Source organism: Brachyhypopomus gauderio, chromosome 6, assembly GCF_052324685.1.
Source record: "Brachyhypopomus gauderio isolate BG-103 chromosome 6, BGAUD_0.2, whole genome shotgun sequence".
NCBI classification, from domain to species: Eukaryota; Metazoa; Chordata; class Actinopteri; order Gymnotiformes; family Hypopomidae; genus Brachyhypopomus; species Brachyhypopomus gauderio.
Window position 1 is genome coordinate 858,264 of NC_135216.1, and position 72,089 is coordinate 930,352.

Sequence of the window (72,089 nt, forward strand, 5' to 3'; positions counted from 1 at the left end):
TATTTGTCTTCAAAGAAAATGGGTGTTATATCACATTTATGACTGGTGTCATCAATTAATCCAAGCATATTAGGGTACTATTATGTAAAAGGAATGTTACCTTAGATGTGGAGTTTAAAATGCAATACTAATCAAATAATGATTTTTATCTTTTTCTATTGTAATTTTATAATATTGCAGTATATCCAGTTCTCTTGATTGATTTCATATTTGGGGAAACCTGATAACTGTCACTATTTCTACATTTGCATAGCCAAGATATTTCCTGCTTCATCGAAGATCTGAATTCAGCAAAATCCGATTATTGTAATGCCTGTGTAGTAAAACTAATAAGGAACTCCTTTCCTATTTGACTGACAGACAGACACACACATAGACTCACAATGTTTGTTCCAGAGAGCCATTCCTGTTTTATAAATAAACCCTCACAGCATTTATTATACTCTAGCACCCATCATCACCTCAGTCATGCACAGAGACGCACACACACACACTTACACGCAGCAAACTGTCTGAGCTTTAGAATGCTTTACTGTTACAAAAATATCACACTTGGAATTGCACACAACCTTTAATGTGTAACTGCCATGTTCTTATTAAACTGAAATTAGAATGACTTTCTAAGGGGCTAAATCCAAATTAAAGTTTTAAGACCACCTTGAAAGGACTCGCCTCATATATATATATATATATATATATATATATATATATATATATATATATATATATATGTGTGTGTGTGTGTGTGTGTGTGTGTGTGTGTGTGTGTGTGTGTGTGTGTGTGTGTGTGTGTGGGGATATATATATCAGTGGGGAACCTCAGGGTTATCCAGTTTTATTTTACTTACAGTTTGACAATCGACATCTAAATAATTACAAAAATATAAGCAAATAAATTATTCACCCATGTCTATTCAATCTGTGTTGGAAGGTGAGGGGTTAAGTGGAAGCCTGTGAGCCTGTGTCTCCCCCTATCAGGACTGTGATGCCCACTGTTCGTTTACACAGGGCCTGGCAGTTATAATTCAGCGCAATACCAGTTTCAAATGACAGTAAAATTGACCAATCATATCTTGCGTCTTAATGGGCGGGCTTAACTGTATGATAATTTCCGCCCGCTGTGGCGATGCTAGCTGTCGTTAGCACCACCGCTAGCTAGTTTTGATTCATTCCTTTGATGCCCTCGTGTGTGTTGTTTACATATTCGGCTCCCGAGGAACACAGAGCTGTGAACCTTATTTTGTTTGGAACCTTATTTTACTTAAGAAGTTATCTAATTATTGCGTTTTTAAAGCTGTACTGTCGTCTCAATTTAACATTTTTTTAAATTGCAGTTAATTAGGAGAGGAAACTAATTACTTTCATGATGGGGGTTGATGGGAGTTAGCCCATGTATAATGGTCACAGTTCCCTACTGATTATATATATATATATATATATATATATATATATATATATATATATATATATATATATATATATATATATATATATAATATCTCCCCATAGAGGTAGCATGATGTGGTGTCTACAACCCACAGAAGTTCCTCAGGTAGTGCAGCTCATCCAGGATGGCACATCAATGCGAGCTGTGGCAAGAAGGTTTGCTGTGTCTGTCAGCGTAGTGTCCAGAGCATGGAACAGATACCAGGACGTGGAGGAGCCTGTAGGAGGACAACAACCCAGCAGCAGGACCACTACCTCCTCATTTGTGTAAGGAAGAACAGGAGGAGCAGTGTCAGAGTCCTGCAAAATGACCTCCAGCAGGCCACTAATATCCATGTTTCTGCTTAAACTGTCAGAAACAGACACCATGAGGGTGGTATGAGGGCCCAACGTCCCCAAGTGGGGCTTGTGCTTACAGCCCAACACCGTACAGGGCGATTGGCATTCGCCACTGGCGGCCTGTTCTTCAAGGATGAGAGCAGGTTCACACTGAGCACATGACAGAGTCTGGAGATGCCGTGGAGAATGTTCTGGTGCCTGCAACATCCTTCAGCATGACCGGTTTGGCAGTGGGACAGTAATGATGTGGGGAGGCATTTCTTTGGAGGGCCACATAGACCTCCATGTGCTAGCCAGAGATTACAGAGCCATTAGGTACAGGGGTGAGACCCATTGTGACCCTATGCTGCTGCAGTAGGCCCTGGGTTTTTTCTGATGCACAACAGTGCTAGGCCTCATGTGGCAAAAGTGTGTCAGCAGTTCTTGCATGATGAAAGCTTTGATGCTATGGACTGGCCTGCCCGTTCCCCAGACCTGAATCCAATTAAGCTGGAACATCATCTGGAACATCATCCACCAACACCACATTGCACCACAGACTGATGCTATAATCCAGGTCTGGGAGGAGATTCTTCAGGAGATCATCTGCCGCCTCATCAGGAGCATGGCCAGGTGTTGTAGGGAGGTCTCATCAGGAGCATGGCCAGGTGTTGTAGGGAGGTCTCATCAGGAGCATGTCCAGGTGTTGTAGGGAGGTCTCATCAGGAGCATGTCCAGGTGTTGTAGGGAGGTCTCATCAGGAGCATGGCCAGGCGTTGTAGGGAGGTCATACAGGCACGTGAAGGCCAACTTGAGGAATTTCCACTCAAGTTGAATCAGCCTGTCATTTGATTTTCCACTTTGATTTTGAGTATGCTTCAAAATCCAGACCTCCATGGGATAATAATATTGATTTACATTGATCATTTTTATGTTATTTTGTTCTCAACACATTCCACTATGTAATAAATAAGGATTTCAAATGGAATATTTAATTTATTGAGATCTAGGATGTTGTTACAGTGACAGCTCCGGACCTTTCCCTGTGGGCGTGCCACTACGTTGTCTGCGTGTCGTTATGTCCATGTATGTAGTTCTGTGGGTGTGGGTTGTCCGTGAGCGTGTTCGTAGTCTCATCTGTGCCTTGTCTCGTCATCACGAGGGTACGTGTTGATCACCTATTTAATGTGTTCGCTCAGTGTCTTGTGCTCGTCTTTGTCTAAAGTTTTGTGCCAGTGTGAGTGTGTTTTCGTGCTCACTATCCACACGGAGCTTACACGTCATTTTGTGAAATAAACGTTCTGTGTTGCAGCGTTATCACTCATCGTGCCTCCTCCCTCGAGTGTGACAGATGTGTTATTTCAGTGCTCCCTTTATTTTTTCGGCAGTATATATATATATTCCCACTTATTCTAAATGAAGTATGTTTTTATTGTTTTATATACTGTTTGTAAATAATAATTAGATTTTAGAAAGGAAATAATAATGTATTAAAGATATAAAACAACCAAACTAATAAAGTATTGGTTGTTATACAGATTGTTATACACAGACAGTTTAACTGGTTTATTAGGTCATCTGTCAGGAACAGTGTTGGGAACGTTACTTTAAAAAAGTAATTAGTTATAGTTACTCACTACTTGTTCAAAAAAGTAACTGAGTTAGTAACTGAATTACTCTATAATAAAAGTAACTAGTTACCAGGGAAAGTAACTATTTGCGTTACAGTAAAAAAAAAAGTTATATGCCAATGAATAAGGATTTTTTTGAAAAAGCAGTTTTTACAGTCAGTTGAAATGAGTAGATCAGAAAGGTGTTTAACTTTTGATATTTATTGCACATCCATAGACCAGTGCAGGATAAAATCCTTTAAAATCCCAAATCTTTGTAAAAAATAAAAGCAAAAGTAGGTATGCTGACGAACCAACGTTCGATGCGAAAAATTCTGACTCAGTAATGTGTTCCAAACTACGTTGTACTTTTGTACATCACTCCTCACCGCCTAGCAGGTGTATGTTTTTTCCTGAATAATACTGTGAGTTCGTTAAGCACAACCCAGCCAATCATCAGGCACTATTTATAGTCAACTCTGAGTCGATTTCAGGTCGGGAGACCAGCGATAAGATACTTTGTTGTTTTCAAGCGGTCTGTTTTCTTCATCAACGCTCCGGACACCATCGAAATATATGTGGACCTAAAAATACAGCTTTTATCTCAATACTGACCAAATTTAATCGAAATCCGTGCAGGCGAAAGTATTTTACTAGACCGCGGAAAATAAGTAGTCATGATTGACATTGGTGTATCGAACCTAGCAACTTTAGGGTAAAAGCGGCGTCTCGGTTTAACTCGTTCCCACAGTGTTTTCTTGAAATCGGTACTGATACCAGTGTTGTGTCTCATTGTTTTCTGATATAACTTGTTGTTAAATGGTAAATAGGCCTATAGTTAACATCACTTCGAATTAGATTATGACTATGATTAATTATTAATTATGATTAATTAGAATTAGATCATGTGAATTTCAGTCACACGACTTCTATTGTAATTAATGTATTATATTTTAATGTGATACATGATATTATAAATATCATAACTATCAATTCTCAACCAATTTTCAAAATCCAGGTATCATTTTAAAGGTCTATTTCAGCTCAGTCTAGATATGTAATTCTTTTTAAGCTTGGGGCTGTTTGAAAATTTTGTCATCATACCTATATAAAGTGCATTTACATCTATCAAATTAAATTACATTCTCTCAACCTGAGACAACTGGTTTGTTCACAACAGAAGTAAACTTAACAATAAAACCTCTATTCTTAATTAAATTAATCAAATACCCAGTCTGGTAGACATTCAGGAACTTCAAGTATTTTCTTAAATAATGTTTATATATATTTATACCTTGAAAACGCTAATTTTTCCTCGGCTTGCTCCTGACTCGCCATTTCTGCCTTTTCTCCGTTTGTGTCGTGTCACTGGCGTGCTACGGCGCGCGTGTAAAAACACTGGCTCTGATTGGCTACCATAACGCTGCCTTAGCCAATCGCTTACTGACTTGTTAAGTTAAACAGGTGTTACACCGAGAACTGTGACCTATCGAGATCTGTTACTCCTCACTAGCCTGGGCAGCGGTCCGCTCGCATTAGTATATCAATATATAGTAACGCACCGCTTTTAATGACCAGTAACGTCAACAGCGTTGTAACGACAGGAAAAGTAATTAATTATATTATCCCCTTACTGACAAAATGACGCCGTTACCTAACGCCGTTATTTTTAACGGCGTTATTCGCAACACTGGTCAGGAATAACACCTGATAACCTGTAATTGGATTCACCTGTTGCTCCTTACCACACCCTCTTTCCCGGCTGTCCTTATACACCTCCGTTTCACTTTCTGGTTGCGAAGTATTGCCAACTCATGTTGCATACTAAGCGTTTCACTTTCCTGTTGTTTCTCCTGTGTATCGATCTCCGCTTGCTCCCTAGCCCTCGTCTCCTGCCTAGCCCTCTGGGACCTTTCGGACTCTGCTACCTTGGAACAACCCGGGACCGGATTGACTACTCCCAGTTAGCTACGCGAGCTAACCCTCGCATATCAATTGCCAACTCATCTCCTGTTATCGATCTGTCAAATAAAAAGCATTGTGCTTTTGCACTAGGATCCCTCTCCGTCTCCTCATTACACCATCATTACTCAGCTTCATATGCTATTCTAATTTCTGATGCCATGTGACCTTTAATTTGATATGACTTAGTACCAGATTCTGTTTATATAAATGTAGACTGAACATATGTAGATTGACATATACTACTGTTTTCAAGACAAAGTTAATTAGCAAATTGTTAATATGCACATGTGTGTCTGTGAGTGGGGGTGAGTGCAGAGTGCGCAAGTGCAGACTGAGAAAATAAATTTGTTTTTAAAGAATTTAAAAGAATTTTTAAAAATTTAATAACAAAACTAATTAATTTTATACAGACCACACAGAACAGACACCAAGAATAATCAAACACCACCAACCATATAACTGTGACGGGCAGGGAGTGCAAAATTAAATGGAAGCGATCACGGCAAGTCTCAGGGAAAAGGGAGGTTTTAATAAAGAAAGTGCGCAAACCAAAAACCCATGACTCGGTTTTGTTGACCTCACGTTTTTTACTTTAGTGTTCCCGGTCTTCAGAGACCGGTCTGTTTTAACACACAAAAAAAATTTTCACCACCTTGCAAACATAGGCATAACGTGTGTGTGTCTGTAGGTGTGTGTGTAGGTGTGTCTGTGTGTGTGTGTGTGTGTGTGTGTGTGTGTGTCTGTGTGTGTAGGTGTGTGTGTGTGAGTGAGTGTGTGTGTGTGTGTGCGTGTCTGTGTGTGTTTAGGTGTGTGTGTGTGTGTGTGTGTTTAGGTGCATGTGTAGGTGTGTGAGTGAGTGAGAGTGTGTGTGTGTGTGTGTGTGTGTGTGTGTGTGTGTGTGTGTTTAGGTGTGTGTGTAGGTGTGTGAGTGAGTGAGTGAGTGTGTGTGTGCGTGTGTGTGTGTGTGTGTGTGAATTCATCACACTCAGATCAGAGTGTGCCTTGCAAACATAGGCATAACGTGTGTGTGTCTGTAGGTGTGTGTATGTGTGTGTGTCTGTGTGTGTGTGTGTGTGTGTGTGTGTGTGTGTGAATTCATGCACATGAGTGGCATGTCACATTCAGATCAGAGGGGCCTTGCAAACATAGGCATAACATGTGTGTGTGTGTCTGTGTCTGTGTGTAGGTGTGTCTGTATATGTGTGTGTCTGTATGTGTGTAGGTGTGTGTGTGAGCGAGTGAGTGAGCGAGTGAGTGAGCGAGCGAGTGAGTGTCTGTGTGTGTGTGTGTGAATTCATCACACTCAGATCAGAGTGTGCCTTGCAAACATAGGCATAACATGTGTGTGTGTCTGTGTCTGTAGGTGTGTGTGTATGTGTGTCTGTGTGTGTGTCTGTGTGTGTAGGTGTGTGTGTGTGTGTGTGAATTCATGCACATGAGTGGCATGTCACACTCAGATCAGAGGGGCCTTGCAAACATAGGCATAACATGTCTGTGTGTGTCTGTGTGTGTAGGTGTGTGTGTAGGTGTGTCTGTATATGTGTGTGTCTGTATGTGTGTAGGTGTGTGTGTGAGCGAGTGAGTGAGTGAGCGAGTGAGTGAGCGAGCGAGTGAGTGTCTGTGTGTGTATAGGTGTGTGTGTGTGTGTCTGTGTGTGTTTAGGTGTGTCTGTGTGTGTTTAGGTGTGTGTGTGTGTAGGTGTGTGTGTGTGTGTGGGTGTGTGTGTGTGTGTGTGTGTGTGTGTGTGTGTGTTTAGGTGTGTGTATAGGTGTGCGTGTGTGTGAGAGAGCGAGTGTGTGTGTGTGTGTGTGTAGGTGTGTGTCTGTGGGTGTGTGTGTGTCTGTGTGTGTGTAGGTGTGTGTCTGTGTGTGTGTGTGTGTGTGTGAGTGTGTGTGTGTCTGTGTGTGTAGGTGTGTGTAGGTGTGTGTGTGTGAGTGTGTATGGGGATGTTTTCTGTCTGATAGATGAATATATTCTGAATACCCATTCATTTCCTGTGACGGTCACGCTTGACCGGCAACAACACAGATGTAAAACGTTGGTTTAAAACACTCAAAATTCAATGAAAAAGATGATCATCACTTTTATATGTTCCAGTGTATAGTGTGGAGGATGGCATAAGGCCTTGCAGCAATCAGATGTAAAACACAATATTTATGAGTGGTTTAAGTTGTAAATCGGTCAGATTTGACCCGAACACGACAGGAGGATATAATAACCAGCAGTCAACTGGTACAAAGACAAGACATTTATAGACAAACAAACAACCATCAGGTGAGGTGGATCATAGACTCCGCCCACCTGAGGAACGAACACAACACAACAAAAACAGGACAACTGCCGCTGTGGACGGGGGCGACCGGCAAGGGGCCCTCTGTACCGTGACAATAACACTAACAGAAAGAACTGGGGAAACATGGCTAAAAAGAAAGACAGACATGAACAAGCAAACAACTACAGCAAGGATACCCACACCTTTTCAGCTTGCGAGCTACTTATAAGATGACAAAGTCAAAATGATCTACCTACTATAAAAATCCAAAACAAATTTATTTCTTCTTTATCATTATCATTATTTAAGTTATTATTATTACTATATAATATTGTGTATTCTTTCTTTCCTTTTCCTTTTAGGATAAATAAAGTATTTTATTTATTCATATTTATGAAGTATTTTAAAGTATCGCTAATTGTAGCGAGAAACACTTGCAGTTTGCAAGATCCTTCCAAAGTTGCTGGGTCAAATCAATCAACATTGATTTATACGAGTATACGAGTATATGTATAAATATTTAACTTATTTAAGTTTATCGTGCTGGGAAATATTGAAATGGACCTTGAAAGTGACGCACAAGTGCTTTAATCCACCTTATAAAGGTGTATGAACCCTGCAAACACGTCTTTGTTCACTGCGCTGAGGCGCGATGCGCGGAAGTTACAAAATTCGAGAGGTGCACGACCTCGCGAATCGACAGTGCGCGAGGCCCTAGCGCACGTGCAGAACCACAGCGATTACGTCATTTTCGTAGCGCGGACCCTCGCGCCGCGTCAAGTATAAACCAGGCTTTAATTTTTCTCCGCGGGTAGACAGGGGATCAAGTCCGGCCCGCGGGCCACCAGTTGAATAGCCCTGGACTTGAGAGTTTCACCGAGCACGTTGAGACTTCCCTTCGTACAGCTTTAGACAAGGTTGCGCCATTACGATACAAGAGAGCCACTGAGAGAAGAATAGCGCCATGGTACAATGAGCACACGCATAGTCTCAAACGAGCCACGCGGATCCTGGAGTGTAAATGGCGAAATTCGAAGTTAGAAGTGTATAGACTATCATGGAAAAGCAGCCTTATTGAATATAAGCATGCCCTCCATATGGCAAAGTCCTTATACTTATCGGCCTTAATAGAAAAACATAAAAACAATTCAGGACTCCTTTTTAAAACTATTTCCAGCCTTACGAGGAGTCACGAACAGCAGTGTTCAGTAACAATTTTATGAAGTTCTTTAATGATAAAATTGATAAAATTAGGGAAAAAATTAGTAGTGCTATCTCAGAGCCTGTGAACATGCAAATGCACATTGACAGCTGTCTGGTCAGCTCTGATGCCCTGTTAGAGTCCTTCTCCCCAATTGGTCGCGAGGAGCTTATTTCACTGGTGAAATCTGCTAAAAACTCCACATGCATACTAGATGCTGTACCAACCCATCTACTTAAAGAATTACTGCATAGCAATGTAGAACCGTTGCTTACTATAATAAACTATTCTCTGAGCCTGGGCTACGTGCCCAGTTCATTTAAACTTGCAGTCATCAAGCCACTAATTTAAAAACCTGGTCTTAACCCCCAGGAACTGTCCAACCATAGGCCAATTTCTAATCTGTCATTCATATCCAAAATTCTAGAGAAAGTAGTTTACCATATTATTCTCATTATATATGCTACCACTGGGCACTATCATTCGTAGGCATGGTATTAGCTTCCATTGCTACGCAGATGATACTCAGTTGTATATATCTTCCAATCCAGATGATATCACTACAACTCTCAAGATTGAGAACTGCGTCCAAGACATTAAAAACTGGATGGCATCTAATTTTCTTCAACCACTCAGTCTGTATTTCTATCTTCTTGCATGCCTCCACCCAAGACAATGTGTGTTGTGAAAAGCGCTATATAAATAAATTTGACTTGACTTGACTTGACAAGACTTAAATACACTGACCAAACAAGGAACCCAACAAGACACACCAGAAAGTAATAACGAGGGGCAGAGAACAAGGCAGGGGAGTGAAGACAGACACAACTAGGAATTTCAAAATAAAAGACACAAACACAGAGAACAAAACAGAACACATGACTGACAGGAGGGAGGCGGGACCATGTGACATGACCCCCCTCCAAGGCACGCCGCTCCAAGGCGCACAACTGAACCCAAACAAAACCCCAACATCAAGCACAGATAGGAGGAACCAAACCAAGAGTAGGAAACGAAGGACAAGCTGGGAGCTGGGGAGAAGGAATTGAGGAGAGGTTTTGTGGACAGGGAACGAGGCAGAGACAGAGGCAAATATACTCAAAACTACAGACAACTCCCACAATCGTGCCCTTTGGATTGTGTGATTATAGGCTTGTGTCACCTCGCCACTGTGGTACATCAATTTTCCCAAAGTTGTGATAGATGTTCTGAAATTTCCTCAGACCTGGTGGGGGCGGGGGGGATTTCAGCCATGCCATCACACAGCAGTGTGCAGCACTGTCCTGTTCTGTTGGCAAAAGAGGTACAGGGTTAAGAACTGTACATCTCTTTACTTTGATATAGTCACACACAAAAACCCTGCAGCAGGAGCACATTCCTAAAATAAAATTAATTGCAATTTGGCCAAAAAAATAGATTTTAATATGCACACATTGTCATTTGGTTTGCACAACTTTTGTGCTTTTTGGCTGCTAAATGCTTTAACAGCTTAGTCATGTTGCACTGAAACTGGCATCATATGGCGAACAAATTAAACATTACTGAGCTCAGGCTCCCATTCCAATGACTGCAGGCCGCATTGCAGTACCTTGTTGTATATGGTTCTACATTAACAAGCATAAATAGGAGCACAAGGTCGACCATTGAACTTAAACATAAACCAAAACTGAGAATGTAGATGTACAGGGAAAAAAATCATTAACCACATTTACTCTCAGATTGATCAGTGATCAGGCATCTACGGTGCACTTAATACCATCACTGAGTTAACTACTTTATATTTTTAATAAATCCCCATAATTTCAGTCCACCAAGCCTCTAATTTTTCCCATTGGGCTTCAGTTGGTACTTAGGTTTACAAAGCCTGTAAACAAACTGAAAAATTTCTCACAGGTTCACATCCTTTGATAAGGCTCATCTCATATTTGCCTTTTGACCACAACACCTCTAGCACTCGCTCCAACTGCACACACACACACACACACACACACACACACACACTATTTTTGGATACTGGAACGCTGGCAGCTTGCCCACCAGGAGTTCTACCCCCTTCTCACTCTGATTACCCAGTTTAGTGTTTATGGTACATGTCCTGTGATTGGCTGTAGTCAATACCATCCCGCTCATCGACAGTCAGCATTAGTTTTAACCATGGCCCCAAACCTGTGGGTTTGGCCAACACGACATGCACAATACTGTTCACCATTTGAAACACCCTATTCTGCCATCAGCACATGTTGATTCCAAAACACACACATTAGTATTAGCACTTCGGCCTGCTCAAGTTCTCTAAACCATTTTGCTCATATGCCATATCTGGCCCTCCCTCATGTATGTGTGCTATGTGGTGTAGCATGCACGGGTCCATGAAGTCATCGGTACCCGTGGGGTTAGTAAGACATTACGCAAGAATAATCAGTTCTGCCTTAATATCTCCTGTGGGACAGGTGCTCAGCTGCCAACCATATGCATGAAAGAGCGGGTCTCATGACAGCTGCATAGCTTGTACCGAATCAGATAACCGAACTTTCAGACCATCCAGTCCAACTTTAATCTGAAGACTCGCAAACTTATCAGTCATGCATTTAATACCAGCAATATGAAAGCTTCAATTTAGTCCCCATTTCCTATAATGAACAGATGAGGGGTGTGGAGAACCGTTGTAGACTGGAGATACCTGCCACTCACATTTGGTGACTCACTACACTCAAGATACTTTAATAACAGAGTGGTCTGCACCAGAATACAAAAAAAGAAAGAAAATTCAAATTCATTTCCCTTATTATTACAGTAAGCATCAATAACAACAGCATTGGTCTGATAACCAGCATAATTGTCTTCACATTGTCAACCACATTTAACTAGTAAAATTCAGTAGCCTGCTCAATTACTTTAACATTTTTCTTCCACAGCAGTAACAGGTGTTAGTGAAAGCATTTCTTCATTGCCAAGCATAGAACATCTTTTCTGTCCTACCTGACCCCTCCAGCCCATCACCAGCCGATCCCTCCTAACATCGTAATCCTGGTCTCGCTTGCTTTGCTGTGGATTCATCACATTCATCCTTTTTCATGGACATTCTCGTGCCAAATATCTTCTCCCCTACAAATAAAACATCCGTCATTGTCATCGTCCTTTCGGCTTCCTTCCCTTGCACGACTTTTTCCTCCGTTCTTCTTTCCATGTGGTTTCCAGCCTGTGCGATTATCTCCACTCACTGCTTCATGACTTGCCATCATCTGAGCCATTGCCAGGTGCCTGACTTTTTGTGTTACCTTTTGTAACTCTGTTAAGGCCCATGTTGTGTAGACCAGTGTTGGTCTGCTTTGTCCCGCTGCCTCTGTCTCTGGACATGTCACGCGTCCAGGTGTTGTTGTTGGGTCAGTCATCCAGTCTGGGTGGCACGGCGGTGGAGGCTGCCCATGAGAGGGGAGTGTCCAGTCTTGGCTTGTAGCCTGCGCTGTAGCTTGCACAGTCTGTGCTCTGCTGTGCGCTGCTTCTGGGCTGGCCCACTGTGTCGAAGTTTCAAGAAGAAGCAGTGGTGTTGGGGTCTCCATGATGTGTGATGTCGTTAGTCTGACTTCCACTGGATGCGGTGGTGTTGAAGTCTTGAGAAGTGGTGGTGGTGGGGGTTGGAAGGAGCCTGGGTCGCTGCAGTCAGGGGGAGTTGTTGACTCCGTCGGTGCCGGTGTATCGCTGGAGAGTTTGAAGTTCTTTCTTAACTTCCCCCTCCATTTGTAACAGTGACTTGTATGCCTGGTTCCTTTCCTCTGCTTCCCAGAGTAAAATTGAACAAGTTCCAAAAAAACTAGACTATGCCTTCTAAATTTACATGCATTAGCCCACTTTCTAGCCCAGACAATATTAACATGGACCAGTACAGCTGAAATTTTATGGAGTCAAATTAGGGTCTTTAATGGTGACGAAAAAATAATAATATCGCAAATATAAGATTAGCATTTTGCATTTTACGTTCCTAATTTGTTTCTGCAATACTTTCCCTCTTTTGCGTTTCTTTCTTTTCTTTGCGTTTCACATTTTATGTTGCTGCTTTTGTTTTGCAATACTTTCTCCCTTTTGCGTTTCTTTCTTTTGTTTGCGCGTCACTGCTTTTCTTTGCGTCTCGCATTTTACGTTCATAATTTTTTTTTGCGCTTCTCTCTTTTCTTTGCTCCGGTTTTACCCTCTGTGTGGGGGCGGGGAAAGAGGCGTGGCCAAGAGCGAAAGGCGTGCTGTGAACGTTCAGCGTCAGTTCAGCTTCCTTCCACTCGCTGAACTGAACTGCTGCAGCAGGCATCTGGTGTTAAAGGAAGAGAGAGGTCGGGTGTGTGTGAGGTGGTGGCGCATATCAGGGCATTTTTTTTAATCGCTCAGGTTTTCAAAAGATCATTTCAAACCGACCTCAGTAAAATGTTAATAATAATATATATTTTAAACGAAGTTTTAAAAGGGCACTTTCGTTGATAAAGGGCAGAGTTGGTGGTGCTTTAGCACCTGATGTCTATGTCTGCACGCATATACCTGTGGTCCAGCTGGGCGACCGTCTGCCATGATACCAGTAACCAAATTTCCGTGCTGTGTGATGGTTCAACTGATGACGCTGAACGTTCACAGCACGCCTTTCGCTCTTGGCCACGCCTCTTTCCCCGCCCCCACACAGAGGGCAAAACCGGAGCAAAGAAAAGAGAGAAGCGCAAAAAAAAATTATGAACGTAAAATGCGAGACGCAAAGAAAAGCAGTGACGCGCAAACAAAAGAAAGAAACGCAAAAGGGAGAAAGTATTGCAAAAAAAAAGTAGCAACATAAAATGTGAAACGCAAAGAAAAGAAAGAAACGCAAAAGAGGGAAAGTATTGCAGAAACAAATTAGGAACGTAAAATGCAAAATGCTAATCTTATATTTGCGATATTGTTTTTTTTTCGTCACCATTAAAGACCCTAATTTGACTCCATAAAATTTCAGCAATTCTGTTTAGCAAAACAAAGACAATAAAAGACATGGCTGACGTTCCTATTTAATAGGTTGTCAGACACGTTGTTGGTCTGCTCTGCACGTTTCCGACAGTTTCTCAAACCTTAGACAATATCAAGAAAGGTTCAGAGTGTTTGACACTGAAAAGTTAACTCAGTTGTGTTAGCTCCACAACTCAAGTGCAATCTTCACCCTCATTACTCCACTGTAGTTTTCCTATCACTGTTTTCCTGTGGTCACCTGCGTTAGATTAAACCATCATGCTTGCCTACAAAGCTAAAAATGGAGCAGCCCGCTCCAACCTGAAAGCACGTGTGTCACTCTGCATTGTATCGTATCCTTTGAACTACACTGTAGGGTTGGTGAGTAAACAGGACATGAGCAAAACTATTTAGTGTTTTTATTCTGAGTGTTCCGCTTCCAGCTCCAATGACACACGCGCACACACACTCATACACACACACGCACACACACACACACACACGCACGCGCACACTTCTTCCCATTCTCTGCCTCCCAAACGTTCTCTCACAGTCCCACAGCGCCCTCTAAAGGCGAGGAGTAACGTCTGAAGGGCAAAGGGTCTACAAACACAACCACCTTTCATACACACTGGTAATTAGTGCTCATTAGTACTTGAAAACTATATTTCTAAAAAATATATATCTAAATTGAATTCTACATAGACAGATCAATGTCTCAACAAAATGAATGTGAACCTTGACAGATTAATATACAATAAAACAATCTTTATTCTAACAATTATTATAATAGCAGGATGAAATTGTAATCTAAATTGTATTACACCTGCTCTAACCTTTTAATGGGGCACATTGTATTTGTACACTGAGAACGTCAACTTAAGTCCATTTACTTAAACACGAGGCAATTTTCAAATACTTTTCATACAGTAGTATATATATTAAAGCCAAATCCTTTTGCTGGCCTGTAACTGTAATATGTAATTAAGATTAAATGTTGACAACCTGCTCTGTTATTAGATCAACAGAGATTCATGGAATATTGATATTTAGCTATTGGAAACATTGCATTAGTAATCTATAAAAACAAAATTGGAAACAATAATTTTTCAGAAGTGCCCCTGAAATTAACATAAGGTACATATAAAAACTTAATGTTATATTTTGATTTGCCTTTTGATTTTATAATAAATATACTTGCATTTAAATAATCAGAAAAAGAGATTTCAACCTTCTTGAATTAATATTTCTCAGACAGCCAAACATCTGTTTATTGTACAGGTTTCTAGACACGTGTCACTGACATGAATCTTGCATTTCACTTATTTTAGAGAGACAGATAATCGCCACATACTGGATTTTGTCATCCTAAAGCAAGCTGACTGAATACATTGCAGCTAATTAACTTTCTTAGCCATTTGATTTATCAGATTGAATCCAATCAGTGTTGCCACCTGTCCCGGTTTTCCCGGGACTGTCCCGGTTTTCCCGTCGCTGTCCCGGTTTGTCCCGGTTTTCCTTCTTTTTAATATTCGGTCCCGGCAAAAAAAAAATTATATTTAATGTCCCGGTTTTCACTAGGTTAGTTCAAACGACTATTTAGACTGCACACTTAAAATCCGTCTTTTTTTCTCGCTGTGTCCATTTTACACCCCCCGGTAACATTTTACGTTCGCCACCCCCCACGTCAACAAACAATTTTCGTTCGCCACCCCCCGTCAACAACTTACGTTCGCCACACCGCCAAACAACAAATTACGTTCGCCACCCCCCGTCAACAATTTACGTTCGCGTATGGCGTATGACAGAGTGTCCTTGTTTTTTGTCAGACCTAGGTGGCAAAATCCAATGACTTGGATAAAAAGTAATTTATTTTCCACGTCGTACCCCACATACATAAATTACAAGTCTGTTGTGCTCCGCAAACTATGAGGGGCCGGTCTAAACCAAAAATGCTAGGACTGATTTTTTGTCCCGGTCCAGCCCTGGACAGAACAGATGCATGCATGCTGTGGGAAATGAAATTAAAAGAGAAAGTGTACGTAGGCTCTATTGTTGCGTGCGAAGAGTTTGCCCATTTTCTCGGAAAGCCTCCGCATTACTTGAAGTAACGGTGAAGAGTGCTGGGTGGTTTCTACAAGAGCAGCGTGGGCTCGCTGTGTGCACCATTTAACTGTTCCTGTAGCGAATTGAGAGCAACTTCGACCTATACGGTACGTTTTTTTTTTTTTTTTTTTTTTACAATTACTTCGTTTCGCTGTCTACTGATGTAATTAGACAGGTTTTGTTGGGTCAGTATTCAATAATAATTTATATATATTATATATATATATATGCATTGATGCTTTAAAAAACAGCAGGCAGGCTGAAAGCCAATGAAAGCAAATGTTAGTACTTCCTTGCGACATTGTGGGCTAATTTGATATGCGGTTTGGGACGTAAAGTTAACGTTGTCATCTCTCGTAAACCTAATAGAAATATTACCTTGTTATACGATCACATTAAAAACTTGCTGTTGAAGTTGTATATTGACTGTAGTCTATTTAATAGAACATATCCAAAGCAACATTTCAGAGAAACACAGTTAAAAGCACGTTTCGGACGCGGTGTTTTTCATTGGAAATTGTAGTAATGTAATCAGAGTAGGCAGAGGTTTTTGTGCACCGTGTCAGACGTCACAGAAGTTGGTTACTTCGCAGCTCCTTATTCATCCATGTCAGTCCTTTTCTACCAAGTGTTCAGTCGTGTTGGGTGTGGCGCTTCCATCATATACAGGGGTGTCAAACTCATTTTCAGCGCGGGCCACATCAGCATAATCGTTGCCCACAGTGGGCCATATGTAACTTATAATGTATATAAACTGGCTTCATCAAGCCGGTCCGAGCACGCTTACGTCATCACAACGCCACTTTATTTGGAATAAAAGCACGCTCGCACAAAACTATGGAGTTCCCAATTCTCTTTTTATTGTATTTTTGGAGTCGTTTTGGGAGTGCAGAAACACGGTGCAAGCTAGGGTTGCCACCTAGGTCTGACAAAACGTAAAACGTTACCGGAGGGGTTTAAAATGGACACAGCGAGGGAAAAAAACAGATTTAAAGTGTGCAGAAACAGTCTGAATAGTGGTTTGAACTGATCTAGTTTTTTTGCCAGTACCGAATATTAAAAAGAAGAAAAACCGGGACAAACCAGGACAGCCCGGGAAAACCGGGACAGGCACGTGAAAACCGGGACAGTCCAGGGAAAACCGGGACAGGTGGCAACACTAGTGCAAGCACAGATTTATCCATCATTTGTCATTTGCCGCCATGACTTTAACTCACTGACGTCATGTTTGAGGTCCGGCAAAATGAACCAATCACACGAGGCACCAAGCGGGCCCGGGCGCTCACACTAGAAGCGAACCGTGCCCGAGTCCAAGTGAATCTTGTCCTGGCCCACCTCTTCAAGCGGGCCTGGGCACGGTTAACTGGGCCAGGCCCGGGCACGGTTCGGAGCGATCACACTAGTCAAACAAACCGTGCTTCGGCAGGGAACCGTGCCCGGGCCCGGATCACAGACCCTAGTGTGAGTACGCCCTAAGTGTACTTCTTAGTGTTAAATAACTCAGAATTTATAACTTATTCAAGTTACAAATATTACATATACAACAAATGTAATTAAAATGTTATTATAACACAAATCCTTTTCATTTGTTAGGTTATGAAACCCACATTACCACATCAATCAATGATCAAAATATCCAAGTGAATAAAGAAAAATAACATCAAAGATATCACATTTTGGGAAATGTAGTTTTTGGTCACTGCACGTATTTGGTTTTTTAAGGTCTCGCATGCCACATAAAATGACGCGTCGGGCCACATTTGGCCCACGGGCCTTGAGTTTGACACCTGTTATATACACGATAGGCCAGACTACGCCACCTCTTGGTTTAAACCTGGAGCAAAGGGGAGCTCCGTACCCAATGAGAACCCAAACACGGGTTTAGAAAAAGCTGTTTTTTTATTGAGCAATTTCAGTCGTGTACGTCACTGTCAGTTTATAAAAAACAAATCAGTTAAAACTTTACGCTTGCTTAATTATGAGTCCAAGACCCCATACAATCCAGCAAGCTCTTGCACTGGGAAAAAATACCTGAGCCTAATCTACATGATACTAAAGGAGGCTCCCGCAAGTAAGTCAGTTAAAAACAAAACAAACAAAAAAAAAAAAACCACACACACACACACACACACACACACCTACTTTGAACAAGCTTAAGTAAGGAGAAAGACAGTTGAAGATCGTCACTGCTGACTGCACGATCTGAAAGGTTTAATGATATTGCCATTACACTTTATGTTGGTATTTTGGATCTTTAGTGCCTTACTGATCTGTTAACTGGCGTTAGAAAATCAACTCATGCATTCTGATCAAATGTAAATCATTTGCTCAAACTTACTCCTCATTTCCTATATGGCCCCTTGGTCCCATGTACGTGCTTGAACCCAGAATCACTGCTTGCAGCTATATTTGTACACTGAGTTTGTGTTTTTCACCTAAGAAATTATGTAGTTCTTTGTGTTTTCTTTTGCCCTGTGTGTAACCTGTCCGTGACTGTTGTTCTGAAATAAATCAGCTTTGTTGAATTGCATTATGTTGTGTTGATCAAACCATTAGAGTCATGAAGGAGCCACTCTGTCTGATCGGCAGTGATTCTGAGGAACAACTGTGTGTTCTGAAAGAAGCTAAAGCAATTCTGGAGAAGATAACTCAGCCTGTGGTGGTGGTGTCTGTAGTGGGGCTCTACCGCACAGGAAAGTCTTACCTCATGAACCGATTGGCACGAAAGCAAACAGGTAAGAACATGCTTTCTGAAAAAAAAACATTTTACTCAGATGCACCCTATATGTTCACTATGCATGCTGTGTAGGGCCCTCAAATTGAGAAAGCCCCCTTGTCTCCAAACCCCATCATAAGAAAATTAAGCCAAATAATGAAGAAAAATGGAAAAAGAAAAAAACTTCTCTGACTAGTAAAGAACAAAAATGACCCGTGTCTTTTTAGCAGCAAAAAACTATCAACTCAGGTTTACTGTTCTCTCCCACATTCTCATTATCTCGTCTACTGGCAATTCAAACATCCCTTCAGAGTCACTTAACTAATGTTCAAGTAACTAATGTCCAACTAAATGTAACTAAATAACTAAGTTTGACCCTTTGAACACTCCAGCCCTTGAAGAGCCAATCATAACCAAATTTTCAAATTTCAAGTTTAATCATAAACTATTCATAGCCAAACCATAAAATGTTTGGAATAAATGTGATGACAGCACATTTCTCATACATCTCTACAAAATGTGATTTGATTCCAAATAATTTTCCATGTTTGTTACAGGATTTGCTCTGGGCAACACCATTGAGTCCAAAACGAAAGGCATCTGGATGTGGTGTGTACCACACCCCACTATATCAGATCACACCCTGGTGTTGCTGGACACTGAAGGACTGGGGGACGTGGACAAGGTGAGCACGGCATTTTCATAGCTGTGTCCTCTGTGGCAGCAATATCTATAAACATTGTTAGCTCTTTTTTCTAATTCATATATTTTTGGTTTGCTAGTTGTGATAGATTTGTCAGTGTGGAGTACACAAATGTAGCGGGCCATACAAGGGTTAAAGTATTGTCTGAAGACCAATAGGAGGTCCCAGTATTGCTTTGAGGGCAGGTCAAGGAAATCTAAAGTGAACACTCCGAGAGAGCAGTGAACGTGTACGCTCGCCCAGCCCTATACAGAGAAAACAAAACAGTTGTTGGGTGCTTTTGAATAAGAGAAAGTCCGTTCTTGTGAGCATCAGCTTAGAGAGTGAGACGAGCAAGTCTGAGGGCTTTTTAAACCGGGCTGTAGTGCGTATTGAGTCGGGACTTTGCTCGAGAAAACTTAGCTGTTGTGCACGGAACGTCTAGCACAAAGAGCTCGTGAGGTATTTCTGTAACGTGCATGTGACACTCAGTGTTGCAGTAGAGGAAGACTGGTTTGTTGTTTTTTTTGTACTCTTTCCTGTTTGTCCGTGTGCGCACATTTCTTGCTTCTTATTCTTTTTCCCATTTTTTGATATAAAACGCATTGTGCAGCCTACACCGTAATGCCTAGAAACACCAACCTTGGCAAAAAGGTTCATTATCTTCCAAGGACCACACTCAAGTACAGGGACCCCCATTGGCCTGATAGTGGCCCTATGGCACACTATGTTACTTTTTGGCACATATCTCCCACACCGTAAGTCATAGAAATAAAATTCCACTTTCTATGCATTCCTTTGAAGCAGTGGTGGCTGGCCAATATGGGGCGCTGGGGCGCCGCACCCTTAATATTGTTCCAATATTAAAATGAGTTCATTATAAACTGCGATAGTGAGGAAATTATTTAGTCACACTGTGTGTCTAATAGCCATGTTTGAATTTATTAAAGAGTAAACACATAATTGTATTTAATTGCTTACATTGAGCACACTTCCTGTGTGCGGGTCGTCGGTCTAATGAGAGTGCATGGAGAGGCATAAACTTTTGCCAAGCACGTGATGTGAGGTTGCAGTTTAATTGGTTGGTTTCAGATTTTCAATGGGGCGCAGCTCTCTGCGCCCCAGACTAGGGTTGCAACGGTATGAGATTTTCACGGTATGATAACCGTCTCAGAAAATACCGCGGTATCACGGTTATCACGGTATCACAGTTAGTTTGTATATTATTAAAAGATACACTGACCCTTAAAGAAATTACAACAAGTTATTTTTGTTCAATTAACTATTTATTGTAGAAACCTGGAACTATTGTATACAAAATGTGTCCTTTAAAAAAATAAGCTGTACACATGTTTATATAAATACCTAGAAACCTAAATCATGGATTTCAGTACAATTATTTAAGTTTAAATTATTTAATATCTGATAAACTCAGCCTGGGTCAGTGTCTGATCAACAACTGTTGTAAACGTCCGTTGTACTGCCAAGTTAGAATATAACCAGATACTGCAGAAAGAGAGGATTTATTTCTGACATGATCCTCACAATAGAGATTTCTATTTTAAGGCTTTCACACCGAGTCTGGTTTTACATATCAAAAACAGGCACGTTAGAATTTGAAAATGAACGCATGTAAATTAATGGCGTCTTTCACATCCAGTGAAAGCAAGGACCTTAAAAAGCTAGGTTTATACTTTCACTAGTGACCGTAGTGCGCGACTCCGCACAGTTCTTTTGTATTACGTTAACAAATACGAGCCTCTTGTAATTCCAGGACGAAACATGAGAGAACGTGAAGACGTTAAGATTGGGCGTTTTGGAAATAAACAACCATTAAATAATGTGATTAAAAAAGCGAATTATTTCGAGTATATGTATAAATATTTAACTTAATTAAGTTTAAGGTGCTGGGAAATATTGAAACGGACCTTTAAAGTTACGTACAAGTACTTTAATTCCACCTTATAAAGGTGTATGAACCCTGCAAACATGACTTTGTTCATTGCGCTGAGGCGCAGCGCGCGCAAAGTTACAAAATTCGAGAGGTGCACGACCTCGCGAATCGACAGCGCACGAGACCCTCGCGCACGGGCGGAGCCACCGTGATTGCGTCATTTTCGCCGCTGATTTTAGTTTAGCTTTTTTTTTGTTAAAAAATTTGTTAAGTCTGATGCACTTTCTGCCATTCTCACCGCTGTGTGCTGAGTAGCTGAACCGGAGCGGAGTTGCGCATGCGCGGGTCAGTTTCTCCACTGGCTTGCTTTTTACCGGTAATAAGCAAACGCACACGATATGATAACCATGCATTTTAATACCGTGGTATACCGTGAAACCGGTTACCGCTGCAACCCTACCCCAGACACACCCACTCTTGTTGGTAGTGTCAGCTGCGGTTCGATAAAGCTAGGTTTATACTTTCGCGAGTGACCATAGAACACGACTCCGCCGACCTCGCGCGAACCTCCAACGTAACTCAGTTCACGTTGAATATCAGCAGGCTGGAGCAGCAGCTCTTACAAAATGAGAGAAAATTCAGTTTTATCTTTACAAAAAAAATCCTTTCACATAGCGTTCACTTAAAGAACGCTAGGGCACAAAATTCATGTTCAAATAAATAAAGGGCAATAAGACTGCTTTATTTGTTTTTAATTAGTTTACGCCCCCCTCAATTTTTTTTGCACCAGCTGCCACTGCTTTGAAGTATTTAAATAGGATTAATAATATAGAAACATTTAGCTCCGCCCACATTTAGCTCCAGGCTCATTTGCATAATATCCAAAACCTACTTTTGCCTACTACTCCTTGGTTTTTCATGGTATCATAGTACCACAGTCTTGGTATCAAACTACTCAGAAGAATCTCATTATCAATAATTATGGACAAAATTGTGACATTTGCAGTCTGGTTGTCACACGTCAATCGATAGCTCTGAGGCGGGGCCTAATTTACCACAGCAGCTATATCTCAGCAATGCTTTGACCAATCCTCATGAAACTTGATATCACATCAAGCCAAAATGTTTTCATTCACCATCAGGGGGTCAAGTGGTATCAAGACACACAATGATGACATTGAAGTGGGTTCGGGAAACAAGGCAGAAACTGCTTAATCCAGAAAATCCCGAAGAGGGAAACTTTATTTTCCACGCAACTCAAAACACAGCACTGTTTTCTCCCCCTCCCCTGGCGCGCACAGGCGCCGCTCTCCCGGTGTCACTTAAAGGGCTAAAACTCCCTGAGTGGCCAAGTGCCTGTCTGTTAGGGAATTCGCTGCGAGGAGTAGTAGTCGCTACATCATCATCACTCAAGGAACATGAGCCAGAAAATTGGTTTTGGCCATTTGACAGACTTAACATTGGCCAATAATACCTTACCACTATGCATATCTCAGGACTCTGTCATGCTGTGCAGTATCAAAACATTTGGCCACAAGGGGGCGCTATTTGTAAAAATCATGCATAACTCATAGGAATATGCAACTTGATTATTTTGATTTCTGGCAGTACATCTGACAACTTGGCAATTAGAAGTCCTATTACAAAATAGCACGTTTTGAACTAGTCCTAGGAATTTGATCCAATTATGGAAAAATTGGTATGAGCTTAATCTGTAGATTCCGTAGGTAAATATTGATTAAAAACATGTTGAATTTTTATTTCTCAGATTGGTCCATTTTCCCATTATATCCTTCTGGCCATTCCATATATGACCTATATTTCTATAACTCATAAACCATATAAGTGATCAACTCTCAATTTGAAAGGCTTTTATAAACTGAGGTCCTTGTGAGGTTTACAAAGATTGGTTCAAATTGGCCTGTCGGGGGCGCTACAATACCCACAAACGTAAGAAATAATAAAAACTCGTGCAGAGTTATGCAGAGTACAGACAAATAAAGGGTCTTGTATGATTCAGATCAATGAGGTCAATAACTTTGAAATTACACCTCATGACAAAAAGTGCACTGCCTGACTAGAAATGAACCTTTTAATTCACTAAAATGTCTTTTTTGTCACTATAATATAATATGGTAGTACTTGGGCTCCATCTACTGGCAAAATACTGGAACTGACTGTAAAGTGTTGTTTACATGAAACGCTACACAAACACACACAAAGCTAATCTCAGCATGTGATTTAGTTTTATGATCTAAATCATTTTGCCAATACAATTTTTTGATCCTTTTAGGCCTTTAGTGCCTCAATTGAATCTTTTTTTGCACATTGATTTATTTATGCATTTTTTCCACTGAAACAGCTTCTTTTTACTTTTGGGTCTAATGGACCTTTTGGGTCCTTTTTGCCTATTCAGGCCAAAATGCCTATTCATGTGTGAACCCGCCAATCATCGCTTGCTGCTATATTTAGGGGTCCAAGCACCGAAGGTGCTGGAGACCTACTGTATTTGTTCCGATTTTTTTTATTATTTATTTTTTCTGCCTTAAAACGCGTTGTGCAGACCAAACCGTAACACCTACAAATTTCTCCTTTCACATATAGGTAGTAGTCCCTCCCACTACTCAGGCGCAAGACGCCAGCCCGATCCGCCCATAGGTGGCGCTACAGCGCACACAAAAGCATTTACTTGCTTTTCTCCTACATCGTATGTCATACACAAAATCTTCACCTACCCCCCCTGTACACAATGGGCCAAAGGCACTTAAGCTCTGCCCCTTAATTTTTCGATAATTTTCACATACATATGTAGTATCCACATTAAATGTTTTATTTTATTTAGTTTTATCTTTAATGTTTATTTCCTTTGTCTAATTTCATGATTGTCTTTTATTGTACGGTGTCCTTGGGTGCTAGAAAGGCGCCATAAAATAAAATGCATTATTATTATTTTCCAGGGACTCAGAAGAGTCTGAACTTTGTAATTGCAAGTGCCTTGCAAAAATGTACGGATTTTTGTGTATTATCAAATACGTATAATTCACACTTTTCATACTGGTCCTAGGATTTTCACTCCATCACCTCAAATCACACCTTATAATACTCAGCAGAATGAGACATGCAAAACTTATAGAACAAATTCTAAGATTTCCGCAATTTAATATTTTTTATATGCATCACAATGGTACCATCATGACACATGAATGAATGAATGAATGAATCTCTTTATTCGCCAGGTATGTTACACATACAGGAATTTTTCTTGGTGGGAGCAAACATGTATGACATGTAACGACATATAATGAGCACAGACAATGAACAGGTATTTACAGTGAGATAGGACGATAAGATACAGGACAATAAATACGAGAGATATAGGTACTGTACGTGGTGGTCGGAGGCTGGTAATGTGTGTATGGGTATACTGTACAGGTGAGTAAGAAGTAGTTTACACAATTACACATGATTTGCACATTTCAATAACTCCACAATATTATGTCTAATTGTTATGAACATTGACAGACACATTCATAAGACCATTGAAGTGATATGTGCCAAGTTTGAGCCAAATCCGTCCACAAATGGCTGTACTGTGAATATTTTCATTTTCCATGCTGAACATGCATGCTGATCAAAGGTAAATCTTTTCCTCAAAAGAACTAGAGTTGAGCCTGTAATCGGGTCATCTCCATTAGCTCAACGTGTTGAGCAAGGTGCTCCCACCTACAATGCTGAAGTCTACAATGCACGTGGACAAAGGTGGTTTGAATCCCACGTTGGGCAGTACTCCACCATAAGTTTATAATGCTGACATTTAGCTTCTGTTTTTTGAGCAGGTACTTCTTTCACGAACGTGCTTCATATACCTTCATATAGGCTACATTTCATATACCCAAATATGAAATATGATATGTGCCCAAATCTTGCCAACTTCATCTTGGACCAGTGTTAATTTTGATTTAGTTTTAGTCTTTTGACTAAAATGTAATTTAGTTTTAGTCATAATTTAGTCATTGGAGTTTTAGTCAACTAATTATCATTAGAATTTAGTTGACTAATTATTAAGAAATATTATCGTTGACTAAAATATAAATGGTGTAATAGTCATTATATACACATGCACAAAATGAAACAATTATTAACCAGTTACAGAATATTATTGTTTGTATGTGCAACAGAGGTGTCAATTCCAGGTTCAGAAAGTAAAAGTCCTCACCAGAATTTTGCTCAAGCTTGCTAGATTTTCTAATCAGTGCAATCCAGGGAAATTAGTGGAATCAACGCAATCCAGGAAGCCTGAGCAAAATCCTGGTGAGGACTTTTACTTTCTGAACCTGGAATTGACACCTGTGCAATATATACAAAAACAGATTTCCAAACAACCCGAGCTTATAGTCAGTGAGCATAACAATAATAAAACATTGAAGACCAGTAGGCCCGCTCTACCTGAAAAAACATGGAGTTTGTTATGAACAATACATCTTACATTTTATATAAAACTGGGTGCCGTGAAAACAGCAATGCCATTGCCTGCAGATGTCGTTTCATTTGTCGTATTTTTCCTCAACATCATCATTCCATCGTCTTGTTTTTCTCAAAGTCAAAGGAAAAATGTGTCCATATATTGCCTCATATCTTTCTCCATGCTGACATTGTCGAGTTAACTTCGAGTTGAATTTCATGAGTGACCACAGTCTACAGTTCACGGTCTAGTATGGTCTTCCCGGGTTCTGTGCGATGTGAAGACATTAGTACTGATTGGACGGTTACCCGGTTTGTCCCGCCTCTCCGTGTACGCTAAAGTAGTTATGGTTTGATCTCTTCTTAACTTATCCTTACCTTTCACAAAACTATATCAGGTCTGATTGGATGTCATCGCTGGCCAATATTTTCGTTTCGTTTTTATTCTTTGATAAAAATATCCATTAATTAATTTTTATTTAGTTATCGTCTCGTTTTCGTCATGAAAAAAAGGTTTGTTGATGAAAACTATGACAAAAATTATTCGTCATCGAAATTAACACTGGCTTGGACCCCATAATCGTCGCTTGTGGCTATATTTTACTGTTGTCATTGTTAGTTTATTTTTATTTTATTTCATTTCAGAGGAACACCCAGATTGATTTATGCTTTAAAAGAATAAATTGTGCTAATAATTGCTCAAATTATAGTTGTTTAAGTATAGTAACTGTTTAAGTTATATTGTGTATACACCAGGGTGTTTGTGGTGTTACTGATATACCTACCTTGGAGTGGGGGCGTTTCACCTGTCCTGTCCTGATCTAGGGAGGTGGAAAGGGTTAACAAATTTGTAGCCATTCACAGTGTGGTTAACACCAATCCTTTGGGCCGCTACCGTGTCAGGGTCTACCGAAGCCCACCTCACCATTTCAGACAGAGGCTCACTTTACGTTAATTCATTGGAGAAGTTAGGAGCCATAGCATAGAACAGGGCAGGCTACCCATACTTAAACACATAAGCACTGAGGCTAATTGTACTGGAGGGTGGGGACCCAGATTCTTCTGCTCTCCAGTCGTACAAGGTAAGATTGTTGCTACTATCCCCACAAAGCGGGGCAAGACACCCCCGTTACATCAGTACATTGATGCAAGGTATTGTAAAAAAAAAAAAGAAAAAAAAAAAAAACAAATTACAGTAACAACATTAGTAATTATGGAGCCACTTATTGCACTTATTATGGAAATCTTATTGTAGAGTTTCTGCTAAGATCACATAAATATACAGTATATTCTGACCATTAAAATGATTGTGTAGATACATAGTGCACCAAATGAATGGGAATGTGGTGTTCATTACCTTTTTAGGGCGATGAAAAGCACGACACCTGGATCTTCTGCCTGGCCGTTCTGCTCAGCAGTACTCTGGTGTACAACAGCTTAGGAGTAATCGACAACATGGCACTTGAGAAACTACAGTATCCTTCAAAAAACCTCATATACTGTACCACGATGTAAAACGGAGTAGCTGGATGAGTAGAGACAGGTATGCAAATGTGGTCATTGGGTCAAGTTAGTCTGTAACAGAAACAAAACCAGTAAAAACAGGCTAGACCAAGAACGCTCACAATTTCAAATAAGACTGAATACAAATGTACAATTACACAATGACCAACCACAAGGAAAGGAAACCACGGGCTAATGACCAGGAAACCAGGAACAGCTGAAACTAATTAGGAGAGGAGACTAGGAATAAAATACTAGGAAATACAGAAAAACAAGAACATATTGAAACAGGTAACTATAGCGACTAGACAGTGGGGAACCATGATACATGACAACACATACACACCCTCATATGTGTAATGCACACACGCACAGTTGTTCTCTTGAACAGTGTTTCCTGCAGTTATGTGTCAGAGCTGACTGAGAACATCAGGGTGAAAGCACACATGAGCAGAGATGAGGATGAATCTGCTGAGTTCATGCGTGTGTTCCCATCCTTTATCTGGACCGTGCGAGACTTCACACTGATACTGGAGAAAGACAACCAACCCATTACAGCTGACCAATACCTGGAGAGTGCATTGGTGCTCAGACATGGTAAGTAAAGACAGGTGCTACTGAGTATAACACAGGTGAGGTCTATACAAATACAGAACTGAGGGTGTACAACAAACAAAATGTTGAAAGTGGTATACAAAAAATTAAGTATGAAATGGTGTACATTACACAATACCTAGCAGATCTGTCACTGAAATATCACACGAACATATGCATTTGGATGTTTAGTCTTTACTTAACCTTACATTTTTAAAACATTGAGTTTAAATAATGATTAAAGTCCCCTCAGCCAAGATGATTTAAATCATCAGTATAAATATACAATTTGAGACTTTAGATTTTTACTAAGTAACTTAAAACATTCAGAATCAGAGTTAGCATGACTCATTCGTATCTGAAATGTAGCATAAGACGTATTGGTCAAGGAACAGTGAAGGATTTGAACTTGCTGAAAAAGGTATGAGAGGTACTATACATCAATACTCTCATGTACACACATTAATGAGAGAGAATGAGAAACAATTTAAGTCTTGTTCCTGTTTTCATTATTTCTAGGAAATTCTGATAAAATTGAGCGGTTCAACTTGCCTAGGCGCTGTCTGAGGAACTATTTTGCAGAGCGGAAGTGTTTTGTATTTCCCCGGCCAACCAGCGATGAGAACCTAAGAAAGATTGAGGATGTGAAGGAGGAGGATCTCGACCCAAGATTTCTCAAGCAGGCTCAGGAGTTCTGTAGTTATGTGTTCAGCAATGCCAAGCCTAAAACTGTCACAGGAGGACGCACTCTCACTGGCACTGGTCAGTCACAACCAATTAAAGCCTGTCACTGTCTTTAAAAATCACACCTTACTAGTTTTACATGAATGAGTGAATAAATGAATGAGTGAACAGACTGACTGAGTCATGTGCTTTTCCAGTATTGGGCAGTTTGGCAGAGGTCTACGTGGAGGCAATTCGCCGTGGTCGCGTTCCCTGTCTGGAAAACGCAGTGAAGACTCTGGCTCAGATTCAAAATGGAAAGGCAGTAGAACAGGCCGTGCAGGTCTACATCAACCAAATGTTTATTTCACTGTCTCTTCCTATGGACCCAGCTGAGCTCTCAGATCTCCACCAACAAGCGGAGAGGAAGGCTATTGAGGTCTTCATCAGTACTTCATTCAATGATGCTGAGCAAAAAGCACAAATGGACCTCATGGTACCTCACAAACACACCTCACACATTTCACGCAGATTTGAAAGAACAATATATGATATTTGAACTGTAGATTTTTTACTTTATCCATAGGTAATATTTTGTAACCGATATATCACTCTGTTTTTATACCACATACACACACTATGTCTCACTCTTTCTCTGTCTCCCTCATATCATATGTCTCACATCCACAAGGGGCAGATCCAGAGTGAATATGAGGGACTGTGTCATCAAAATCAAGAGGAGTGTATTCGTGTGTGTAAGTCAAAGCTGACAAGAGTTTTTGCTCCTTTGGAAGAGGCTCTAAGTGAGGGCTCCTTCATGCGGCCTGGCGGATATCAAGAGTACCGTAGCACAGTCAAGCGCCTTACACAGGAGTACAGATCATACACAGACGGGCAGCTCATGGTATGTCACACATACAATTTTCTTTTGTTTGCTTACAATAATGCAAAAGGGTGGTAGACGTGCCGCTCATTTTTTTCTGTCTCTGTAGTTTGAATAACTTTTTAAAAAAGTGATCATTTTAAAATAAAGCTATAATTTACTTTGAAATATCTTTTTCTTTGTGCCCCTATCTTGGCATGCCTGATTTTATTATGTTCTGAGATAATATTGGGAAGAAAAGGGCAAAATTGTCTAAATGGTGTAACCATAAAAATCAAAAATCAGATCAAACACAACAGTATATTCAAGGTAACGCAGGTAAGTAACGCAGCCACAGGTGTATGGCAGGTCCGGTGCAGAGCAGGCTGTCCCACGTAGCGAGGCGAGGAGTGCAGGCTGTATGCGCAGCACTGGACAGCGCAACCTGTGGGGATTTAAAGAGCCCGAGTCCAATTAGAGCCAGGTGCTAATACTCGCGTGATTGGGATTGAGGGAGTGTCCGGGAGTGAGAGGGCGTGCGCAGAGTCAGAGTGGGCGTGTGTGAGAGGGAAGGAGTGTGTGTGCGCGCCCTCTGGTGGCGTCTGGGATGTCCCACCATGACACCAAGTTGTTGAAAAAATGTGACATTCTAAACAGCCTCTGAAATACACTGGCATAACCTTAAACAAGTATTCTTTTAATATCAGATAATAATAGAGAAACATGGTAGTTCTGAATATTTCCATTAACAGGGGGAATCATGTCTGCCAAATCAAACATCTGGTATGTCAACTGGTGTAACCTCTGAAGACTCCAACCGCCACAAGTCAAGATTAGTAACTCTCTGTAAATACTAATATACTGTATATAAACCATCATAAAATAAGTTAATATGAAAAATAGTTTGAAATATTCAAACCAAGGTCAAGTGTTTATATAGTCGTCCACAATAATGCATGCAAAATTTGGTTTCAATTTGAAATGTCCTGTGGAGTAACTGGGTTACACCATTGCACCATTTCCTTTATGAGACAAATTTGATACATTTATGGACCATATTTCTACTTTTATAGTATAGTTCATTATTATTATTATTAGTTATTGTTATTATTAAAATTATAATATTGTCACGTTGAGGACCCTGGCCCCTCCCTTTTGGGCGTGTGTTAACGTTGTCCACGTGCATCATCTGCGTCAGTGGATCTCCGTGGTTATGGTTATGTCGTGTGATAATCTGTCTCACCTGTGAATCGTCTCGTAATCACGTGGGGCTAATGTGGTTTGTCTATTTAATGTGCGTTCGCGCAGTGTCCTGTGCTCGTCGTTGTCTAGAGTCTACACGTTACCAGTGTCTGTGTTGTGTTCTCTGTGCGAGATTGCGCAATCTTTGTTATTAAAGAGACGTCTGCTTCGCAAAGCAAGGATTCCCGTGTCTCATCCTTCGCCCTGCCCACGCGTTACAGAACGACGAGCCGTCCGAGACACAAAAAGAATGCCAGGCTACAAGCCGAAGCTGAAGAAGGGGAAGAAACCCTGCAAGCGGCATCACCGCTCTTCTTCCTCTCCTCCACGCCACAAAGCCCCGCCGACTCTGGCACAGCTGATGCAGGACCCCGAGTGTGCCTACCTGCTGTGCGCGGCTCGGGAGACCTCCATACCCGAGCTAGCAGAGGAATACCGCCAGACAGCTGCGCGGGTATGGGAGGAGCGACACCCCTCTCCTTCTCGGGAGCTATCGCCCCTGTGGGTGGGCGTCCTCGAGCTGGAGGAAGACCCCCCCGGTCGAGAGGAGGGCTCCTCCCCGCTTCAGGAGGTTACGCCCACGCAGGAACAGCTGGAGAGGGACCCTGTGTGCGCTTCCCAGCTGTCTGCGGCTCATGAGTGCACGGACCCTGAGATGGCGGAGATGTTCCACGAGGGCGCGGTGAGGATTTGGAGACATCTCCACTCGTCTCCTTCCCGCGCCCTCTCGCCGCCGAGGGTGGGCGTCTGCACGATCGGCGCTACCGCGTCAACCCCGGAGGAGGAATTCGGGGAGGAGGACTCTGAGGAGGAGGAGCAGGAGGACGAGGTAGAGGACTACCCCCCGTCTATAGGCGACGCCTCCACCATCGACTACGGTGGAGAAGGGGAGGAGGACTACCCTCCGTCGGTGATCGACGATACCACCGTCGACTACGGTGAAGAAGAGGAGGAGGAGTCGGAGGAAGAGGATTACCTCCCTCTGCCCGTAGGTCCCTCTACCACCGTAGGGAAAGGCGGGGAAGATTACCCCGATGACGACGAGGGGGAGGAGGAGTACAAGGATTACCCTCCGTCTCGTACACCGAGGAGGAAGAGGAAAGTGACGTCTGCTTCGCAAAGCAAAGATTCCCGTGTCTCGTCCTTCGCCCTGCCCGCACGTCACAAATATACCATAATGTGCAGGTTGAAATGTAATCTAAAAAAATATAAAATCTCTAAATGAAATCTGTTTTTAATTTCACATTTTTATAGGATAGTGCACATAAACAAGATGTATGTAGGTGGAAACCTTTCTAATAGATTCCTCTTACAAATAAAGAAAAAGTGTCTCGCCACAGAACGCATGTTAATGTGGATCCTGCTGCAAGGGCAAATTACCTTGTTAAAATAAGACAAATATACACCACATACACCCTCACATACACATGCTAGTGTTTCATGAGATACACTACACACACCCTCACATACACATGCTAGTGTTTCATGAGATACACTACATACACCCTCACATACACATGCTAGTGTTTCATGAGATACACTACATACACCCTCACATACACATGCTAGTGTTTCATGAGATACACTACATACACCCTCACATACACATGCTAGTGTTTCACGAGATACACTACACACACCCTCACATACACATGCTAGTGTTTCATGAGATACACTACATACACCCTCACATACACATGCTAGTGTTTCATGAGATACACTACATACACCCTCACATACACATGCTAGTGTTTCATGAGATACACTACATACACCCTCACATACACATGCTAGTGTTTTATGAGATACACTACACACACCCTCACATACACATGCTAGTGTTTCATGAGATACACTACACACACCCTCACATACACATGCTAGTGTTTCATGAGATACACTACACACACCCTCACTAATACATGCTAGTGTTTCATGAGATACACTACATACACCCTCACATACACATGATGGTGTTTCATGAGATACACTACATACACCCTCACATACACATGATGGTGTTTCATGAGATGCACTACATACACCCTCACATACACATGCTAGTGTTTCATGAGATACACTACACACACCCTCACATACACATGCTAGTGTTTCATGAGAAAGTAAAATCTGTGATGTGGGCCTCCTAAAATGGTAGTTTTATTGAGAGGTTTGAAGTCAAAATGGAAGATGAATTAAGACCCTGGACATTAGACTAACAGTTTCAGTCATCTTCTGTACTTTAGCTATCAAAGAGAAAGAGACACGGAAGATCACAAATATCCAGTCACAGATCTGCCCAGGGAAACACAGGTGTAGATGAGGGAAGAGTGGAAGCAGTATCAGATACAGTACAGAGAGAAGAGAAGAAGAAAAGGGTGCTTATTTTCATCAGTACACTTACAACTTATAGAAGGCTGAATTATTTAATACTTGTCTTACTTTTGTGGTTACACCATTTGACAACCTAATGTGACTGTGATGCTTTAATTGGTTAAAAATGGTAGAAATGTGATATAAAATGCTATGGCATCAACAGAAAAGCAAACTATACATGTAAACAAACATCTAACATGTTGTTTTAACATGTTTAAAGCATATTTGTGATTTGGACATCATACCAACCTTTATTTGTCACTCACCCAAACACAGAAAACACAGTGAAAATAAAATGTAAAAAAATAATAATTTTGTATGTTTGTGCATGTGTGATGTGTGGTTTTTAGAATGAGAAAGTATTGACTGAGTATTTGAATGCAAAAGAAAAGTTTGCAAAGAATATTCTAGCAGCTGATCAACGCCTCACTGAAGCAGAGCAGAAAACAGAAGGTGAACACACACACACACACACACACACACACACACACACACACACACACACACACACACACACACACACACACACACTCTTTTGGATGCACACACCAGTGCCAAAAAGCCTTTTGGTCCTATAGGCAGTTTAGCTTTGTTCTTCTGACAGATTATTTATACATGTATGTCATGGCCATGATGGGTTTTTTCTCTTTCTCAGTGGAGCGATTGCGGATGCAGGCTGTGGAGCAGAGGCAGAAGGGTTTAGAGAAGCAGAATGGGCTGAAAGAGCAGATGTTGAAGGACCAGCAGAGAACATACGAGCAGCACCTGAATCAGCTGATGGAGCGCATGGAGAGAGAGCACAAGAGAGCGCAAGAGGATAACGAACGAGTAATGCAAGCCAAACTCAATGTAAGTTTGTGTTTTAGTCAGTATTGGTGGTGATCACTGGTGAGCGCGTGTTCTGTTTAGTACTGCAAGCCAAACTCAATGTAAGATTGTGTTTTAGTCAGTATTGGTGGTGATCACTGGTGAGCGCGTGTTCTGTTTAGTACTGCAAGCCAAACTCTATGTAAGATTGTGTTTCAGTCAGTATTGGTGGTGATCACTGGTGAGCGCGTGTTCTGTTTAGTACTGCAAGCCAAACTCTATGTAAGATTGTGTTTTAGTCAGTATTGGTGGTGATCACTGGTGAGCGCGTGTTCTGTTTAGTCATAACAACCTGCACTGGTTTTTGTACTTTGTCGGACGACTTCTCTGGTTATGACATGGACTGGTTGAAGGACTCTGTTAATGGAACTTACTACAAAAAGTATTAGCATCAGTCCAGCTGGCTAGCATTTTCCCCCCAAACTATACAGGCTGTTCATACCAACTTTTCACTATGTGTTTTAAGATATCCTAGTGTCCATTTTATATTGCATGTAGCACTTTGATTATGTTTGACTGAAAATGTTTGTACCTGAAGCTGATCCATTTAATATGAGTAGGCCTAATGAAATAAAAAAATGGATTAAATAGAAAAGCTCTATTCAGATTATTGGTTAGATGTTTTTTACCTACACTCAAATTTCATGAATCTAGTCTTGAAACATTTTGAGTTAAGTCAAGTTTTAACTCTTGAGTTAAGAGTTCTTGGCTCAAGGCGCTATATATGTTAGATGAATATAAATTAGGTGAACACTTTGTATTACAAATCATTCGTGAAGACTTGCCACTTCATTACATATCTGTTAACAAGTTAACAAGACCTCTACAAGAACTTGAACCTCAATCTACCAAATCTTACTCAATTGAACTCCAGTCTAATTAACATGTTGTGTTTATGTTACAGGAGCAGCGGGTATTGTTGGAACAAGGATTTCAGGATAAAGCCAATCAGATGAACAGACAAATTGAGGGTCTAAAGAATGAGATGAGGAACCATGATGATTCTAAGCGCTCTACATTTAGTAAAGTGGTGGAGAACGTCGGCACTGCAGCAGCCCTGTTTCTGCCTGGCATTATTCCCAAAGCTTTTGGCGCTATAGCCTCTTTTTTTTCCAGCTGGTTCTGAAAAAACAATTTCTCAAATGCAATGGTTGTTACTCAGTAAATGAATAAGTACTTAGAAATGAGGAATTAAGTAAAGTGAGATGAACAATGATGATACCAAGCACTCTACACTTAGTAAGGTGGTGGACACTTTTTTTCTTCTTCAGATGAGGCTTTTATCAAAATCCTTTTTGTCTTTTAGAATTAAATTCAGTGTTTACATTTGTTTCATGCCTGAATGGCCTAACTCCAGCCTACCTGGAGAGCCTTTTTACCCCTTTGTTCCTTCCAGATTACTAAGATCTGCTGGCCTGTCATGATAGCCCACACTTTGGCGTTGAGATTCCCCTGATAATGACTTCTTGTGTCTTTGTTGTGATTTTCATGCTTCTGTTTTGGTCTGTCTATGCCTGTTGGTCATTGTAAGATCTCATGTTTGCAGTTTCTTATGTTTGCTAAATGGAAATTTTCTTTAAGGTCTCTGTATGCATGTAAGGCCTCCAGTGTCTTTCACGCTGTCTTCTCTCTTGCCCTTGTGTTAAGCTATGTTTGTGAACACCCCTTGTGTTAAGCTATGTTTGTGAACACCCCTTGTGTGTAGAGTAGGTATTAACTCACAGTTATGGCTAGCGTGTAGATATTCTGCACTCCTCTGGTATCTAAGCAAGGACACCTTGTGTGATGTGGGGAAGCAGAACATTCTCAACCTGATGGTCCAGCGAGGCGTAGCACTGACATCACTAGATCAGAGATGATCACCAGAGATGAATAAGAACTTACATGCTAAATTCTGTCATGAGTACTTACGTAACCTCTCTCTCTCTCTCTCTCACAGACAGACACAGACACACACGTACATACACATCCCTCTTTTTCCCCTTAGGGTACCTGAGGTACACACATGAACTCTGTAGTCAACCAACTGTTGTTGGCTCACCCATGAGAGCACCACACCTCTTCCATTCCTGAATCCAACCCTCCACTCCGTGAGACACATGCTGTGAAGCCTGTTGAAGTAGCTCTGGTTACAGGGGACTCCATTCTGCGACATGTGAAATTACCTAGGCCTTTAGGAACACCAGCGGCAGTAGTTAGTTGTTTTCTGTAGTTAGTTGTATTCTGGGGGCCAGGGAGCCTGACACTGCAGGTAATCTTAAAATCTTAAGCAAACATGGGTTCTCTAATATAATCATTTACATAAGAGCTAAAAATATACGCCTTTGCCAGAAAAATATCATAGATGTGTGTCAATTCGTGAAGATGCGGAAGTATGCTCTGGTCTCATTCCAGTGTGGCACGATATAATGTATAGCCAGTTATTTTCAATAAACTGCTTGATGTCTAAGTGCTGTTCACAAAAAAATGTGTTGCTCTCCTATGCTGTAGCAATAGTCACTTTGCTAGTCGGCCCCACCAAGCCAGATTTGATTGCCACCTACACATGGTCTCCAAGTTGCTAGGTGAGGATCTCACTTCTTTTCTGATCCACATTTCATGTGTAAGTGACAGGGCCTGTGGGTTTCCTCCCTCGCTCCGCGGGCACCACATCTGGAGAGGGGGCTGGTCAAAGGTCGCCCACGACCTGCTTGGTGGAGAGTTTTAGGTGTACTTCACCCATAGTACTCTCTGGGTAATCCTAGCACTCACCACTGGGTACAGAAACTGTCAAAAGATATGGAAGAAGAGCAGATTGTCTCAAATGGGAAATGCAGAGAGAAGTACTAACTGGACAAAAAGACAATGAGGATGACCATGTTACCCTTGGAGGCTTAGACGTGTGTGATCAGGAATTATGTGGTGTAGGTTTAACGCCCAGGGTGTCATGGAGTGAAGAGCAAGGTCATGAAGAGTCTATGAAGAGTAAGGTCAAATTCATAGACAGAGTTGGGGTAACAAGCCAGGGTTATATCTAGAGGGAAATCAGAGACAGACAAACAACCAACATGCAAACAGGGCTGAGGCATGATTTACAAACAAAAGAGAATAACCAGAAAATTCAGTACTCGTAACTGACGTATGACATTCAGAAACCAACAAACCAATACATTCAATAACCAGCAACACAATGGACAAAACACAGGGTTTAAATATAAGACACTAACTAGGAACACATGAGACTAATAAAAAGGGGCAGGGTTACAAATTACTGGGAGGGGAAAAATAAGCACAGAAAAACACTGGCACATGGAACGTAACAGATAAATTGGGGGCGGAGCCAGACGTTACAGTAAGGAGGGGAGGCAATCACCTGCAGATAGGTTACAAGATGTTTTGCTGCTGTGCACAATCTGTGCATGACACAACATGCCTCATTTTAAATAGAGGGCGAAACAAAAGGCAAACAAAAGACAGGTGCACATAAATAATAATCAGTGTATAAATGTATGAGTGTGTATACGTATGTGTGGCAGTGGGCCTCACACTGGGTGCCATGACATCTGCAGCATACATTGTGTATAAAACAATGAGCAGCTGTCTACATGGATCAAGTATAAATTAAAATGCTATTACTGTCACGTAGGGCAACGCCCCCTCTCGTAGCTGTCACTCTGGGTTCCCTCATGTCCGTGTTTCCTGCCTGTTTGTCCCGCCCTGCTCGTTTGTCTTTGTGTTTCCTTGTTTGTTGCCACGCCCCAGTGTCATTGCCATCACCTGTCCCTAGTTAGTTTCTATGTATAAAGTCCCAGTATTTCCCCAGTCCAGTATCCGTGATTTTGTCTACTTCGTGTCTTGTGCTTTGTTCTATCCTGTTCTTTGTGAGTATTGTTTCCGCTGCAAGTATTCCTGCCTGTTCCGTGTTTCCCCGTCGTGTTGGTTTATCTGTCCGAGTATGTCTGTTCGTATTTCATGTCTGGACTGCCTGCCTGTTATGACCCATGCCTGTGTTTTCGACTCTGCTTATGGTATTCCCCGTAATAAATCTCGCTCATCTGAGCGATTGTGTCCGTCTCCTCGCTCCGTGGCTCGTGCCACGTTACATAATCACGGATCAAACGAGGACACAGCGAGAGAGCGAGACTCCGGTGAGTTTAGTCGCTGTAACGAGTTGTTGGCTGCTTCCGTGCAGTTTAACTCTCATGTGTTACAGCGCGAACGAGCCGGAGACAGGAATACCCCTGGCGCTGTGGGAACAAGGAAGTCTCGTCGCAGACCGAAGAAAGCACAGTCTCTCACTGCTGGCTTTCGCGACGAGACTCCTATTGAGCGCTGGGAGTCTGCCCTGCTTGTCAAACACCACAGGGGTGAGCAACCTGTGGTGCAAGCAGCGGGCAGACGGAACGAGCGCACAGACGAGCCGTGGCTTAACCCTCGGTCGGCTCTCGATGGCTGCTGCGAGCTCCCGACGCCTCAGAGGAGGCGGAGCCATCGCAGAGAGAGCCACCGAGGGGCTTGTGTGTCTGTGTGTTCTTCCAGGCTCAACCCGGACCCTGAGGAGGAGGACCTAACCCCGCTGATCCCGCCGGCTACTCCACACGACACCCCCAAGTATTTTTTGGGGGGGAGTACGAGCCACGTCGGCTTGGCGGTCCCGCCCCCCGATGACGTCAGTATGGCGGTCCCGCCCCCCGAGGACGTCAGTATGGCGGCTCCGCCCCCCGAGGACGTCGGCTTGGTGGCTCCGCCCCCCGAGGACGTCGGCTTGGCGTACACGCCCCCCGAGGACGTCGGCTTGGTGGCTCCGCCCCCCGAGGACGTCGGCTTGGCGTACACGCCCCCCGAGGACGTCGGCTTGGTGGCTCCGCCCCCCGAGGACGTCGGCTTGGCGTACACGCCCCCCGAGGACGTCGGCTTGGCGTACACGCCCCCCGAGGACATCGGCTTGGCGTACACGCCCCCCGAGTGCATCTCCTCACCTCAGGTTCCTGTCCCCGCTGCCCGTAGGCAGTCCGTGCCTGTTCCTGTCCCCGGTGCCCGCCGGCAGTCCGTGCCTGTTCCTGTCCCCGCGACCCAGGAGAGGTCGTCCACGCCGGTTCCTGTCCCCGCGACCCAGGAGAGGTCGTCCACGCCGGTTCCTGTCCCCGCGACCCAGGAGAGGTCGTCCACGCCGGTTCCTGTCCCTGCGACCCAGGAGAGGTCGTCCACGCCGGCTCCCGTTCCCGCTGCCCGCCAGCGGACCCTGCCTGTTCCCGCTGCCCGCCAGCGGACCCTGCCTGTTCCCGCTGCCCGCCAGCGGACCCTGCCTGTTCCCGCTGCCCGTCTGCCGGCTTCTGTTCCCGCTGCCCGTCTGCCGGCTCCTGTGCCCGCTGCCCGCCGCCCGGCCGCACCTGTGCCCGCCGCCCGGCCGCGCCTGTGCCCGCTGCCCGCCGCCCGGCCGTGCCTGTGCCCGCTGCCCGCCGCCCTGTGTTCCTGCTCCTGTGCCCGGGTTCCCCATGTTCCCCAGTCCTGTCCCTGGTTTTGTTTTAGTTCCTGTCCCTGTGGTTGTGTCTGTCAAGGTCTGTGTTCCTGTTCCCGTGTCTGTTTCTGGTGGTGTCGTCTCTGTCCCGGTCCCCGTGTCTGTTCCCCAAGTTGTTACCCACCTTGTTCCTGTCCCTGTCACTGTCGTCCAAGCCGTGTTTGCCTCAGTGTTTACCTCTGCCCTGTCCCCTGGCCCCGCTCCAGTGTCTGTCCCCGGTCCTGTCCTGTCCGGCCCTGCTCCTGTGCCTTGCCCTGGCCCTGTCCGGTCTCCCTGTGTCCCGTGTCATGCCGTGTCCCGGCCCAGCTCTTGGCCTGTCTCCCTGTCTCCGGTCCCTGCCTTGTCCCAGGTCCCTCGTCCTATTTTGTCTGGTCCTGTCCCTCCGGTCTGTCCGCTGTCCCTGTCCTGTCTGCCCTTGCGTGCCCCGGAGTGGCACGCTTTGAGGGGGGGTTCTGTCACGTAGGGCAACGCCCCCTCTCGTAGCTGTCACTCTGGGTTCCCTCATGTCCGTGTTCCCTGCCTGTTTGTCCCGCCCTGCTCGTTTGTCTTTGTGTTTCCTTGTTTGTTGCCACGCCCCAGTGTCATTGCCATCACCTGTCCCTAGTTAGTTTCTATGTATAAAGTCCCAGTATTTCCCCAGTCCAGTATCCGTGATTTTGTCTACTTCGTGTCTTGTGCTTTGTTCTATCCTGTTCTTTGTGAGTATTGTTTCCGCTGCAAGTATTCCTGCCTGTTCGTAACAAAGTATTAACCCTTTTTTGGCTAAGAATAAATGCATTATGAAACTGTAATTATTCTTTACAATAAACAGCTGTAGTTTCAATGATTACAGAATATACCTGGCAACTGAAGTTGACAATAAAATGTAAAAATGTAAAAATAACTAAAAATATTACAGTTTTTTTTTTTGTAAATTTACAACTGTCACAGTACGGTGGGCCCCCTACTGGTCGCCTTAGTTGTGTTGTGTTGGTCCCTCAGGTGGGCGGAGCCCACGATCCGTCTCACCTGAGGGTCGTTTGTCTATATATGTCTTGTCTTTGTACCAGTTGACCACTGGTCATTATATCCTTCATTTGGATCATGTCATGTGTTTTTGGTTTGCTCACCTTTCTATTAAACCTTCCATTTTCCCTGAGACTTGGCGTGATCGCTTCCATTTTATTTCGCTCACCCTGTCCGTCACAACAACATTTTGCATTTTCATTTAACTTGATTTAGGCTCAGCTGTGAAGTGTTTTCACATTTGCATAATTTTACAGTGCATAAATTATAATACATACAAAATAACAGTTTATGTTCCTTGTAACGCAGCATGTGCTGTGGAGCGAGTAGGCAGACACAAACGCTGAGGAGAGCGAGATTTAATAAGCGGAATTCCATAATCAAAGTCGTTCACACAGGCAGGGGTCAAAACGGGAGAGCCTGTGTGAACGAGACAGAACGGTAACAAAACAAGGTGAACGAAACTTGTGCATGTGCGAGTGTCAATTGCTAAGCGGGAAGACCGCTAGCAACCGCGGACAATCTATAATACAGGGTTGCCAACTTTTGACGTTCGCTTGGAGTGAGATTTTAACCTGGAGGAGGTGGCGAGAGTAAATTGCTGAGCGGGGGGGTGGCGAACGTAAAATGGACACAAATTACGTGTTATATCGCTGGTGGTTGGCGCCAGAGCAAACTAGTAACTCATTGAATCATATATGTGGATCAGAGGTAAACAAACTGGATTTTTTTTTTTGGCGTGAGATATCGGAAGTGTGGCGTGAGAGCGTGTGAAAACAGTCAAATGCGTGTGTCTCACGCTCAATGCGTGAGAGTTGGCATCCCTGATAATACTAGCAAAAACATAAACAATGTAACGCTTTGGTGCATGGCACTATAGTGAGCTATTTTTACAACAAGCCCGCGGGCACCATGTCGCCCGCGAGGACGTCACGAGTCCACGTTGGTGACCCCTGGACTAGAGAAACACAGGGACTATAAATACACGGAACTAAACTAGACACAGGTGAAGACACTGATGACACGGGCGTGGCAGACGGGGAGGAACCGTGGAGACAGACACGCAGGGAACAACACAGACACGCAGGGGACAACACAGACACGCAGGGGACAACACAGACACGCAGGGAACAACACAGACACGCAGGGAACAACACAGACACGCAGGGAACGAGACAGACACGCAGGGAACGAGACAGACACGCAGGGAACAACACAGACACGCAGGGAACGAGACAGACACGCAGGGAACGAGACAGACATGCAGGGAACGAGACAGACACGCAGGGAACAACACAGACACGCAGGGAACAACACAGACACGAGGAGCAGGAACCTGAAGTGACAGCTAGAGAGGGGGGCGTAGCCCTACGTGACATTCCTTTTAATAATGTTTAATTAATGTTTAATGTTTAAGAAGAATGTCAGAATATGCATCAGATATTATTAATAATATTAATGCAAGTAATTGGCAATAACAATCACAGCATTCTCTACTTATGCACCGTACATGCTTTAAGCACTGCAACTATGCAGCTCAGGTCATATATAGCCTTAACCATCAAAACTAAAAGACTTATTTTTTAACTAAAAAACTAAGTCTTATTTTTGACTGAAATCTCTTCAGACAAAAAGATTTTTAAGACCTTACCCTCAAAATGACCCCCTGCTCCCCACCCACCCCATCACATGATGTTGTCAATCATGCGTCATTATGTCAATCAACATCAATCAACATCAATCAACGCCATAATGTCAATCAACGTCAGTGTGTCAATCAACATCATTATGTAGATCAAAGTGTATTAAGCATTAAACAATATTAAACACACACAAACACATACATACACACACACACACACCAAGTCACACAGACTCACGCACACACATTTCCCTCTGCCAGGGGATGGTGCCCTTCAAAAACTATTACCTCCTCACACAATATTTTGGGAAAGCCCCCTACCCACCCGCGACACACACACCCCTCCTAGTCACACAAATGCACGCGCACACATTTCCCTCTGCCAGGGGTTGGTATCTGCCAAGATGAATAACAATTGCCTCAAACTTAAACTCTGTCTGACTCTTTCAGAATACGCTCTCCCCGTTCTCTTTAGCTCAACCTTTAAAAAAAAAACTTTCTTTCCATCACTTTCTTGTATGCTGCGATTGTTCCAATCTTTCATAATAAAAGCATTGAGCTTTTGCATAAGGATCCCTCTCCGTGTCCTTACTACGTTACAAAATACTTTGCCTTCAACATGGATCCTGCAGAAGCCCAAGCACATCTGGCACATCAGGAAGCTACCATCACTGCAATGAATGAGAGCATTAGGCAGCTCACCGAGAGGACTCGTAAACAGGAAGCTACCATCCTAGCTCTCTCTGAGGCCGTCCACCAAGCCACCGCCACCACGCAGAATTTAAATGCCGCAGTGCCTACGCCCATGGCAGCTGCCATGTTGCCCTCAAGAATCCCGGTCGCAGTTCCAGAACGATACGACAGATCCCCTGAACGTTTCCGTAAGTTCTTAATGCAATGTTCTATGTACTTTACTTATCATCCTGCCCAATTCCAGACTGAACGCCAAAAAGTACATTTTATTCTGTCTTTTCTCACCGGAGAATCAGAGAATCTGTTCTCGGCGCTGTTTAGGTCTGTCGATCATCGCGCAGAAGGACGTGATATCGGCACCCAACTGTGCGAGATCAAACAAGGGAGACACAGTGCTGCTGATTATGCTCGAGAGTTCCGCACGTTAGCCGCAGGGTTGGGGAAACTCTGCCCTGAAAACCATATTTCACCATGGGTTGAGAACTGATCTTCAAGTAGAGTTGGCCTGTAGCAGCGACAATCTGTCACTTGCGAACTTTATTCAAGCTGCAGTGAACATGGATAAGGTGTTAACAATTCACCGTCCTAATTCCGGTAGGTCTCACTGGTCTACTCCCCATGTTCAGTCGTCCCATTCCCTGGGTGAGACGTCACATGATTTTCCAGAACCCATGCAGTTGGGTCGATCTCCACTTACTCCTCGAGAGAGAGCCCGTCGTATCCGAGAAGGTCTCTGCATCTACTGCGGTGAAGAGGGTCACTTCCATGACAGATGTCCTGCACGGCCATCCTGTTCCAGAGGCGGATCTCCCTCACGAGACAAAATAAGCACACCTTTACTTTCTGTAGCAAGTCCCAGCTTAACCTACCAGTACAACTCATCACCAGGGGTGGAAAGTAACTAATTACATTTACTCACATTACTGTAATTGAGTACTTTTTATGAGTAATTTGTAATTTTCTGAGTAGTTTTTGAAATATGTAATTATTACTTTTACTTGAGTACATTTTGACCCAAGTAGTTTTACTTCACTACATTTGAACGCCCTCACATTACTGAGTAAAAAAATATTGATGGTGAAAAATTAAATGCGGGCAGAAATTTAAACTTCTGAGTCCCAGAACTGAAGGCTAATTGCGTGACCTTGCCTTGCGCGCACCCTTTCCATTGTCTCATAATCAGGTCGTAATCTGGTGCACTTTTTTTCCAAAAGGATTCTATCTATCAGGTTCTGTGGGATCCTGTGGACATTTTATTGTGAAAAGTGGAATCCTGTGGGCACTGTATTTTGAATAGTTGGATCCTATGAGCGTTTTAAATATTGGAATCCTGTGCGCATTTTGTTTTATTTTGAGATGTGGGATCCTGTGGTCATTTTATATTTTATTTTGAGTTGTGGCAACCTGTGGGCATTTTATTGTGAATAATGGGATCCGGTGGGCACTGTATTTTGAATAGTTGGATCCTGTGAGCACTTACTTTTAATTTGTGGGATCCTATGAGCATTTTTTAAATTTTTGATGTGGGATCCTGTGGGCATTTTATTGTGAGTAGTGGAATCCTGTTGCATTTAATTTGATTTGTGGCATCTTGTGGGCACTTAATTTTGTGTGCATTTTGTTTTTTGAATAATTAGTCATTTAAATTTTTTTATTCTTATCATAGTGTTGTCCGTTGGACAATAGGACTGGAAATAGTTGTGACTGTCCTTGTGCTGTGAGGAAGTATGTTCCTGAGCCCAGCTGATCTTTTGCAAGTGTGGATGTCCACTTAAACACGCTTTGAAATCGATTAAAACAACTTGTGCTGAATTTGGTTCATGATTCATCCATGCATTAAATAACTGAAAATAACTAAGTAACTTAAATTACATTTTAAATGAAGTAATTTTGTACTTTTACTCAAGTAAATTTTGAGATGGGTAATTTTACTTTTACTCTGAGTAGATTTTAGGCAAAGTAATGATACTTTTACTCAATTACAATTTTTCAGTACTCTTTCCACCTCTGCTCATCACACATAACTAACTACTCAGCGTTAGTGGACTCTGGCGCTGGAGGTGACTTCTTGGATACTGAATTGGCTAATTCGCTACACATTCCCACAGAATCAGTATACCCTCTTAGAATAAATTCAGTAAATGGTCAACCCATCGGAGACGGAGTAGTGAAAATACGTACCAAACCTGATTCTCCAAGTAGGCTTATTTCACTCCGAAATGAGGCAGTTCTACCTGGTGTCTTCTCCCCGAGATCCTATTATACTCGGTTTCCCTTGGCAAATCATGATCCAGTAATTTCATGGAAAACAAGAGAATTAATAGAATGGCGATCACACTCCGTGTGTCACGTCCGTCATGTCGCTTCAGTTTAACAGCCCTTACGAGAGAATAACCTGTACGTGAAGTCAGAAAAATGCGATTTCCATGTCTCCACTGTTTCCTTCCTCGGATGCACCCTCTCCCCAGGCTGTGACAAGCTGGCTCTCAGTGCCTCACGGACTCTGCCTCCCCATCACGATCTCAGACCGGACTGACCACTCCTGTGTAGCCGCACGAGCTAACCAGCATACTTCCATCACTTTCTCATACGCTGCCATTGTACCAGTCTTTCATAATAAAAGCGTTGAGCTTTTGCATAAGAATCCCTTTCCGGTTCCTTATTACGTTACAGATTAACAATCTATAATCCATTTCTCTTTTTCCCCCCATAAGAATCATTCTCAACCAACCAATCCTGGGCAAGCTTTCAAGCTTTTTCATTTTTCCCGTGCTGAGCTGGGGGTCTAGTGCTTGAGCAGAAAACCTGACTATCGAGAAGAAATCTTTTTCTTGGAGGAATTATGTGTGTCACACATCAATATTAAATTAAATGTACCAACTCTCCAAGCTTCCTTTCTCTTTTCCAGAGAGAGGCCTCAGCGTCTCAGCCACAGACTTAAAAGTTGTAAATTGTCGTACCTCTCCTCTTCTCCTGATGCATCTACTGCACAGACTTGTTGCAGATTACCATCCTTTCCCTAGTCTCACCTACACACACACACACACACACACACACACACACACACACACTGGTATTTATGTTGGATGGGGACCAACTTTCTGGTCATCACCTGTGGGGACCACCCTTTCTAAAGGTTCATGAGTCTTGTTTGCAGTAAACTGCTCTTTGTGTTGCCTTTGTAAACACTTTTGTCACTAAACTCAGCATACTCCAATGTGCATTCATCAGATCAGATCACAAACCAATATAACCACTACATTACTACAGTGCGAATGGTCTGCACTTTATAAATAACCAGTAATATTTTTGAACAGTGTCAGGTGATTGTACAGTGTCAGATCAATGCAAGGTGTGTCAGGTCAATGCACAGTGTCAGGTTAATGCACGGTGTCAGGTCAATGAAGTTTCAGGTGAATGCATGGTGTCAGGTCAATGTAAGGTGTCAGGTCAATGAAGTTTCAGGTGAATGTATGGTTTCAGGTCAATGAAGTTTCAGGTGAATGTATGGTTTCAGGTCAATGAAGTTTCAGGTGAATGTATGGTTTCAGGTCAATGCACAGGCCACTTGCAGAAAATCAGCTACAGGACAGTTTGGCTAGGGGGGAATTTCTGTTTGGAGAAAGAAACCGCTCAATTCTACTCATTCCTTGTTTGTAACCAGCTTTCCAATTAAAGCATTATCAGAATTATTAAAAATACATCTGTGTGGACTAGACAAACCATTCCTGAAGCGTGCTCGATTCCATTCCAGATTTAGACCTTTCTCACCTTTTGCTTTTAGAAAGATTTTAATTAGTTCATCCACAGACATTGCTAACAGTGTGGGGAGGATTTGAAAGGATTTGAAATTTTAATGACTACATTTAATTCTTTAATGATCCAAGTCTTACCTCAGTACTTCACTAGTTGTTTAAGTTAGAAGTGAACTAGAGCATGACACACAAATCCTGCATTGCAAAATCTGAAATACCTTAATTTAAAGAGGGATGATTAAAAACCCGATAAATTTGACGCATTTCAACAACACAGGAACATTACACTGACACATCAACACAATCAAAAACAAAAGTGGATAACAAAGAAGTACGTATTAGTGCATTAGCAGCTCTCCATGCAAAAGGACAACAAACATGTCATGTTGTTCATAACTGATCAACAAGACCAGGTCTCCATCATAATGCCAATTCACAGCGCAAAATAAATAAAAAAGTTTTTACAACACCTAAAGAGGTATATAGAGGACCATAAAAACAACTGACATCTTCACAATACTATACACTTATTCACAAAGTAGATTTTCTATTTACTGTGTGACAATTTGACATTCACATGTACCACATTCATGAAAATTACTACTTTTCACAAATAAATTGCTAATTTAACCACAAAATAAGTGAAAGGATCATCTGCCACACAAAACCATTCAGATTTGCCAGTGATATCTGTTCTCCATTTTTAACTAAAACTGGAAATATATAGAGCTCATTATATCTTTATTCTATGGGATTTCTTTAGTTCTGATTTTGTTTTTGGCCTGCAGCACAATTATAAGCAGAAGCAAGCATTTGATGGTAATTAAATGAATACTGTCCTTTAAAAATATGTATTTACAACAACATACTTTGCTTAGATCTGTTGATTAAATGTTCTTTATAGTTTGTGCAGTAAGGTATGTGGGTGAGGTTAACAGCAATGTTCAAAGATTTAGTGTATACAGAATTTATACTGAGGTTTAAAATGTGGACCTAAAATAATGTTCACTGGCTATTTAAAGAGAAACATGTGCAGGAAGAGAACACTACTTTGAGAAGAATGCAACCTATCTTTTTTAATCCTCAGTACAATGCTGCAACACAGCAGTAGCTTCTAAACTCTTCTTGGTAAAGTGCATGGGAATAAATACATTTTAATGCAAAATAGCAATATTTGGGAAATGGCAACAAAATAAAATATATTGAACTATATGCCTATATCTTTTAAAAGCATTACATAGACCTATAGAATGAAAAACAAACTATATATATATATATATATATATATATATATATATATATATATATATATATATATAAAGTCAGAAACTGCAGAGAGAGTCACTGACCAAGCAATTATCTGCAGGTTAGATTTCACCAGTTCTTGAACTACACAAGTGCAGGTCACAAGGTGTATACTACATTGAAGCGCTTCAATCCCTGAACAGCTGTACAAAATTACACTCAGCACTACAGACAACCTTATATCTCTAAACAGCCTACAGTTTAAATGATCAACTGAATAGAATACACAAACAAAACAAAAAAGGAAAATTATCAGTTTTTTACACAACCATCTTGCCATACCTTCACAAAAATCTCATTTATGCTCTTGACATTCTTTAAGTGTGGTCATTTTAAATAATCTATTTATTGCACTCAGAGTATAGCTAAGTTATCATATATGGATTTTGGCAGTCAACAAACAAGCAATCCTTCAGTAGAGGTCCACTGACTATAGAAGGTTCTATAAAGGAAATATTCTTTAACAGAGAAGCTTCTGTGTTTTTATTTGTTTCTATTACTGCAGCACTTGTCCTAGGATGAGCCCTAAATGCAACACATTTCAGTATCAGAGGGTTTTTTCAAACAGTGACATCAGCAATGTATTGTGGTATCACTAAATGTTCCTTTATGTGTACCTTTATCTATTTGATATGATGATTTGAGGGCCTAAATTAATTAAAATCACTATGAATTTTTTTAATTAATGTTTGTTTAATGCTTTAATGCTTTTATTCTCTTATTAAATTTAGCTCAAAAATTAACTTTGTTAATATAACGAGCAAACGTTGAATGCTTATTATAATTCAGATTGCCTTTAAGTCATATGTAAATCTCACTCGCATTAAAATATCACTAAATATCCAGATGCTGTGATGGTGCCCCTGCTGCTGGTAGTGCCGTTAGACAGTGATCTAATTACATCTGGCGTTTTGTTTACATTTCATCGTTTGCTGCACATGTCTGTTTTGGGCTATTGCCATGACAACTCGGGTTGCATGCCTTGTCTCACCAAGTGTGGTGTTGTGTTATTACACAGTTTCCTACTGTGTTCTTTACCGATTGTCGGTTCTATGGTTAATTTTATTGTTATGTTGACTTTCTTTTGTTCTAGCTAGTGCGCTTTTATGTTTGGTTTTGTTTCCTCATTTATCCTCTTCGGAGACACACCTGATCCCTCCTTTTTCCTGTAGACTCTATGCTTGTGACACAACCAAAAATAATTGTAATCTAGTACAATAAAAACTATTAACTATGGATATTGCACCAAACCATGAACAATATAATTACACAAAAATAAATTAAATATAATTTAAAATTAGTATTATATTTTAATATATAATATACTAATCTTCACTAATAAATGCTATAAAATCTACACTTTCCTGGACAGTGGAGTTTTAGTTCTCCTCATTAGACTTAACCAGTGGCTCATCATTCTGATTCTTTGTGGCTTCTGAAGTAGACTTCACAGAAGAGCTGGGATTCTCCGACCCAGAACTGGCTGGCACCAACGGAACTTTCTCCTTTTCTGGAGACACAGGCAATCTTCTGCTCGTCTCCCTGTCTGGGTCTGGAGCTGGGGCCCCGCTGAAGCTACGCGCAATCTCATCAAAGGTTCGGCCTTTGGTCTCAGGAACACGGAAGAATGTGAATATGAAGAAGATGATCAGGAAGATCATGAAGATGATGAAAACATATGGCCCACAAAGTTCCTGTTAGATAAGACACAGTGCATTTTAATATGAGTCAATATTAAGGCAATATATTTCTATATTTTACTTAAAAACAAAATGATCTTTTTGTAAGATGTAATCTAATGCTAAGACAGAAGGATTGGTTACCTCTAGTTTGGGGAAACTGACACCCACAAGAAAGTTGGCAGTCCAGTTGGAGCAACCAGCAACGGCCATTGCACCAGGACGTGGTCCCTGGGAGAAGAGCTCAGCCACAATGAACCATGGGATAGGTCCTGGCCCCATCTCAAACATAGCCACGAAACAAAACACCGCTGCAATGCTCAGGTAGCTCAGGGACTGGATATGCTTCTGCTCAGGCAAGAAAACAAGCATAAACAAGTCAGTTTTTTTTAAGACTTTTATATCATTGATAATTGCAAGCGCATAAAATTCAGGAAAAAATTACATCAGTTGACATAAGATGGAACCTACCAATAGAAGGGCAATGGTCAAGACCAGAGCACTGATAGCCATCCCTCCCAAGCCAATAAGGTGCAGTGTTCTTCGTCCAGCTCTCTCAACAAGGAATAGCTTTAAGCAAGAAAGAGGTCATGAGAGGAGAATCACACATTCATATACATACTTTACATTTTTCAGTCTACTACTGCACTGTAGGAATAAACTAATAAAATGGGCAATAATTCTGTTTACTTATAAAACAGAAGAACACCCATTAAATTGTAACACACTTTTAACAGAAGCTAAAAGGTAGTTAAACTCATTTTCAGTGACTTTGAAATGTGTGACAATCTAACGCATATTCAACATGACAACCATTTCACCATGTCTTACTAAAGCTGTTTTGTAGCTCTTTTGTAGTTTTATTACATATTTTACAGTGTTACAGTCACAGTTTTATTACATATTTTACAGTATTTAAATAGTACTTTCCCAAATGTTTTCTGGTATCCATGCACAGTCAGGTGGGAACTATATTTACAGTATCCTAGCAGTAACACATTACCATAATTTCTTCAAATCTCCAAAAGAAAACCAAGTGTTTTGTAGAAATGTTTACTAAGTTTAAGTGTGTCAGATCTATGGAAACACAATGCAGATGTTGTACAAGAATGTGAGATTGAACACGCTGGAATATAATCCAATACTCAGGCACCTACCGACACAACAGTAAAAATGGTGTTCACAACTCCAGCTCCAATGGTAGCATATATGGGTTTGGTTACACCAGCGGACTCAAAGATACCCGTCGAGTAGTAGAACACCTGAGAATATAAAACACCGAAGGAGAGCCATGTTACTTATGTGGACACTGATGAGACTCCATTATGATGTCCATTATAATGTTGTCCACAGAGGTTTGTTCCACTTACAGCGTTGATGCCAGACAGCTGCTGAGAGAGTTGCAGCATGATGGCGATGAGAAGAGGCTGGCGGTACGTGGAGCTGCGGAAGAGTTCGGGGATGGTCACCTTCTTCTCCATGTTCATCTTCACACTTTCCTCCTTCATGTCCTCCATGTCTTTGGACACATCCTCACAACCACGAAGACGCACCAGTGCTAAGACAGAGAATGGCAGTTGTTATAAGACTGTCTGGTACAGAACTCTGGGTGGCGAGGGCATTGTTATGGTCTGTGTTACGGAGTAAATGGGAACAGCTCAGGTTATATCATGGCAAACCCGCAGTGGGGTGACATGAGGTTAACTACATCATAAGTCAGTCAAGAGGACAAAAGGCAGAAAAATGGCAACAGGTCAAGAAGATGCTGAAATGAAATGAATGAATGAATGAAATAAATGAAACCATATATATATACAAAATGGAAGCTCAGAAAGCAACATCATTGTAGAAAAAGAGTAGAAAAAAAGATATGGTGTAATTAATCTGATCTTTTTTATATTCATGTATATGTTTGTATATGCATGTAGTGTAATATATCTTTATTTATCCGATATCTTATATATGTGTGTGCTGTATTTGTCTCAAAGGCGAATGTCATATCCTGCTGCTGATCTTTAGGATTAAGGGCTTTGAACTTCATTTCTTTAGTCTTTCTTAAGCTATAAGACAAATCACTCCTGTCTCCAATGTTTCCGTTTTAAAGTGTATAACTTACTGGCCTCGTGTGCATCTCCTTTTGGGTATACAGGTCTGGAATCTGTATTTGAGCTATTCAATAGTCAAGCAATTGTAATTTGAATATTCTATATCCTACTTTTTATGATATAGACTTGTATACACTAATGGTAATAATCAAAAATAAAATCCTATTATCAGGCACATAGAAAAGTGTCCTTATGTAAAAGAGATTGTGCTACCTCAAAGCTTTAATCTTGCGTTGGTAGATTAGGTCTCACCTTTGCAAGCCTGCTCCTCCTCGTTGAGGTTAATGAGCAGGTAGCGCGGACTCTCGGGACAGAAGGGCAGAAGCAGACACTGTAGCACAGCCGGTATCACGGTGAGCGCTAGCAGCAGTGGCCAGAGCGTGTCTGAGCCCAGCAGGAACTCTAAACCCAAGATCTACATGCAGCAGAAAAATGGGATAGCAGGCACACCTGTAAGCCTTGTGATTAGTATGTTAGCCACAGCACATTAGCTGAAGTTATGTTAGTTTGGTTTAGCATGTTAGCTTGAGCCAATTTAGTTACATAAAAGAGGGCTGATTGAAGGACTAAAAGTTAATTTGGAAGCGGAATGAACTTGCAGCTTGAAGTATTGGTGGAAGTATCTATCTTTCTCAAAAATCAATTCAAAGTGTACAGATTTATCTAATCTTTAATTGCCACAAACAAACCAGTTTTAGAATATGGCAATCTTTTTGATCTTGTGCTGAATGACAATCAAACACGCCACATAAAAGTTCACCTGTGCAATCAAGATGCCCACCACCACACCAAGCTGGTGCAGAGTCCCAAATGCTCCACGTAGAGGGGTGGGAGATATCTCCCCCACGTACATTGGGGTAAGTCCAGTGAAAAGGCCACAGAAGAGCCCAATGATCAGCCTGCCAACGATGATCATCTCAAAGGAATTTAATAGTGTGCACAGTCCCATCAGTGCACCGCCAATCAAAGCCAAAATATTCACCAGGAACATGGACTTGCGTCTGTGAGTTAGAACAGGAAAACCATTACCGTTTACCATACTTTTAATGGAAGCCAATAGGCAGTTAAACACAATCAATAAATGTTTGAAATAAGTAACAATATGGCACAAATTCAAAATGACCACTACTGTACTTTAATTAAACTTGTTTTAGGATGTGACAAACATGAGAGTGGGATAGTAAGATATCAGAAACACATTCTCTTAATTTCATTCTTTTGGAAAACGGAATCTCTTAAATTGCATAAATTAAAATGCATAAATAATACAGATTTACAGTTTTTATGCTTTGTATGGATATATCTTAACCTACCCAATACATATTTCTATATATTGTAATTTCTGCACCTAGTTTTATCATGATAGTGAAATTATGAAATGCAATGTGTTTAACACTCCATAATAAGTTATTTTTACACATCCTAATTGCACCTCTCTGACATCTTGATATCAAAAGTAAGTGATTATCTTAACAAATGGAAACGCACATGTGTACCTTATTTATTGCAATAGTAACATATTATTACTTATATGAGGATATGAGGAATGTAATACTCCTAACTGTGACGGGCAGGTGTGAGCAACAAAAAGGAAGCGATCACGCCAAGTCTCAGGGAAAAAGGGTGGTTTAATATAAAGTGTGCAAACCTAAAACCCGTGCAATAGATCCGAATTAAGGATATAATGACCAGCGGTCAACTGGTACAAAGACAAGACATATATAGACAGACAAACGACCATCAGGTGGGAACGGATCACGGGCTCCGCCCACCTGAGGGGCGTACACGACGTCACACAACAACAACAACACAGCCGCTGTGGACAGAGGCGGCCGGTAGGGGGCCGCCTCACCGTGACAGACCCCCCCACCAAGCCGCACTCCCCTCCACTGGGTGTGTGGCACACAGCGGCTGCACAACAACACGAAGGGGCAGGAAGGCAAGGACAGGCAGGGACACACCTCCTGCAGTCCACGAGCTGAAACACAAAACACATAACATTAGTCAGCTCACCTCCCTGGGCGGGACCCTGGACCGACTGGGCCGTCAACAAGACAAAACCACGCCCCGGTCGGTCACAGGGCCCTCACGCCCTAACCGGCCTTAAGCCGCATAGCCCCACAGGTGCGAGGACGGCGGGCCTCGGCTCCTTGTCCGTCCGGGGTGTATGTGTGTGCAGGTTACCTCCCTGGGGCGTGGCTACGTCACCTCCAGGACCCCGTGGAAGGGTCTCCGTCCTGTGCAGGAGCTCTTCAGACCGGAGCCCCATGGTCCCCAAACATCCGGGGTCCCCAGCCCTCTAGGGAGGGGCTCTTTCCGACCGGGCTCCGGTCACCCCACAACATAAGGGGGCTCCTGCCAGCTGGAGACCCCCACAAGGTCCAGGGATGCCACGATTCAACGCCAGGGAGAAGCACCTGCACATAAAACACAAATGCACACACACACCCACACACACCAACACAGAACACAAACGCGCACTACCCTGATCCCCCCTCCAGGGGGGAGGGGTCTCCATTCTAACTCAGGAGAACCCCCCATTTACCTGGTCAGGGCCTCCCTCGGGAGTGACGCCCTCCGTGCCACACCCCATGGCACGGGACCACAGCCGGTCCCCCCCCAAACACACATTCAGGGGGAGGAGCATGCGTGGAATTACACGCAAACATTAGACAACACGTTAGGACACAACATGCACACAAAGACTCGACAAACAGAACTTAGTGCGCAGACACTGAACGAACGGGACCGATACTTGCGTGCACTACACATAACCGACGGTGACGCGCCGCTCAGAGTAGCAGTCGCTCCCCACATAAAACACATGACACACGGGGAGCGAGGCGACAGTGACGAGCGGCGACCGCGTCACACACACAAAACACTTAACATATAACAAACGCGCACGCACACAGATCCTCACGTCCGTTCACCTGGACACACTAACACCACACAAGACGAAGAGCTTACCAGGGAGACTGCCTTGGTCCTCGCCGTGCCACAAACACAACACGAGCACGGCGGAGCTCTTCCAACAAACAAACGACAAACACGAAGAGTTTTTTTCCCAGGGCAGACAGCCCTGGTCCTCGCCGTGCCACAGACAACACAAAAGCACGGCGGAACTCTTCACAAAACACCACGCAGACAAACACTTACCACGAGACATGACCACGAACGAAGGAGAAAGAAAGAGACTCGGCGGCTTCCGAAGGGTGGCTGGTCATTCTGTGACGGGCAGGTGTGAGCAACAAAAAGGAAGCGATCACGCCAAGTCTCAGGGAAAAAGGGTGGTTTAATATAAAGTGTGCAAACCTAAAACCCGTGCAATAGATCCGAATTAAGGATATAATGACCAGCGGTCAACTGGTACAAAGACAAGACATATATAGACAGACAAACGACCATCAGGTGGGAACGGATCACGGGCTCCGCCCACCTGAGGGGCGTACACGACGTCACACAACAACAACAACACAGCCGCTGTGGACAGAGGCGGCCGGTAGGGGGCCGCCTCACCGTGACACTAACTCACTTAATCTCCATTAACCTCAGTTATTGCCATCTGGTGACAATCTGGTGATAACTGACAAACCCATGTCCAAAATGTTATTAATTTGCCCAATAAACATAAGGTATAACAGTATTTCACAACCACATTCCACATTCCATGAAATGCAGAAAGACTGAGAAAACATTTATATGTGCCCTAACTAGACAGTGCAGAGGACAGAGGACAGACCCTAGTGACAGAGCACCATCCCCACTGGGCATACAAGCACACACATTCATGCACACTCAGACAACTGTTTTTACTGAATATGATGAGACACGCTGTCACACACTAAGGGAGACATTTGTCAGCGAATGCCAATTTACCTAAGCTCCATGTTTTTGGACTGTGGGAGGAAACCAGAGACCGCAGAAGAATCCAACACAGACAAAGGGAGAACATGGAAACTCCACACAGATAGGGATCAAGACCCCAGTGCTGAGAGGCAAACATGGTAACCACCAAGCCACTGTGTTGCCGTGCCCTGTGTGTGTTGGTCTTCACTGTGTTGCCGTGCCCTGGTGTGTGTTGGTCTTCACTGTGTTGCCGTGCCCTGGTGTGTGTTGGTCTTCACTGTGTTGCCGTGCCCTGGTGTGTGTTGGTCTTCACTGTGTTGCCGTGCCCTGGTGTGTGTTGGTCTTCACTGTGTTGCCGTGCCCTGGTGTGTGTTGGTCTTCACTGTGTTGCCGTGCCCTGGTGTGTGTTGGTCTTCACCGTGTTGCCGTGCCCTGTGTGTGTTGGTCTTCACCGTGTTGCCGTGCCCTGTGTGTGTTGGTCTTCACTGTGTTGCCGTGCCCTGGTGTGTGTTGGTCTTCACTGTGTTGCCGTGCCCTGGTGTGTGTTGGTCTTCACTGTGTTGCCGTGCCCTGGTGTGTGTTGGTCTTCACCGTGTTGCCGTGCCCTGGTGTGTGTTGGTCTTCACCGTGTTGCCGTGCCCTGTGTGTGTGTTGGTCTTGTCCTGTGCTCATCTTTTTGAGTCTGTGACGTGTTGTGAAGCGTGTTCTGTGTTTGCTACAGCTCTAGTAGCATCACCAGCCATCACTGTATAAATAAACCTACATCATTACTGCAACGTGTCTACAGATCCTCAAACTTCTTGCACTTACATCTAAAATGTAGTAGGCTATGTAATGTAATTTTATGCATTACTGACCTGCACAAGGTCTCCTTGTGATTCCTGATGTGTTTAAATATAATAAACACTTGCATTCCTGATTTTAACAAAAAGTTTTGGCAATTGTTTTATCCTCCAGCACCCTGCTGAACTAACAATGATGAATTCTGCAACATGGTGCTCACCACTCAGCTATGAAGGTAGGCTATTAGCTTAGCACCACTCAGCTATGAAGGTAGGCTATTAGCTTAGCACCACTCAGCTATGAAGGTGGGCTATTAGCTTAGCATGGAAGGCTAGCTTGGTGTGGTAAGTTACTATCCTAGCTATGTAGTTAAGTGTCATTTCATTAATACCTTGAAATGCAGTATTTGTCTTCTACAATACATGAAATCCATAATTTTTGTGAAACTAAAACTGTTAAATTAATGTTTTTTAATTCAATTAGTAGGGAACTAGTTATAGTTTTTATATCTTCCATTTAGAATACAGAGCATACTCCAATTGCATAATTTATTATTTAGCAGTGTTACTTATTCATAAGAGTTGACTAGATGACGAAGAACACCTTTAAAGCTATAGAGGTTTCTCACTTACCGCCCAAACTTGTTGGAGATAACACCAACACTGAAAGAGCCCACCATACCACCAACACTGAAGATGGCCACTGCCAAGCTCCACACGATCGTGCACACTCCAGGACTGATCGGCACCCCATAACGATCCACCCATGTTTTATTGAAGAATGACCGCAGTTTCTGAAGTGTCAGGAGAAGTAGTTGCTATGAGAATTTCTGCTGTACATTTTTGATGGTGATTCATTTTCTAATTTGATAAACATGCATGGCAAATATCCCCAGGTAAAAACATGTAACCAAAATAACAGATGTATACAAAACACACACACACACACACACACACACACACACACACACACACACACACACACACACACACTTTACCTGTTCAGGTGCATTGATGACTCCTGTGTTGTATCCAAACTGCAGGGAGCCAATGACAGCCGTACACAAAGAGAACATGAGGTAGCAAGTAACTTGGTTCTGCCAGAGAGAGAGAGAGGAGGAGCTCTCAGTTATTTAGGGTTTGTGTAAACAGATGGTAGAGTATATCTACTACATTTTATATTAACACCATTACAAAAACTAGGGATCAACCCCTATCAACACCACAGCTACTGCACCACTATGAGTCCTAATACATGGTACTGGCCAATTAATGCCGACACCTGATGTTGTTTCTTAGAAATGTCTTTGTAAAAATGTGGCAATGTTTTAACTTTTTATATACATTTTATTTAAACACAAATGTTTTAACAAATGTTGGATGTATATCTGTCTCCACTATGTTACATTAATACCAAGATACCTTGCTCAATAACTGTGTATAGTAAGTATTAGTATTTACATATAAGTATTTATTTGCATAAAAGTTTGACTCAGTGATCCTTACTATCTGCTACTAATATATCCAATATAGTTTGTTTTCTTACATTTGTATGTTGCCTTTACCTTAATTAGCTATTTGAGAGTATCTACATAACTACTGAGCAACTGAAAGATATTTGCACCTTTGAACTCAGATATGTGCTGCATTATTACTGAACTGGTATGCTTAGTGGTTGGAAATTTGGAATTTTATTTTTTTTTAATTAAGTGAAATTGTACTGAATGATCTTTATGTAATACTGTACAATTTACCATCTTCTTTCATTAGTTTCCATTTGAATACAAATGTTTTATGTAATAATTTAAATTATTACATAAAACTAATAAGGGACATGTAGTTAAAGACTCATTCTACTTTATATATAGAGTAATCATCTCAATAGCTGCCACATGGTGATGTATACAAGTTTTAAAGATGAAGATACTCGATAAGTTCTGGATTAGTACTCAGTATGGACCCTGAGTTTGTTCATGTATCAGAACGAGTACTGACCAAAGTGGGACTGTGGCATCTCAATTACAAACTCATCAAATCATAAATATGAGTAACAGTAGCCATGGTGTGCTCTGTTCTCCAAAGCCCTTCATCAGTGTCCAAGAATGGCTGTGTAAAACGAGATCATGCCAGGGATGTGGCAGACAAAAGCTCCAGGTCTTTCTTTTTTGGTTTTGCTGAATCCTGGTTTCTACAGCTACAGGACATGGCCAACGCTGAGAGAGCAAAATCCAGTGGGCTACGTGATGCTAGAATGAAAGAAGCTCTCTGCTGAGATGACCTCGTGTTGACCGTCATCTGAGGTGTCACATGGTGAATAAATGAAAATAAACTGATGTGGAAAGTTTGTGGTGAGTGCACTGTACACAACTAGCATACAGTGGAACCAGCAGCATCTGCACAAAAACAGTACAGCTGAAATGTTCAATGAAGAGAAAAATTAAGCCGTTTCCTTATAGCTTTACAGCCCCAGTATTTTTATTCTGAGATGTCTGCATCTACTGTAAACAAAATGCCACACCCCATAATGAGGCAGCTGCCACTCCCCCCCACATCTCTCTGTCTGTCTGCCCATCCAGCTGTATGTCCCTCTCTCTCCGAATCTATCTGGATTTCTTTCTGTTTCTCTTCCTGTCACAATGACTCTGTAATTTTGAGAAAACCTGAGCTGGTTTCAGCACTAAAGATTAAGACAGACAATAGGGTTCTGGATCAGCTTCTCAAGGTTATTCACTGAAAAAGTCCACTGCTACGGGCAGGCCAGGTTACACAGGCACAACAAAGTAAAAACAATAAAACAGTGTTCCTTTCATTACGTTAATGCTGAGAGACAACTATTATTGCAGAACGTGTAACAGCTCCCACAAACATCAACACAGGGTTTTAATACAATTAACTTTGCAGCCACAGTCCTTTCCTTCCAAGATGTCCGCCTTATCCTCTGTTTCTCTCCTTCCTATCACCGTTTCACCTTCACTGCCATCACAACACCCTGAAGGTGACAGCTGTATTGACACGTACGATTGAATTCCTGCTCCATTTTGACTAGAAATATAAAAGAATCTCCCCATGGCTCACAAGAGTACTAGATGCATTACTCAAGACATTGTTCGTGTCTGATGGTTTGGTACAGCATTTTTATCCTATATTTCTTAAGTTTAATCAGCTGTAATCCCCACAGCTGTAAACCCCACAGGTGTCACTGTCGAGATGCCGTTAGAATTGGTAAAAACAGAGAAACCACTCACTGTCTCCCCCGCCATCTTCAGAGTGGATCAATCCAAGATTCTTGGAGAACGTGCGTTTTTGCACACTATATCCGCGAAGGTTTGGATGGAAGATATATCTGGGAGTTTGCTCAAAATAAACAAACAAAAGAGAAAGAAAGAAAAGGAAATACATTTGAGAAAAGTCGGAACTCAATTAATAAAAGGTAACTGAATGTTTAACTCAAAAGTCGTATGCGAACAACAGGTACTTGCTACACTGTGAGGTCCTAGCTCGTTATTATTCCCCGTCACGCCCAGGAATACTCGCTTATAATAAGCCTACCGCGCACGATTATATATAAGACGAAGTAAAAGTATTCAACCACATGTGAATTTGATAATCACAAACGGTATGTTAGGTATACATATCTATATATAGTGTTTGTTGGCTAGCTGTTTTACAAATTACGAAGTATAGGCTACATTAAAACTGAATGCCCTCACGGTAATGTGCCTGCCATGAAAACGTTTCAACCGGATCAAGTCTTCATTACGTTAAGAGTAATTTGAGCCATCGTAGCCTAAACTCATTAATTCGCAGAGCAGCTGTCACCAGGCATAAAAGCTGAAAAACATTACTAAAATGTTTTACATGCAGGTAAATTTACCTTCTACGATGTGTCCAAATGTCCCCGCACTTGACGCCCTAATCCACTGGTACTGATGTGCTGTGTAATTCTGGGCTCAGGGAGATCTTCTTCCGTTCACCAGGACTACGAGACAACCCGCACGTTGCCCTCTGACGAAATACCACCGCTTCGCCTCATATAATAAGAGCATCCTCTGCGCAAGCTCTTTTCTCACGTTCATTTATACGTGGCATGCATTTTGCATCAGGTCTTGTGACAACTCTCCGTCACAGCAGCCGGCGTTTCGTGGTTCACCAATAGCCTACAGCGTGTGTACATCAGAGGACATTGCTAACCTGGAAACTATGGCTCCTCTGTCGTGCCCATGATGCTCCGCGCAGGCGACCTTGAGAAGATCAGAGGAGATATGGTGCTGATGCAGGCTAGCCTGTAACACGTATCAGCACTTCCGCCTTGTTTAGTCAGTTCTGCAATGTAATTGTGTGTATTTCACCTGTTAAATTCGTGCCCGAAACTAGCTATGAGGACGGTAGTTTCAGACAGCTTTGTCCCTCTTATAATTAATTATGAAACAGCAATGTTGAAACAGCGACGTCACATTTCTCTTTCAAAACAGCTTATCCAGTCAGGTGATGTGAGACGTCAGCTCAGCTCTCGTACACGTACATGTGTGATTTGTGTTGATAGTGCAACGAAGATGATTTCACCACAAACAATAGGTAGCTAAACAAATAGCTGTTCTCCTGCTATGCATGATGTAGTTCATAGCTTATGTACAGCTGTGAATAGCTCCCGGATACTGACCCCCATTCCATGGACAGAAACTGATATTATGGGATGCATAATGTTGTTGTCTCAGATCATTCAGCAGTGATTAAAGCTTCCATATGTGCTCAGTAGGAAATGTAAATAAACGAGAAGTGCAGCGGTTTCTGTGATACCTTTAATCCATGAGTCTAATAATAATACGTTTAGTGTGGCCATGAGTCTGTTTGTGTTTCCCATGGTAACAGAGCATTTTTGACTGCATGGGAAATGTTAACATGAATGTGAGAGCTGCCTTAGTGTTTCAGAGCACCACCATAAAGACTGGAGGGAAAAGAATGCATGTAACAAATCTCCAATTATTTATATAATAAATTTATGTAATAATTCCAATGCTCTCATAGGGCCTGAGTTAAAAGGCTTTTAATAACTGCCTATTGTCCAATTTCAACAAAGTCCACACTTACATAAATAAAATGGCATTTTTTAGCTGCAGTATGTAGGGTGCCAGCAGATTTAATATGATTAGGAATCAGATATGATTGCTGGAGCATCTGCTGTCTCTGTGGAGTGTGCAGCTTGAGTGTGAGTACTCTGACCTCCTCTTAAATTCCAAAGATGTGTATGTGAGGTCAGTTGTCATCCTTAAGTTGGTTTGGTGTCAGTGATTGGGTGGTGGATCCAGGGATTATTCCTGCATTATGATCTGTATGTCAGGTGCCTACAACACGGATTAAGAGGATTAGAAGATAAATGAATGAGATCTCTTGTAAAAAATATTTATGATCTCTACACAGACGTCAATGTTATTTTAAAGGTACATTATCTAAGGTTTTTCATATAAATGTTTACAGATCTGCTGTAAATATTAACAGAGACCCAAAGTTCAGTAATTTGGCTGAAAGTGACCAAAACTCATATGTCCAGCACTTCAAGACAGGATAATTAACATTAAGTTGAAAAGAGATTTAGTGACATTCTCAGGGCACAATTGGTATTGCAGATGTCTTAACAGTCAGTGTGTATTAAGCAGTAAACACATTTTCTTTGATGACCAGTTGTCATATTTAAGAGGGGTTCTTGATGACTTACTCATTATTACATAATTGCTGTTCGGTCTGGCCCATTGGCTGAGTGTAATGTGGTCTGTTCCATAAATGGAATTTGACACCCTTGCAATAAAGCAATGTTATTTACCAGTTTTGATGCTTGTTACAGTGATGTCATACTATGCACTGTTGAATTGTCAAAGCCAACGACTGTCAATGGCACAGTTGTTGGCACAGAGCTTGCCACTAAACACCAGAATGAACAATACAGGCACACCCATCAGTTCAGCATGTATAGTGGCGGCTGATGGTGTGGAAGACAGTTAATGGCATTCTTCTCTCAGCTTTCTGTCTGTGTCCTTATGCCAATGTGAGTTGCTCCTAGAGGGGGGGCTAGCTTCACAATTATTTCTGTCTTTGTTTCTCTCTCTCGCATTCATTCTCTCTGTCTTTCTATGAAATGCCTTGATGAGATCCTAAGACTCAAGCCCAAATATCCCAGTACTGGATGTTTAATTTCTGGGTTTCAAGATAACACCTTATGCCTAATGTAAATCTCTCCCTTTTCCCATCTGTAACAGTTATACCAGTTCAGCTGACCATTAGTTTTTAACGTATGGCTTTCATTGTCAATGATGAGTGTCTGAGTCTGCCCAGTGATGAAATGGCCCCAGGGACTTGGTGGAACTGGAAGAATATTCTTAAGTATTATACACTTTTATGTAAATATAGGATAATACACTTCTATATAAATAGAAGATTATACATGTCTATATAAATCTAATTTATCTGAAATTATGAGACATTCTTCTTGACACATGAAAATCATTTAAATCATTATAATCACATTATGGTTTCAATTCCAAAACTGTGATTTAATTATCAATATCCCGAAAAAGATTTATGTGAAAGAAGCCAATCTGGATTAGTTAAAACCGCTGAATTAACTATGAACGAATTGCAGTTCTAATTCACCATGCATTATTTTGTTTCACCGTAAGAGTAATTTGACAGTTATAAAATGTGTAAATTAGAGTATTATACTCTGATTACTATTACACTCTGATTCATTACACCTGTTCAATATTTCAGCAGTATGTCCTCTTTAAGTCCACTTCCTTACACCTGTTCAATATGTCAACAACATGATGTCTGAGTCTCATTCGTTACACCTGTTCAGGGTTTCAGTTAACCAGTATGTCCTTGTTCCACCTACACATCAACCGTAATATCAGTAATCAGCATGTTCTGAATTCATTATCTAACAATTGTTCATCAGTCTCTGCAACTGGGAGAATTCCCTAATATTCTTAAAACTGCAGTGGTTAAACCACTATTAAAGAACAGAAATCTTGATCCCACAATTCTCAATAATTATCGAGTTATATCTAACCTTTCCTTTTCTTGGCAATACCATCGAAAAGATGTGTCAGCTCAGCTGAATTATTATGTTAAAGGAAACTGTCACGGTACAGCCCCTGACCGGGGGTTCATGACTATGGTGCAGAGTTCAGTATGGTGACTGCCGTCAGACAAGCTGGTCTGGGAACGGAGGGCCCTGTATCTTCTCCCAGAGGGTTGAAGGTCAAACAGTCTGTGGCTGGGGTGAGAGCTGTACATAGCAATGTTGTGATTCTTCCGCAGGCGTCTTTTGTGATGTACAGTCTCTATGGTGGGGAGTGAGGAGGCAGTGATGCACTGGGCTATTTTGACAACCCTCTGGAGTGACTTACGGTCTGCCGCAGTGCAGCTGCCATACCATACTAAGATGTGTTATGTTAAAGTGTTTAATTTGTGTCATCAAGTACTTCCTCCACACATAACATGCAGAGTCCATCAAAGATCAATTCTTGGGCCATTACTGTTCAACCTTTATCTGCTTCCGTTGCCCCATCATAATATTAGTCATCATCAATATGCAGTCAACTTTACATTTATTTAGAACCTAAAGCCCTAAATCAATTACCTCACTGATTGAGTGCATAAGTGATGTACAGATATGCAGTTAAGAGAAGACTGAGGTTCTTATTCTTGGTATGTAAATCAAATGAATCTAAAGGCCAAAAATGTGTTAAGAACTTGAGCGTCGGTTTTGAAAATGAGCTCATCTTTAAGTCTCACATCATGGCTACATGACAGCTCACTTTCACCTTGGAAATATTACTATTACTAATAAATATAAATATTACTAATATTCCTGATGATAGGGAGTAACTAGTGACAACTATCATTGTTCATGCATTTATTACATCTAGATTATTGTTACGCTGTTCTATCTTCTCACCCAAAGAGCTCTATTTCACACCTGCAGCAAATTCAGTATGATGCTGCAAGGGTCCTGACCCGCAGGAGAAAAAGGGACCATACACACCCACACTCCACTCACTGCACTGGTTACCTGTCAGTTTCAGAATAGATTTTAAGGTTCTGGTGATGGTTTTTAAATGTCTTCATGGTCTTGCTCCTCTTTTCTTCAGTGAATGATGTCCCACTCAGGTCTTCAAACAGCATTCTACTGCTGATTCCTAAAACCCGGTTAAAGACTGGAGAGGGTGCTTTCAACCATTACAGCCAAGCTCTGGTGCAACTCTTTCTGAGGAGACATTTCATTCCTGCACACCTTCAAGAAGAGCCTCAAAACCTTCCTGTTTAGATATGCATTTAATAATTGTGGCATTTTATTATATTATTTATATTATGTCTATAAACTCTGTAAAGGACTTTGAGTTGCATGTATGTATCAAAGGTAAAGATTATTGTTTAATTATTAGTTATTATTATTATTAATGTTTATTACACCTTGCTTAAATTAAGTAATTCTGTATAGTATTCTTTATACTATATATGTTAGATTATATTGTATGTTGATGTCAAGGTAATTGGTGTGCGTTTAGTATATAGTATTTATGTACTGTATATGTACATACAGTATATTGTCATATTGTTTTACTTTCATGGAGGTGGCACTTTACTGCCATCATCTGTTTGACATAGCAAATTACATGTTGCAGCAAATGTAGATTTATAAATTCTGAAACAATAAAGCAATACATTTATGTAGTTGGCACATGCACATATATACATGCACAATTCATTCATAAATATTAATAAAAACAATCATTATTATTATAGCACTTTAAAATTATTTACACTGTGTTTTACAGAAAAGATTAATAAAAGGGAAGTCAAGCTTAAAGTACAGACATTATCCAGACTGCAATCATGCACAACATACATTACCAAAAATGCTAGTACCATATGGTGTGTACTTATTAACACATCTATAGCTTGAATGTATGTAAATTTCACCAGCACACTGAATGTATTGAACTTTGGTGATGTAGCAACTGACTCCCAGTATAAAGTGTTACACCTTCATAAAGACAGAGTAAAGTACAGCAAATAAAATGAAGTGCATAGTAAAAGTAGAAGACACTTCAAAAAGTGGGGAAAAATAAAACTCAAGTATGAAGAAAATCTTACAGCAAATTAAAGAAAGTGCATGATTCAACAAAAAGATACAGATGAAGTTCAGCAGTAGTAAAACAGTATCCAATAGTTTATATCTTGACAGAATAAAAAGGCCTTAACCCTCTTCTTGAGTGTGTCTATAACACTGAGCCCTCAAATCTTCTGGAGGATAATTTCAGAGTTTGGGGTGATGATGGCAGAATGCAGAATAATTTTCTTATTTATTAGTTTTTTTTAGTTATTTTGCAGAATTGCAGCACATTTCTAAGCATATCTTTAAACTAATGATAATAATTAAATAACATTAAATTAACTGACAGACAAGAACTGTTTTGCAGTCAATGATATTAGCTCTAGCTGCTACAATTCCTACGTTTCAGTGACCACTAGAGGACGACATATCTCAAAGCCATTTTAAACCATAGTCTAGGCAAACGGAAAGAATTGCATTCACATCTGTGGTTCTTTACATGTATATGCATTTTGATAAACTTGTAGATCACTAATAGATTTGCCAGTGGAATGTTCAGTTTTTAAGATTACAGAGTTACACTACCATTCAAAAGTTTGGACACACCTACACACCTCAGAAAACATGTTATTATGATCTAATAAACAAATTGTAACACGGTGGGAGTCAGGGTCGGACACATTTGCGGTGAAGAGTGGACCGCTACCTTGGCGGAGCTAGTCTCCTTTAAAGAAACCGCACCCACACGGAGAGTGCGCGACTTACGAGGCATACCAAACTCTAAACTGAAACACGAACGAATGAATACAACGAACCACAGCGACTATGAAAGGAAAATACGTTTATGTAAATAAGAATTCTGAAATAATACAAGGTACAATGAAACACAGCAGAGACTAAAGTAAACAAGAGATACAAAACCACAACGACCAAAAACGCTAGACCACTAATACATAAACACGGGGGAAAACCATCGGGAACTTGAATACAAAACACAGAAGCTTAGACTAAACGACACGAAGACCGGCAGAGTAAGACAACTTAACAGATCACAAAGCAAACACCAGGATAAACTAAGAATGAACAGAGACTGCACGACTAGGAGTAATTAAAGCTGAAACATACAAGGAGACAAGACTAACCAATACAAATACTTACAAGGCTTTTAAACATGAAACTAGAGCTAACAATCGGACTAACAAGAACTAAACCACCAGGTAACAAACACACACAATAACCCACGATGAGAACACAGAAAACCAGGAACTAAATACCAGACAATAATGAAACAAACAAGAAACAGGTGAGAACGCAAATAACGGCAGGATAATTACAAAGAAGGTGTGGTGGACAGGAGGAGGGCGGAGCCAAGCGTGACAGTACTCCCCCCCCAAGCGCGCAACTCCGGGGCGCGCAAACCAAAACCCCACACAAGAAAAAAAAAAAAAAAAAAAAAAAAAAAAACACCCCAAGAACAGTCACACCGGCATAGAAAATCTAAACAGACCAGATACAAATGAACCAATAACAGAGGCAAGAATGAGCAAGATCACAGACACATGAACAGGTACAAAGAAACTTACAAGACTTGGGACTGAAATACAACAAGACTGGGGCAACGAAACAGGAACAGAAAGAGACACGGGTACATTAACAGGGACCAACACAAAACCTGGAACCAGAGCAGGGAACAACGGCATACCTCTGGAGGACATGGCAGTGAGTACATCACATACAGTAGGGACATTCAAAGTCTTAGACACCGAGGCAGTATGTGTTCCTGTGATGACACCAGGGATACCCTGAGAACCACCAACTGTGCCAGTCCTAGATGGCGACCGAATGGCCTGCGGGGCAGGCCGGGTAGTCTGTGTGACCCACGGAGAGCTCCCTTGGCTCGCAGGAGCCTGCACAGGCAGCATGTGGGTGTCCGGTACTCCAACATATTGCTGGCGGCTCGTGGGGACAGGAAAAGTCTGCTGGTCCACAACGGGGACAGGAGGAGCTGGCTGACAGGCCCTCGGGTGCCATGGGACCGGCAAGACGCTGGGGAGTGTGGAAGCAGATGGTGGCGACAACCCCCTCTGGGGCACTGGAACAGGGGACGACCCCCTCCGGGGCGCTGGAACTGGCGGCGCTGGAACTGGCGTAGGCGACCCCCTCCGGGGCGCTGGCACAGGCGGCGCTGGCATCGGCGTAGGCGACCCCCTCCGGGGCGCTGGCACAGGCGGGGCTGGCATCGGCGTAGGCGACACCCTCCGGGGCGCTGGCACAGGCGGCGCTGGCATCGGCGGCGCTGGCATCGGCGGCGCTGGCATCGGCGGCGCTGGCATCGGCGTAGGCGACCCCCTCCGGGGCGTTGGCACGGGCGGTGGCGACCCCCTCCGGGGCGCTGGCACAGGTGCTGGCCTCTCCTGGGCCTCGGGCACGGGTGCTGACCCCTCCTGAGGAGTGTGGCCACCACTCCCCCCCAAAAATCTCCTAGGGGTCTCCAGGGGTGCGGCCAGAGGACTGAGCGGAGGTAGACCAGGTATGTCGGAGAGCTTTAGCGCAGACCAAGGACGGGTCTCGGGAGGCATTACGGCTGCCGGGGCCGGGAACGCAGCGGCGGCGGCTGCTACAGGGTCTGGAGGCGCAGCTGCGGCGGCTGCTACAGGGTCTGGAGGCGCAGCTGCGGCGGCTGCTACAGGGTCTGGAGGCGCAGCTGCGGCGGCTGCTACAGGGTCTGGAGGCGCAGCTGCTGCGGCTGCTACAGGGTCTGGAGAGGCAGCTGCTGCGGCTGCTACAGGGTCTGGAGAGGCAGCTGCTGCGGCTGCTACAGGGTCTGGAGAGGCAGCTGCTGCGGCTGCTACAGGGTCGGACCAAGCATGGTTCCAATGCGTGGCATTATATTTGCTGAACCGAGCTCGGAGCAGTTCAAAAAATCCCTCCACAGTGCTCATCTCTTTGGCTCGGTGAGTCATGAGCAGGTCCGCCCATTGCAGAGCCCGACCCTCCAGATACTGCAACAAAAACCTGACCTTAATAAACTCGGGTGGCTCTGGGCAAAGGAGAGAAGAAAAAAATAATCTACTTTGGAGGATAAATCCCTCCAGGGATCCCTCCCCATTAAACTCATGGGGTGGACAGATTAACGAAGGTAGATCAAAAGGTATGCCATTTTGTAGCCTGTACTTAAGATCCACCGGAAACGAAGTCAACCAGGAATTGTCAGGCACATGTGGTTCAGGTAGTTCTGTCTCACAACACTCTCTCGCTGTGTCCTTAGTAGGTGGGTTATTATGTAACGCGGTGGGAGTCGGGGTCGGACACATTTGCGGTGAAGAGTGGACCGCTACCTTGGCGGAGCTAGTCTCCTTTAAAGAAACCGCACCCACACGGAGAGTGCGCGACTTACGAGGCATACCAAACTCTAAACTGAAACACGAACGAATGAATACAACGAACCACAGCGACTATGAAAGGAAAATACGTTTATGTAAATAAGAATTCTGAAATAATACAAGGTACAATGAAACACAGCAGAGACTAAAGTAAACAAGAGATACAAAACCACAACGACCAAAAACGCTAGACCACTAATACATAAACACGGGGGAAAATCATCGGGAACTTGAATACAAAACACAGAAGCTTAGACTAAACGACACGAAGACCGGCAGAGTAAGACAACTTAACAGATCACAAAGCAAACACCAGGATAAACTAAGAATGAACAGAGACTGCACGACTAGGAGTAATTAAAGCTGAAACATACAAGGAGACAAGACTAACCAATACAAATACTTACAAGGCTTTTAAACATGAAACTAGAGCTAACAATCGGACTAACAAGAACTAAACCACCAGGTAACAAACACACACAATAACCCACGATGAGAACACAGAAAACCAGGAAATAAATACCAGACAATAATGAAACAAACAAGAAACAGGTGAGAACGCAAATAACGGCAGGATAATTACAAAGAAGGTGTGGCGGACAGGAGGAGGGCGGAGCCAAGCGTGACACAAATATTACATTCTTTGAAATAACTATTCTATATTTTGATGACAGGTCTGCACACTCTTGGTGTTCTGTTAACCAGCTTAATATAGTCCCATTGTCAGGGTGTGACCGAAGGCAAAGGAGCACAGCCTTATATATTTATTAAATAATATATTTATTAAAAATAAAATAAATTTATACGTTTATTACTCCTTACGGAGACACATACATTCTGGCCAGACGAAAAACAAATGGACCCACCGACACATGGCAACATGGCCACTTTTAACAGCATGGGTGAGACCATACACAATTCACCAAATACATCCCCCCTCAACAAAGACTAACATAACACTTATAGCTCAATAAAGCCATTTCCCATCTCACATCCCATTCCCAACACCCAACATAATACTTACATGTTAGGCATAAAGACAAGAAAGGTACATATAGTTCACATAGCTCTCTGAATACCTCTGGTTTACCCCCTAGAAAGGTTCCAGATAGTCTATCCCACATTTGCCAGAATTCCAAGCAGGTCTATAAAGACAGGCTCAGTAAACTCGCACTCTCTCTTAAGCACCCCCACTGACCCACGCTGCAGACATGGCTCCTGGGGAACAAACACAGAAGGCAGGAAAAACAGATCTGGGTAAGCTCAATAAAATGCTACCACTGTCCTATACCTATTGTCTGATTCTTCTTGCTGGTGTGCCCTCCTAGCATAGAAAAGTATATGTTTTATGTTCTAAACCATTGGCACAAGGTATTTGTGTTACATATAGTTTAAAGAGAGCTACAAAAAGAGCTACCTACATCCTATAAATGTATGGTTTCATATTCACTGGTGTCTTTGTAGCTATAAGCTCATTAAGCTACATTTAAACATTTAAAACCACATAAACTCCCCAACACTACCAACCCACACACACAACCCATATGCTGTTACACGTGTGGGCCTTAGTGGGCCATTACACTCATATTTTAAGACTTTGTTTTCCCCCGTCTTCCCAGGGAGGGTGTTTTAGGGGGTTCGTGGCGGTCCTGCCGTCGGGGGTGACGGCTCTCGGAGGCTCGTAGACCAGCGGCTCCGGACGTGCCCGTCGGTGTAGGTTCGGGGCATTCCAGCTGCGCCGGATGCTCCGGGAGTAACGAGCCCCTGGTGGCGGGTTCTGTCACGGAACAGCTCCGGATCCCTCCCTGTGGGCGTGTGTCTACGTCGTCTGCGTCTTGCCGTCTGCGTCTGTGGCTCCTCGTGGGTGTGGTTGTGTCTGCGTGTTTTCATTCGTCCCATCTGTGGCCCGTCTCGTAATCACTCGGGGCTCATGTAGTTTGTCTATTTAATGTGCGTTCGCGCAGTGTTGTGTGCTTGTCGTTGTCTTTAATCTGCACGTTACGTGTGTGTGTGTGTTCGTGTCAATGTTCTCCGTGCGCTTATTGCGCAACACGTATGCAAATACAGCAGTGCCGTTGGCTGCAAGGCAAGGATCCGTGTCTCGTCCTTCATACTGCACCCCAGCGTCACATCAGTTTTGTAAGAAAAATACTTTTTGGAGAAAAATACGGATACAAATTTATCTGGAAAACATTTGTGTGTGCGTGCGCACTTTTAAAAATTGTATTTCGTCATTTACCAGTTTAAGGTATTATACATCAGAAGTGTCATAACAGACCAGGGGTGGGTTTCCCGAAACATTCGTAACGCTAAGTACTTCGTAACCTCGTATGAAATGTACGAGGTTAAGAAGTACTTAGCGCTACGAACGTTTCGGGAAACCCACCCCATTACAACTATACAGTGATTTGCGACTACAGTGTCACTCAAATATTTGAGACTTGACTTGGACATGAGATCAAAGACTTGAGACTTGACTTAGACTTGAGGTCAAAGACTTAAGACTTGACTTGGCCTTGAGATCAAAGACTTGAGACTTGACTTGGACTTGCAAAAAATGACTTGTGAGCATCTCTGTCTGTATGTGCCATTGCTTAGTTGTGTTTAGTTCCTTGTATTTAGTATGTTGCTACATGTTTCTTGTTTGGACTCCCTAGACAATCTGACCAATGCTTTCCTTTTTGATGCCGAATTCGGAATTCCCTTCATTAAATCTCGCTCTCCTCATCATTTGTGTCCGCCTCCTCGCTCTGCAGCGCACACTGCGTTACATAATAACCAACCTTTCAAGGACACAGCGAGGGAGCGAGACTCTGGTAAGTTTTATCACTGTAATGAGATGTTGGCTGCTTCCATTCAGTTTAACTCTCCAATATTACAGTGCGAAAGACAGGAATTCCCCTTGCGCTGTGGATACAGGGGAGTCTCGTTGCTCAAGGAAAAAAGTGAAGTTACTTTCAGTTTCAACAGGCTTTTGCAGCTAGATCCCTAGTAAGCGCTATGTGTCTGCCCATCTTGATAAACACAACAGGGAAGAGCAACCTGTAGTGCAAGATCCGGGCAGACAGAATGAATATACAGACGAGCGTTGGCTTGGCTTTTGGTTGGCTTTCAAAAGCCCCTACGAACTCCCAATGCCTCTGGTGAGGCAGAGTCGTCGCAGAGAAAGCCACCGAGATGCAGTTGTATCTGTGTGTTCTTACAGGCTCAAGCAAGACCGGGAGCTGAAGACCATGCCACCTGAGCAGAGCCTCACCGCCACAGCGCCCCTAGAGGTCGTCACTGCAGGAACCAGACCTAGAGATGTCTCCCTAGCCACGGATCTCCCTCACCTGATCCCGCCAGTCTCAACCCTGGAGACCCCAAAAATGTTTTTGGGGCAGAGTAGTGGCCACGCTCCCCAAGGGAAGCCTATGCATGTGCCAGAGGCCCAGGAGAGGCCTGAGCGAGAGCCGGAGGCCCAGGAGATGCCTCTGCCTGTTCCTGCAATCTGGAGGGGGTCACCACCCGTTCCCACAACCCAGAGGGGTTCATCGCCTGTTCTCGCG

The 72,089-nt window shown here is 42.5% G+C and overlaps 3 protein-coding genes across 3 annotated transcripts in view; 2 read left to right on the plus strand and 1 right to left on the minus strand.

Moving 5' to 3' along the window:
* Nucleotides 1-656, plus strand: part of LOC143516439 (serine/threonine-protein kinase SBK1) — an 8,414-nt gene extending 7,758 nt beyond the window's left edge. Inside the window, exon 4 of the mRNA XM_077008017.1 lies at nucleotides 1-656. This exon is cut by the window's left edge and continues 955 nt beyond it. The gene's annotated coding sequence lies outside the window, so the exon portion shown is untranslated.
* A 15,084-nt stretch (nucleotides 657-15,740) lies between these two features.
* Nucleotides 15,741-36,955, plus strand: LOC143516441 (guanylate-binding protein 3-like). Its single transcript, XM_077008018.1, has 11 exons — nucleotides 15,741-15,981; nucleotides 18,431-18,609; nucleotides 19,148-19,275; nucleotides 26,993-27,102; nucleotides 27,534-27,727; nucleotides 28,244-28,486; nucleotides 28,606-28,883; nucleotides 29,079-29,291; nucleotides 33,218-33,320; nucleotides 33,523-33,716; nucleotides 34,639-36,955. Exons 2-11 carry the CDS (start codon nucleotides 18,435-18,437, stop codon nucleotides 34,858-34,860), a joined length of 1,860 nt encoding a protein of 619 aa, XP_076864133.1. The 5' UTR covers nucleotides 15,741-15,981; nucleotides 18,431-18,434; the 3' UTR covers nucleotides 34,861-36,955.
* A 9,441-nt stretch (nucleotides 36,956-46,396) lies between these two features.
* Nucleotides 46,397-60,518, minus strand: slc2a3a (solute carrier family 2 member 3a). The gene is made up of 11 exons (XM_077008019.1): nucleotides 59,921-60,518; nucleotides 59,292-59,389; nucleotides 57,045-57,143; nucleotides 56,680-56,840; nucleotides 52,176-52,416; nucleotides 51,668-51,830; nucleotides 50,681-50,868; nucleotides 50,468-50,572; nucleotides 49,782-49,880; nucleotides 49,455-49,658; nucleotides 46,397-49,325 (listed from the first exon to the last, which is right to left on the minus strand). The coding sequence occupies exons 2-11, from the start codon at nucleotides 59,304-59,306 to the stop codon at nucleotides 49,011-49,013; spliced, it is 1,590 nt and encodes a 529-aa protein (XP_076864134.1). The 5' UTR covers nucleotides 59,307-59,389; nucleotides 59,921-60,518; the 3' UTR covers nucleotides 46,397-49,010.
* Between the last annotated feature and the right edge of the window lie 11,571 nt (nucleotides 60,519-72,089).

Coding starts and splice junctions, on each gene's coding strand:
- LOC143516441 (XM_077008018.1), top strand. CDS start 18,435: ATGAAGGAGCCACTCTGTCTGATCGGCAGTGATTCTGAGGAACAACTG. Junction 27,103..27,533: donor ATGGCACTTGAGAAACTACA/GTATCCTTCAAA, acceptor TGTTTCCTGCAG/TTATGTGTCAGAGCTGACTG. Junction 33,321..33,522: donor AGCAGAGCAGAAAACAGAAG/GTGAACACACAC, acceptor TCTCTTTCTCAG/TGGAGCGATTGCGGATGCAG.
- slc2a3a (XM_077008019.1), bottom strand. Junction 50,573..50,680: donor AGCTGTCTGGCATCAACGCT/GTAAGTGGAACA, acceptor TTATATTCTCAG/GTGTTCTACTACTCGACGGG. Junction 49,326..49,454: donor TCAGTTTCCCCAAACTAGAG/GTAACCAATCCT, acceptor CTTATCTAACAG/GAACTTTGTGGGCCATATGT.